The following is a 52,879-nucleotide window of genomic DNA, read 5'->3' as shown; positions in this document are numbered from 1 at the left end:
GACCTCATTACAGTACATCTAACCCTGCAGTCTCTGAAGCTCAACAACAAATGAAAACAAAAAATAATTTAGTCCAGTCAAATATTTGCCAGTGGGCGAAGGTGCTCAGACCATCTTGCCAGGAAGCTTGCCAGGAACCCCCAGGACACAAAAGCCAAGGAGCTACAGAGACCCTCGCACCGAGGAACCCCAAAGCGCACAAGGCAGACTGCAAGGGCATTGGGTGGGTAGGACCCAAGGAACCGTCAAAACCAACCCACCCCGGCGATCGCAGCCCACCTTCACTCTGCCATCACCCACCCCCAAACATCCCCGTTGAGGCAAGTAGCGCCCGCCAGCCCACAAGGCCCAGGAGCAGACGAGGGGGCCAGCGGAGCAGCCCCAGCACCAAGCCACTCGCGCCACCACCAGTAAGGGGCCCACCTGTGAAGTGCATCAAGAGGAGGATGCTTGTAGAGTCCCAGCCAAAGTGAGGTTGTCAGTGAGGGCAAAGCGAGTCCGCCGCCCCCCGGTCATCCCCGCAGAGAGACCCCAATGGCCCTCCAGAAACATGGGAGTGCTGGCAAGATCACCATAGACCCAAAAGGGTGCGGCATCACAACCAGCGAGGGGCACACGCTCACAGCACCAAGCATCTGTGCTCCCCCAGCAGCCACCCCCCAAACAGCAAACCCAAGACCACCCTGCAGGCTAGGTCCAGTGAACCCCCAGGGTCACCCAGGCTACGGAAACACTGCCGACCCAAGAGTGAAGGGGTGGCGTGGGAGGGGTGAACAAAGGGGGAGGCAGGAACCACCCTACGCCACGCGGAAACCAGAGCGCCCCAGCCGACACCTTCCAGGTAACCTCCGGGCCCACACGTGATTTCACAGTAACAAAGAGTAAATAGATTTAGATATGGACAGAGATCAGAATAGCGCTCTTGATTGACAGTGTTGTAATTGAATCTGGTGTCAGTGTGTTGAATCTGGATTCTCTTGATACTGTATCAAGTCGTCGTGTTCATACAGAAATATTCATCCCCCACATCCATCCGAGCGTCCTCATCAGTATTCCTCTTGTGTTTGCAAATATATTTTATGAATCTGTCAGAATGCTTGTCCAGTCACTTGCTTTTGACTGTTGGGAGGAGCCTCAGGTTGTGAAGGGATTTCAATCAAATGTTTTTGTGTCGAACTTGTCCACAGTGACAGCACGCACTAAACGCTACGTAGACACGTCGCTATGATTGCATCGTATTTACAGCAGCTTGTGTGCGGGTGTCGGCGGTGACTCTCGCCAAAACAGGACCGCTCCAGGCAAGAAAGGTTACCGTGTGGTCTCATTTTGTTGCACCTACCGGACCCTTGACCGAACCTCGACATCCATGATTTTGTCATTATTGGTAAATAAATCTTGCAAAGGGAAATGAGCGTGATGGGGGAAAAAATGCAATATACAGTTCAGAAATTAGACCTCAACACAGTTCATAGTGCATTCCCACAAGTAGTGCGAGAGATTACAGCAGTTTTCCCAGCAGTATCTAAGGTTCAAATTCTCCTTAAAAAGGGCCTCATTCCACCAACATAAAGTTATTTCTTGATTGACAGTTTGTGTTGTCATTGTAATCTGTTGTTAAGCCTTCATCCGTCTTTTCCCCAGCGTGTTTCATGTGTTGGATCTAAGTTCACTTGATAGCAAGTCTTCGTGTTCATACGGAAATATTGATGTGGCACATCCATTCAACCGCCCTCATCAGTATTCCTCCCGCTCTTCAATATATATTTTTTATTTACCCGAGTCCTTGTCCAATCACTCGCTTTTGAATGTTGAGAGGAGGCGTCTTGAGTTGTGAGGCGACTTCAGTAACGTTCTTTTGTGTCAAACGTGATTGCACCATGTTACAGCAGCCTGTGTGTGTGTGCGCGCGCTCTTTGGGTGTGTGTGTTTACTGTATAAAGGGTTATAACACCGCAAGTACGCTATCTTCGCCCGTCAACGGCGTTTTCCGTTATGTATACGCATTAAGCTGGCAGGGGCATCCTTAAGGCAGTTTGATTGTTTTGAATGAATGCCATTCTCTTTGTTTTATGTTGAGTTTGACTTCCAACTTTAAACAACCTCTTTTTTGAAGAATTATTCACCATATGGCAAACGGCTGCTTATTGTTGAGTGTGTGGAGTTCACTGCCAACATACAGCGCTAGTCTCTGGTGATTATGCTCACAAGTTAGAGCAAAACAATTGGGCGAATGACAGCTCATATCTCATAAATCTCCAAAGTCGGGTCAATCGTGTCTCCTAGCACCACTTTTGATCAACGAGTTGAAAAAAAACAATCGCCGAGCCGATCACAAGATGGAACAATGTGTCTGTTTAAACGACCTGTTCATTTACTGTATATACTTGTGTACTTAATTGCTCCAAAAAATATTTACAATAAATAATGTATCTTTGTTCATCTATTTATGCGAGTGAGGCATAGTGACAGACAGAACAAATAAATGCTCTTCTATTAGATGGCAGCAAGTGCATACAGTAATTACTGTGTATCTACTTTTTGTGACATTTTGTTTGTTGGTGTCCCGGAAGATTTTTCAATTGTAAAATGTGTTCCTTGGCTCCATAAAGGTTGGAAATCACTGCTCTAGTCAGGTCATGTATTCTAATCAGTCAGGTCAAACCAACATTACAACATGACAGAAATAATGGGTGCTAACTTACTGTAATTAAATTGCTTTATTGTATTTAAATGACTTCACCGACACCGAAACTTTAGAGCATAATTCAACACAACGGCGGCATGTTTGCGTACAACCGTTAGTGCTAGCAGTAGCTTGCTAGGCTGCATAACGTTTTGTTGCCTGCTTGTTAGCCGTATCGTATTAAACGTACGTGAACATACCTCAAGCAAACCTTAAACGAACGTCCTCTCCTGAGCAGTGGTGACCACCAGCGCACGTTTTTCCCCATTTTGTCCTTATAATTATTATTCTTATTATCTTCTTCTTATCTAATGTTATTATATTGATTCTAATAATACAGTCGGCGCGATCCACTCTTGTTGTTATAGCCACGGTAACGGGTGTATCCGGTCGCATTTGACAAGATAAAGCCCAATGATGGTAAAAAAAACGGGATGCTGTGGTATCGGAATACAAGATTTTATTGCAGTAGTCTGACATAGTGCAATCGTGAAAGACCAAATTTGTCTTGTAGCAACATTACGTGTTGTCTGTCCCACACCGCCAACATGTTTTGTTTTGTTTTAATAACTTTGGCCTTCGAATATTTACAGTACTACGTCAAAAGACACGCGACAAGGCTAAACATAAACCAGCTTTTGGAGTCAAATATACTGCGCACGATGGCGACGCAGTTAATTTCTTTTGCAGAGCCGATCAATGATCGGCAAATTATGACACTAATGCCGATCAGCATAAAATGCCAATTATTGGCCGATACCGTTCAGGCCGATAAAATCGGTGTAAAGTCTAATATATATATATAAATATATATATATATATATATATATATATATATATATATATATATATATATGGAGAGAGAGAGAGAGAGAGAGAGAGAGAGAGAGAGAGAGACATTAACTTCTTAAACAGATAACTTGCAATTCCATTGTAACATGCTGCCAATTTTTTTTGTCTTGCGTTTGTTGTCACATTTCTGTCGGGCCAATTACACATTACTCATGCACTCACTGTAGCAGTCTCGCCACGCTGCACTATTTGTTCTTGACCAATACTGCCTACTTATGTGCCTGAGTAACATCTGCAACATTTGCACAATCGACATTGTCCCAGATTATCGGGCTACTGGTCCCTTTAAACTGCATACATTTCTTGAAGACTCAGCGCCCTTTGCACAACGGTCATTGCACCGGACTATTGCTCTATTAGTCTTTCAAACTGATCCAATTGCTAGCGGACTCTGCAGCTTTTTGCACAATTGTCCAAAGATTTTTTTTAATAAAGAAATAAATTGTACCAACATTACCAGATTACTAGCAACCTTTTATTGCTCAGTGACTGTTTTTCTCAATGTCTTTTTGTCTCTGTTGTTGTACGAGAGCGGCTGCGATTACCGGAGACAAATTCCTTGTGTGTTTTTGACATACTTGGCAAAATAAAGATAATTCTGATACTTTTTTTTAATCTGCGCTAGGTAAACCACAGATTACAAAACAGCCACAAAAGTAGCCGATCCACGGTGGCCATGGCAACAGCAGACCCACTATTTTCTTGATTATGAGTCATTCCAGCATCTCAATTTGTTGTGCTGTTATTTCAAAGCTCAAATTATTACTTACAGGTATTCATTCAATTTTCGAATGAAATAGTTAATAATAAGCCTTTTGGCTGCTTGCTTTGTTGAATTTCCAAATGACTTGAACATCACAGCACGTGTCCTTCACACACAGAGACGCATGCCTTTGTTTAATGGTAAATATACTACTGCCCAGTGTAAGAACACAATTGTTGTTCTTCCTTTTCCCCTTTGTTTAGCCAGGTAAGGCAATTGTTTCACAGTTTCTCATTTACAATGCTGACCCGGAGGTAATTTCGGGTTCCACAGCCGGCAGTCGGTGAGTGGATGACTCCTCTTGACCAACTGAGCCAGTAGCGCTACCTAGCTCCAGGGCAGCATTGTAGGGTTATATTTCCTCGAAAATAGTGCTGAAACAAACTTTCAACAGTGTACAAGTTTGTGAGTGCTAATTGGTATTGAGAGATATGCGTCAAACCTACTTCAGTAACCCGAGGATACGCAATGCTAGCATGCAGCTAAAGTCGACTTCAAAAGCAGTCGGCATATACAGCAAGTGGGATGTATACGCAAACTGTTATCATTCCTGCGCCTTTGACCTGATATGGATGTAAGTACCCTCAAAGTAAAGCTGAAAGACTGCAGTCAAACCACATCTTGTACGTTTCAATTTGAATACATTGTGATGGTGTTCAGAGCCAAAAAGATGAGAATAGTGTCCATGACCAAGGAATAAGTGTATGGGGTGAACTTCATGCATGAGCTCAGCTCAATAACATTAATGACTGTCATTAGGGAGATAATATCATCACTCCTCTAACCCTGTTGGAGATGAATTACAAAACATGTCTATGTGCGTCGTATAAGACGTAATAACTGATAAATTAAATTCTTTCTTGTTGCTGTTTTAAAGCCGCATTCTGCAACGCCAATATCAAGCAGATAGATTGTCCCTGTTCCTGCAGGGCAAAGAGCCTTCTGGATCTATTCCGGGAGGCTCCCGTGAATATGGCGAGATAACAAATAATTGTCGCGAACAGCAACTTGTCAATGTGAGAGATTTTGGCGGATTTCTCTAGCATGCCAATGGATTATGAAACTAAGACTCCAGCAGTTTGCTGTCAAACTTGTGGCGTTAGCTCTCCAAATTGGAGTGACAGACTGTGAAACGTCTTTTTCAAGGAACCGCGGTATGTTTTATCTCCAACAGGGGGTAAACAAAAAAAAAGGCGATCAGATTTAGATGTCGCTCAAAGCGTCAGCTTTGTTTTCGACATGGGCGGAGGATAAAAGCTAATTGAAAAGCTAACATGGGTACGAGGCTCAGCTCGTCCCGCCCGACTTGAACGAAACGCGCCCCGGGCCAGCAACACACATCCGTGACTATTTTGTTCTCTGCACTATTTTTTGAGATCCTGCAAAATGTGTCACATCAGAGCCATAACAGAAGATATGGCATTTAGGGTGCCTTTTACACAGATCCCAATGAAGGCAGGATGTTACCGTGACAAGATACAATTACAAACACAAAGCGCTTTTCATGCAAATTGCAGGATAAGCATCAGACGAGGACTCCGCATTTCACTCGTTTCCAGGAGACTTTTCAGTGCCTGATGTCTACAGTATTTGAGGGAGGCGTTTATTTCTCTCCCTAATTCAGGATGAAAATGACCTCTGTCCTAATGGTCGTGATAATGCCACAGCTATACTAAGTTGTTCAAAACATGGATGCCTTATTACCTGTTTTTATTTTCCTGATTGGAAAAGGAATGCGTTTATTTGATGGAGGTGTTTATTTTTTCAAATGGGTTGATGTACTGGGGTGAAAATGTTAACCTTATTAATACCAGTGATAATGTCACAGCTCTAGAAAGTCATTTACAAAATTCATGATTACCTGTTCCTTCATCCCCACTGGGGGACAGGAAGGCATTGCTTTTCCCATGCTTTGTTAAGGTCTACATTATTTGAGAGGACCATTTATTGATTTGAAATTTAACCTCCCTAATCATTGCCCTATGGGGATAGTTTCCTGAATCTGAACAACTTGTCGTCATAATGTCACAACTCTAGAAAGTGTTGAACGTTTTTTATTTTTTATTTTACTGATTGATGAAAAGGGAGACATTGGTTTTTTTAAAACTCAGCAGTTAAATCTTGTCTGTAAAAAGTAGTGTCGATGAATTCAGGTCTTTCAAGTTATTTTCCCCCCTGGTGTGTTTATTTAAGAAGTACTTAATTTTTGGTTCAAGTTACGACCCATTGTTTTCCTGATGGTATTTATGTGAAGGAGGTGTTTATTTTTCAGCTTCAGTTTCTGCCCATTTGAGGGAGGCGTCTATTTTTCAGACACAGTCGTTTTGTTATTAAATATCCTCGTTCCGAGATTCATGCAGTTCTTACTTGGGTTTTTTTCCCCCTGATCGAGTGGAAAGGAAGGCATTTATTTGAGGGACGTGCTTATTTTTCAGACTCAGCATTTAATTCTTGCGTACAAACAGTAGCATGTCTGAACTCAGGTCATTAAATGTCACTGTTTTATTGCCCCTGATGGTGTCTCCTTGAGGGAGGTATTTATTTTTGGGGAGCTATCGCTAGTCATTTAATGCATGTGAATGAACAGTCGTTTCTATGAAGTGACATAATTACACTTATTACAAGGTTTTTTTTTTTTTTTTGATGGAGGAAAAGGGGAGGCATACATTTGTTTATTTTTTTAGACTTCCCAGTTTCCGCTCACATTTTCTTCTCCAACTATTTGAGGAAACATTTATTTTTCAGCTCAAATGACTACTTTTCTTTTCCTGATGGTGAAGAGACTCGGCAGTTAACTCTCGTGTGAATAGTCCTGTAGGGTTTTTACGAACTGAAATCATTCCACTACTGATGGGAGGGGGAAAGTGAGTGTTTTATTGAAGAGAGGCATTTCTTTTGGAGACTTGGCAGTTAAACATCAAATTTAGTTTTGCATGACTTTGGCACACGTACACAGTGAGCAGTGAGAGCATCCGCCGCGCTGAGAGTCTTTTTGCATTCCCCTCCTCTAATAGGCCCTCACTCCCGCTCCACCCTCTTCGCGCCTCCTCCCGTGCGTCATGGCTCCACTTCAACCTTTCTCTAGCGCAAGTGTCGCCAGCTACACTCAGCCGGTAGACTGCTGCACCACCGGTGTTGCCGACCTGCTCGCTCCACTTTTTTTTGGGGAGGGGAGGCGACGACAATGGCTATGATGATGAAGAGCTTTTTTCCCGCAGGATACTTGCGTACTGCAGCGCAAGTTCACTTGCTCCTTGTGGCGGCCTGTGCTGCGTCTGGTAAGTGCAACTTTCCACTTGATTTTAATTGAGGCCTCGCTCATGTAATGCCGTGGACTACTTGCTACTGCTACGTTGTCGTATTGCACTCTATTGGCTTTAAATGCACTGCCGTTCCAAAACTACTTAAGACCTCTACTGCTTTTAAAAAATACTTTTGCAACTTAAGACCTGCTATTGATTTTGAGACGAGGAGGAGTAGGACTAGGAGACTCCACAGAATCCTGTATTGGCTTTCAATCATTTTTTTTAATCATGCGACCCGATAAGAGTTGCAAACATGGTGAAGCAGCATTCCAGTGTTACGCTGCACACAACCGAATTAAGTTGCCAACAGAAGTGAGGTCAGCCCCAACTGTCAATGTTTCCAAGTCCAGGTTAGAAACTATTTTTTTCCACACGCTTATGACTGAGCATTTTGAGAGCTTCTCTGTTTCTTAACTGATCTCTCGCAGTTTTTTTTTTTTTTTTTTTTTCAGTCATTTTGTCTTTTTGCTCTTTGGTTTTAAATGCCGAATCATGTACACCACATTGTGTATGAAATTTGCTATATAAATAAATTTGCCTGGCCCTGCCCAATCCATACTTATTGTGCTGTGGCTAAAGGAATAAAAGTAATGCTTTGTCAGCATCTCGTGGCATCTTGGTGTCAAGGAACTCTGTCGAATTAAATTGAGGATCTTCATTTAGCCAAACGTAGGGCCTTGCCCTAAATTGTGGCCTCTTGGTGCCATGGGACGATGTGAGTTAAGGAGCTTAATTTCGCCAAAAGTTGTGCTTTGCCACCATCTCTTGGCATCTTGGTGCCAAGGAGCTATGTTGAAGTGATTTAAGGAGCTTCATTTAGACAAACGTTGTGCTTTGCCTGCATCTTGTGGGATCTTGGTGCCAGTGAACTATGTTGTAGTGAGTTGAGGAGCTTCATATAGAAAAAGATGTGCTTTTCTGACATCTTGTGGCATCATGGTGCCAAGGAACTATGTTGAAATGATATAAAGAGCTTCATTTGGACAAAGATTGTGCTTTGCCACCATCTCTTGGCATCTTGGGGCCCAGGAACTATGTTGAAGTGAATTGAATGAGTTTTATTTAAAAAGTCCAGTGATGCCTTGAGACATGAGTTGTGAATTGATATTGGCCACATTTTTTGATCGTATCTCAAGACAAAAATGGCCACGCCACGGCTCGTATCTCGAAAAACGTGTTAGTCAAGGCGCTCTTAAGTCCCAAGGCACCACCGTCGTGCTTTGTTGTTACTTTTTTTGGATCGCTAGAAAATTCTAAACCTTTTTGCTCAGTTAGTCAATTGTCAATTACTCATAATTACGTCAATTACTGTATTTTCACGACCGCAGGGCGCACTGTATTTAAAAGGCGGAGTCTCAGTTACGGGGTCTATTTCTGTATTTAACATGCATAAGGTGCACCGTATATTATTGGGTGCAGGCATGGTAAAACATACGCTATCTTAAAACATACGGTAGCACGCATGCACGCTAAAACAAGGTTTTTAAAAAGGCAGCGGGAGCAAACTGAGTTCGGTGGTACTTTATTGAAGTATTTAACAATGTACTCACGTTATTTTTTTTGATCAATCCTCATCCCCAAATCCATCAAAGTCCTCATCTTCTGTATCCGAAATGAACAGCTGGGCAAGTTCTCCAACAAACACGCCAGGATTCCTCTCGTCACTTTCGGAGTCAGTCTCGTTGCCGGGGGGCTGTTCAGCAATGATGCCGGCTTTCGCGAAAGCTCAGACAACAGTCAAAGCAGATACCTTGGCCCAGGCGTCCACAATCCATTCACATATGGTGGCGTAACTCGCCCGGCGTTGCCTCCCAGTCTTAGTTGCACTTGGTTTTTCACAGCGGTGTGATATGGGCGCGCATGGAGTCACAGATCAACAGGGACGGTGACGCGTGGAAAAACAATATCCGGTCTCTTTACATACACCTCACTCAGCCACTCTCTCATTTTCTCCTCATCCATCCAGCCCTTTTGATTAACGAGGCCTTAACGATGACTTCGGCTGGAAACTTTTCTTTAGGCAGCGTCTTCCTCTTAAAAATCACCATAGGTGGCAGTTTCTGTCCATCACCAGGGCAACCAAGCACAACAGTAAAAGCCGACTTCTCACGCCCCATTGTGCGTATTGCTACCATGGTGGTCCCCTTCTTCTCTACAGCGTGGTTCACCGGGATGCCGAAGGTGAGCGGGACCTCGTCCGTGTTGGTGGTCGGGCTGGATGTGTTTGTCGGCAATCTTTTTACAGCAGTAGGAGCGGAAGATGGCCAGCTTTTCCTTGTCATCCGCCGGAAGTTGCTGCGCCATGATAGTCCTTGCCCGGATGGACAGATGGCGAAAGCACCAAGACGGACCTCCTTGAAAATGTTCGATTTTCATTTCTTCTGCAAGCGTTATTGCCCTCAGTCGAATGGTGACTGTAGAGACGCTTCTCCCGGCTGTTCTTTGCTCATGAATCCATTGCTCGAGTTGGTCTTCCAACACGGGCCATCTCGCCTTGTTTCTGCGTTTTCTTTTCTTTTTTTCCCGCAAAAACTCAACTTTGTCTTCTTGACTTGGCGAAGCTCGTTTTCCTGCTTCCTCCACTTGCGAACCACGGATTCGTTGATCTTGAATTCTCTCGCAGCTGCTCGATTCCCATGTTCCTCCACGTAACGGACAGCTTGCAGTTTAAACTGTGCTTCGTAAGCGTGCCTCTTCATAGGTGCCATTTTCGGGGGTCCTTAGCCAAACCGATGTTGTTTTGCACAATGCACACCCCGGCACTATATAACTACTGGGGGCCTTTAGCGTTTTCCATCACGCGCACCCTTCCAACTTTACGTCTGCATGCTGTCCTCAGCCACGTCCGCCTTTCCTCTATATAAGCAGCGTGTCGGCAGGAAATGCTCCCACTCAGTCAAGCCGAGGGCTCATCAAAGTCACACATAAGGCGCCCGACCATTTTGGAGAAAATGTAAGACTTTTAAGTGCGCCTCATGCTCGTGAAAATACAGTACTCGCAGAAATTCGCTATGAGCCGGGGAACGCTTTGCTGCGGTTTTACGAGAGGAACGGTACGTTACTAATCCGTCCAATCAATAATCTTCGCCTACCTTTCACGCAGACAAAGACGCTTTCATCTCAAGTCAATGCAGGGGAAAAAAAGACAGCGGAAACATCCTGCAGAGAAAGTCCATCTTTCTTTCATGTGACGGTACCGCTGATAGGACGCAAACAGCGGGGGTGCTGCAAAGCTTTTATCCTTGCTGATATCCGTGTGCTTTAGTGCAGTTTGTCTGCTTCTGTTAAAACTGCTTTAAGCCGGAAGGAAAGCGGGGACAATTGTTTAATCTACAGTACATGATGATGAGTTTGTCAGTGGGTGTCAACAGTAGAGAAAAATACTCTCATTTTCTGCCACTTTCGGGTTTATTATGATTTTGTTTTACTGTGAAAAGAGGTGCTGAAAAAGGGGAAAGATAATGGTAGTGAATTTACCTGTTGAGGATTTTATCAGTGGGTGAAAAGGTGAGAAATTTCTTTTCAGGCTTTCTCCTTGAGATTTCAGAGACTGAAATGTGACATAAAGCACTGTTTCTTTATTTCACAGTTTGAAAATCTGGGGAAATTGTGGTAGTGAGGTTTTTATATACTGTATAGTTCTTGTTGTTGATGAGCTTATCAGTGGGCATAGTAGAAAACCTCCATGTTTCGTCTTTCAGGTATTATTTGGACAGTCCCGACATAAATGTTTTGCTTTTTCTTTGTGGAGAAAGAACCCTTCTGATTTTGAATGACACCTGCCACAAATTGAGTCTTTTTACAAGAAGAACCCTATTGTCTTTGCTTTTTGCTTTTGCTTTTTTTCTTTTTTTCGTGTGGGGCACGACGCTATTGATTTTGAATGACACCAGACACAAATGTTTTTCCTTTTCTTTACTAAAGCAAGAACCCTGTATATTTTGAATGATAACTGCCACAAACGTTCTTTGTTGTTGTTTTTTTATTGTTTGTGTCTTTGTTCTTTTTTCCATTTTCCTGGTAGAGCAGGAACCCTATTGATTTGGAATGACACCAGCCACAAACGTTTCCTTAATTCTTTTTGTTGTTGTTGATTTAGTGTTGAATGGGTTCTTTGTTCCTTTGTAGAGCATGAACCTTATTGATTTTGAGTGACACCTCACACCAAGCGCCAGGAAAAGTTCGTTTTTGTACCGTTTAAGTCTCGATATCCTGTACGCCTACGAGCGGTGTTGTCATAAATAATAACAATAATAACTTAATAATTCGGCATGGTTGTAATTTTGTCAGGATAATGAAAGACGTGGTACAAAAGAGGCAGCGGCAGCATGAAATGAAGTTGTCACTCCAGCTGTCAGCTTAGACTGAGGAGAGAGTAATATAATATTTTTGCCGTTGTGCGTGTGTGTGACTTGTGTTTTGAGTCAGCCACGTACAGCGGGCGAAGTCATTGGCGCAGGAAGACGACCTGAGTTCATTTCACGTTCAGTCAATATTTTGTCTCATTAGCGCAATCCTTCGCTTGTTTCGGGTTGCACGTTGTTCCACGTGTCAATGAAAAAATATATATTGTTTGAAATAATAAAGGGAAGAGGGGAAACGAGACCAACAGAAAATGTTTTATGTTTGCCTATTTTTGGAGTTATTTTGTTGAAATGTAATAACAGTTTTAAGATATGAGCCAAACCAATGGAGTAAAACCTATTTTATTTTTTGTTTGTTTTTATTTACTGATGGTTTTAATGGGTAAATATAACACATAGAACAGGTAAATGCAAAATGTTTTTTTAAAAGAATTAAGAAAAAAATGAAACAAAAGAAGCGGGATGTAATAAATGCTGAATATTTGAAACTAACAATAAAGACAATCGTGAAAATATTTGATAAAGCTCCTTCTGCTGGCCATGTGCTTTTCTCTTTTATTTTGTCTTTTATTATATTTTTAATATCTTCCTATGGTTTAACATTCTTTTTTATTGAAAAATATTTCAACTGATAATTAAAAACACTTGAAAAATTTGGGAAAAAAACAATATTAGGATTAAAGGTCTATCACCGGCCTTGTTGTTTTTTTTGTAATTAAAAATCAATATGGAAATAATGAACAAGGCCAGCAGGAGGAGTTTTCATGCATTTATTTATTTTTTCAAATTTAGATGAATTGAGGCAGCATGTGGCCAGTTTGTTTTATTGAAATATGCAATGGCAGTATCTTTCCACTCGCTTGTGCATTTCCGGGTCCAATCCCTCAAAAGGGAAATATATATATATATATATATCCCCCATAATGCCATTATTGCATGTCGTGCGAGCCTCCACTGTGTGCCAATATTTGAAAAATAACTTTTTTTAAATGACATCGTCATGGGGGGTTCTTATAACACACAATAATAGAATGTTCTGGTTGGCACCTCTCCAAGTTGTTCCCTATTTTTGCAGCTTTTACAGTTTGGACTCTTCCGGGTAACTCAAAAAGTTGTCTTTTTGATCTGAAAGGAGACATGTACCAAGTCCGACCACCAAATGATCTACCTATCTTCCACATCCTGCCTCCTTCCCTTTTTACTCGCCATCTTCAACCTCCTACTGACCTACCTATGCAGCTTCCTTCTTAACTAGCTGTCTCCAACCAATCTACCTACCTCCCTTCCTACTACCACTCTTCAACCACTTACCTCCCTACCTAAACACCTACCTCCCTAATCTCCCCCCACACACTGTACCTAGCCCACTACCAACTACCTATCTTCAGCGTGAATGTTTTGTACAAACCTACCTACCTAATTTGTACCCATTCCCTACCATCCCACATGCCTATGTTCTCCCTTCCTTCCTAACGAGCTGGTTCCAATCGACCTACCTACCTGCCATCGTAGACCTCCCACCTACCTTTCTAACTATCTGGCTCCTACCAACCGGCCCTCTGACCTAACTACGACTACCTATCTTCAGCCTCCTACCTACTGACCTGTGCCCTCATCATATCAGCATTTCTTCCTGAGAAAAGTGCAATGTGCAGTTGAATAATGTTATTATGGTGCTCGTGACTGGCAGTGGTGTAGAACTAAGTGCCAAAGAGGGAGAGAATCAAATCATTTGCAGTTCTGCATGACCAGCCACAATAAAAAACCCATCAGTTTCACTGCTTTTTTGTTTTTCATTTTATTATACCATACCATTTTAATCCTGCAGAGAATTTTTCCTTATTATTGATGTCCATAGTGTATTGTAATATTTCTCCTCCCTGTACTGGAGGTTTACAAGAACTGGGTAGGGAGGAGGAGGAAGGCAGGAAGAAGATCGGTTGGTTGCAGATGGGTAGTTATGTAAGTTAGTAGGAGGTAGGTTGGTCGGTCGATAAATAGGGAGACAGGGAGGTAGATTGTTTGGGTTTGTCTGAAGGCAGGTAGGTAGCCCAAGATAACATAAAATGATGACTGTAATAAAATGCTATCTATCTACCGACTGACCGACCGAACTCCTGCGAAGGTACCTGCCTAACTATTACCTACCTACCTACTGATATCCTTGCTTTCTTTTCCCCCAGCTGTCAACGTGACCGAAGAAGCGTCGCCCTCGTGCCCTCTTGGCTTCTTCCCATGCGGCAACCTGAGCATGTGCCTGCCCCAAGTGCTGCACTGCAATGGTGCCGACGACTGCGGGAACCAAGCGGACGAGGAGAACTGCGGTGAGCAAGCTAAACAGACAGCCCTCCTTTTTCTTCTACGTGGGTGTCATCAAGCGATGATCCCTCTGGTACGTTTGGATTTGACTGGAATTAACTCAGCCAAAGCTTTTCAAATAGTGGAGCACAGAGTCCAAAGCAAACATCGTGAAGCAGCATTTCCCTTTTATGCTGAACACAAATGGAATAAGTTGCCAACAGAAGTGACGTCAGCCCCAAGTGTGAATCTTTTTAAGTCCAGGTTAAAAACTATCTCGCACTCGCCATCCATCCATCCATCCATTGTCTTCCGCTTATCCGAGGTCGGGTCTCGGGGGCAGCAGCCTCAGCAGGGAAGCCCAGACTTCCCTCTCCCCAGCCACTTCCTCTAGCTCTTCCGAGGGAATCCCGAGGCGTTCCTAGTAATGTAGTCTCTCCAGCTTGTCCTGGGTCATCCCCGGGGTCTCCTCCCGGTGGGACGTGCCCGGACCACCTCACCAGGGAGGCGTACAAGAGGCAGCCTAAACAGATGCCCAAGCCGCCTCATCTGGCCCCATCTGCTCCAATGCGGAGGAGCAGCGGCTCTACTCTGAGCCCCTCCCGGATGACCGAGCGTCTCACCCTCTCTCTAAGGGAGAGCCCAGACACCCTGCGTCGAAACTCACTTCGGCCGCTCGTATCCGGGATCTCGTTCTTTCGGTCACGAACCAACAGCTCGTGATCATAGATGAGGGTAGGAACGTAGACCGACCGGTAAATCGAGAGCTTCGCCTTTCGGCTTAGCTCCTTCTTTACCACAACGGATCGATACAAAGTCCGCATCACTGCAGACGCTGCACCGATCCGCCTGTCGATCTCCCGTTCCGTTCTTCCCTCACTTGGGAACAAGACCCCAAGTCATTTGAACTCCTCCACTTGGGGCAGGATCTCATCCCCGACCCGGAGAGGGCACTCCACCCTTATCCGACTGAGGACCATGCACTGTAAGCTGTTTTAATTGTATTTTTATTTTTTTCTTTGTTTTTAATGTTAATAAGCTGTTTTTTTGTTTGTTTTGTTCTTAAATGCTTTTAATCATGTAAAGCACATTGAGTTACCTTGTGCATGAAATGCGCAATATAAATACATTTGCTTTGCTTGTTAAACTTGCTAGTTTGGTTCGAAGCAGCCATTTCAGGCTCCTTTTGAAACTCTCAATACAGTAACTCCACAATTTTGAAAATGTTGTTCCCAAAACAAGTTTGACTTATAAACTTTTTGTTAGGGATGTTTATCATGCGTAGACCCACAAAGAAGTCTCAAGAAGGCATGCCTGGGAAGACACAGGAAGTCTGTCATTTGTTCTTAAGCAGCCAATGAGATGCAATTTTGGCCGTTTCCAGGGGTCCTTCAAAAGGACAAAATCTGAACCACATAGTATACTAGACAGATGGACAGACAAAACCTTTCTGTTTTTGCATTGCCATAGTATGGCAATGAATTTGATGACTTGCCAAAAAACACAAAACCGTGTGACAGTAACTCCATAAAGTTGAAAATTCAGCCCTTGAAACTAGTTTGACTAAACAAGAAGAAATTTGGTAGACATGTCTACTGTGCGTGGAGCTCCAAAAGACGTGTCAAGAAACTATTTCCAAAAAGATGCCGGAGGCAGGATTTTTCTTTAGTTAAAACGGCGTCAGTGCAGAAAAATTAAGGTTTGGCTTTATCCATCCATCCATTTTCTGAGCCGCTTCTCCTCACTAGGGTCGCGGGCGTGCTGGAGCCTATCCCAGCTGTCATCGGGCAGGAGGCGGGGTACACCCTGAACTGGTTGCCAGCCAATCGCAGGGCACATAGGAACAAACAGACAACCATTCGCACTCACAGTCACGCCTACGGGCAATTTAGAGTCTCCAATGAATGCATGTTTTTTGGGATGTGGGAGGAAACCGGAGTGCCCGGAGAAAACCCACGCAGTGTTGTTTTTTTTCCACTAACCTTTACGTGTTGATGTTGACTCAAGTTAGCAGAGTAGTCATATTTGCTCCTGTTATCTAAGCACAGCGTAAATTAGATTTAGAAGTTTAGATTACTCTCGGAAAAGCCATTATTTATTCAAGAAGACATCAATTCACCATTCAGGCATACGTATGTGGCGGCGTGACATTTTCCTTAAATTACCAGCTGATATTTTCACACGCCCGAGGTTGTCAGAACACTGAACTGGTGTTGGCTGCCTAAACATTTGTCTTCAGTAAGTGAAAAGCTAGCTCGATATGTAGTAAATCAGACAGACAGGTATAACTGTATTTGATGTTTACATAAACATGCAAGTTATGTTTATGTTTAAGGCTATTGTGTCTTTAATAGTTACAAAAACTAGTATTTAACGTTAATTGAAGAAGGTGACTACAAAGCATGTACATTAGGTCTATTGAAGACTAAATGCTATTGGCTGTTTTTATGTCTTTCAAAGACAGTTTAGAATGCAATGAAGCAGGAAAACCTACTTTGGTTTCATTGAAGGCTCGCAAATGTCTTTGATGTTCCCAAAAACATGTTTACGTATCTTTTGTTCAGATCAAAGACAATTTAGGCTCCAAAAAGTGTCATATTCAAGACTATAGTGTAGTAGTCAACCTTTGAAGCCAAGTCAACGAGTCTTTTCATAGGTCTTTGATATTTTAAATATATAGGTTAAGTTCGTATCATCTGGTCATCTAGGTCCATTTGTTCTAGCAGATACTGTTCCACCCTTGCCATTGTTGTTGCTTTGTTCCTTGTTCAAAACGGCTACCGGAAATGGCCCAAAAAAAATGCAGAGGAAACTCCACCTTGTGGTGTCCTGTCCAATACCAGCCGTAGCGACACCCCCGACTTGGAGGAGAGCTGCAGCACACTTTCAGAACAGCGCGCGTGGGTTGCGCTCGAGTATAAAGGCAAACTACGCGCGGGACAGCCGCAGTGATGTCAGCGCAGTCGAGTATAAAGAAAAGCTTTAAGATGACAACCGCTCCTTCCAATCTGGAATGTGGCTGCTGCGAAACCTCCGTGTTCACCGCTCAGCCGCGAAATCTACACAGTATAAACATGAACATTCGCCATCAGGCGTTCTAACATGGTGCGGCCCCTCGGCAGTTCACCTCGGGATTTTTAAAAAAAGATGGCAAAGGTCGAATGTGTGTAGAAGCAGCACCAGTTTCATCTGATTATCCACAGAGGTGAACGATCAGATAACAGCAGCTTGGGCAGGTGGTTGGAGAGGACGCTATGAATCTTTCATCTCCAATGATTTTGATGGCTTCCAAATGTTCCAGTTCAGAAAGGGGAACATTGCTGCTTCCTCATGCTCATTTTTTTCTCCCAAGACTTAGACAGATGGGTCTCTGTAGTCGAATGATTCTGTGCGTGTGCGCGCGTGTGTGTTTGTGTGTCTGAAACGGGTTTTTGTGCACTTGACAAATCCTGCAAACCGTGCTTCAGGAGCTGAGGTTAAAATTGGAAATTTGAAGAAAAATAACATAGCTCATCAATCAGATGCTGATATGAAACGGTCCCAAGGTGCGCAGTCTCATTGAAACCTTTCGAGAAGGCCTGTCTTCTGAATGAATAATAAAAATGATGAAGACTTTAAAAACGGGCACTGCTGCATTCCAAACGCTTCCCGTGTGTCAGGGGTACTAACTTTTTTTTAATGTGTTCTTCCAGCGACAGATCGAGGTTGAGTGGTGTTGCTTTATCCGTGGTCTGATCCATCTCAGTTGGGGGATTAATGGGGTCTAAATTTGACCTGCATCATCAAAAAATACTTTGACAGAAGGGGGATTGCAGAGAAAACCCATAAAGCCTGGAGGAGACTCTAAATTGTCTTTTATGTTTACAAAAGGATACACATACTTTGAAGAGTCTAAATTATCTTAAGTGTTGCCCCAAAATTTGTTTGTAATTGAAGACTTTAGTGTCTTTGATTTTTACAAAATACACAGTGGGCTTATTGAAGTTGGGTTCACTGAAGAGTCTTAATTGTTTTGTTGTTTCCAAAAACATGTATGTTACTTTAATTGAGGACTGTCGTGTCTTTGATTTGGGCAATGTTGGATTCATCAAAGTCTGAACATTGTCTTTCAGGTTTACAACATATGTTGGGTTCATAGATTCTGAATTGTTCTGGTGCTTCCCCCAAAAAATATGTTACTTGAATTGAAGACGCAGTGTCGTTGATGTTGGCAACGTTGGGTTCTTTGAAGTCCCAATGAAACTCTTAAGTTGGCTGAAGTCTTTGAGGTTTACCAAGACATATGTTGGGTTCTCGAAGATTCTAAATTGTTTTGGTATTGCAAGTAACAAGGTTGAAAATCAATGCTAATGGCTTTTGCTCAGGTACATGCTAGCTGTGTTAGCTGCTTGCTAACTAGTCAAGAACAAAATGTCTTTTTTGTTGGCATGAGTAAAAGGGTTGAGTTTGTTTCGAGTGACACACTCCGTTACAGTTCGAAAATATTGAACACATTTTAAAAAGATAACATAGCACTTACCTTAGGCAGGGCTACATATTGCTGCTAAATTGTCGCGTTTTGCACATAAGATTCGAGACAGTGTGAGTTCAATTTTGCATCTGTATGTGCGACCAGTAAATTTGCCATTTGAAAATGTTTTAATATTTTTCAAAAGAAGGAGACAACCACCAAAGAAGAAGACGTTTGTGTGTGAGAGAAGGGGGAAAGGAGCACTGATTGTCAAAGACCACTATCAGTGCTTACTTTCTCCCCAATAAACCTAATGTGCTCGAGGAGACAAATCTTAAGGAGTCAGACTCATTTTGTGGGAAACGGTTGTTGCGAAGAACGTGTGGAATATTTTTTTTTTTGGGGGGGGGGATAAGTAGGTGCACGAGTTCACCTGGCCGAAGTACTTCACGGAAAGGAATTTGATGAACTCCAAATTCTGCTGCCGATAGTCACATCGCGTGGGGGACACAAAAGTTGCTAATAATACTGCCACTGCACACACAGAGGCAAAAGCCAGGACTTGAACCGCCAACCTCAGAACTGTGAGACGGCTCTTCTCGCCACTGGCACACCTTGCTGCCTATTTAAAAAAACGTCTGTGATAAAATAAAATGTTTTAACAATTATACGCGGAGAGCCAAAAAGCTGATTTGAAACGTATTGTGCCTGTTATATTGGATATGTAATTTGGTCTTCAAGAGGGAAGGAGGGACAAGAGGAAAAAGCCATTTCAGAGAATTCCATATTTACTGATATTATACTGATTTCATCTCAATTTACTCAGAAATTGATGTACTCAACTGGGCCTCTTTCGTTGAATACAAAGCTATTATTATATCTACATGTCGGTGGCGCGTAGCAAACAGCATGGCGGAATGCCAGCCAAACAAATCCATTAGTTCAGGAGCCGCTGTTGATCCAGCTGCTTTACATCGCCTTCGGCAAATAATTTTCCTTTGGATTGAAGTTGGGGGGATTGGGGGGGAATCAATTAGAGAAGAAATACAAACATAACAAACCTTTAAGGAATCTAGATAAGGGCAACCACATAGGGTATGTAATTAAAGCCAAGCAACATACAGTACATCATAATCTTTCAAGAAAATAACTTTGCGATCGCTGCTCTTTTGATGTTTCTTCATGGCTGTACCTTTTAATCCCGCCTGCATTTAACACAGTCACGAGCAAGCCATTGTGTTTTCGCAGCACTTCGCCTGCGCTGTCTATCAATATGGAAATGAAGATGGGCTCTGTGGCTATCGCGTTGCCGCAAATCATTAAACTGCGGTAGGGAGGACATGGGAAAGTTCCTTCTAAGATGCCATCAGAAAAGCAGCACAGCGGGACTCATAGGACTTTGTGAACCTTTTTAAAATTTAGCAAATATGCATCCTGCTAAATCTGCTGTCGCTTGTAAAGTGAACCCCCGCATATTCGTGGTTTGGTTTTCAAATTATTATTTGTTTTCATTTTAGCTCCACTTGCTCACTCATGTTTTTCTATTATTACATGCTCATTTCATTTGAGCACTCACTTTCTTGTTTTTATTTTCTTTCCATGGTTGGAAGAAAAAAAAAAAAAAAAAGACCAAATACATGCACATAAAAAAAAACAAAAACAGAAAAAGCGAGCAGAAAACACAACTGTACCTGTACTCACTGCAAGATAACCAACGTGACCTGATGGTGGCCGGATGTTGTTTGTACTGTAGACGTTTGCGCACTCGTGGATCAAAGTTTTGCCTGCAACACGAGGCAAATAATTGTTTCCTGGCACCAAGATGCCACAAGATGGTATCGAACAAATAATAGAATTGCTTTGGTATCTTGGTGCCAAGGAACTATGTTGAAGTGAGTTGAGGAGCTTCATTTAGACAACAGTAATGCTTTGCAGTCATCTTGTGGCCGCTTGCTGCGTAGAAACCTCAGAGGTACTTTGACTTACAAGTACCTTGTGAATTGTTTAAGTCAAGAACTGTTCCTCAGTTTTTTTTGTTGTTGTTTTTTTTTTTTTGCTTTGTGTTTTGAGCAAAGATTAGACCTACAAGTAAGCTTCAGGCAATCCCCCAGGCAGTGAATGTCACAGCACCCGACCACCATCAGTTCATGGTATTTACCTTGGAATGAGTACAGATACAGTGGGGACCAAACCTGCCCTAAGAAATTTTTTATAATTGACTATGTTAATACACTTAGACACACAAGTTAAAAAAAAAAATAATAATAATAATATTTTCTTGGAAACAAGTACATCTATTTTTGGGGATAAGGTTTCCTTCTGTTTTGTAGAGATACGATGGACTGCAGTGTTCATCGGTGACTCTTAGAGTAACAGTATGTGTTGTTTTGTTCATTGGCAGAACAGAGACCAGCTGCTCGCACAGATATGTACGACCAAAGATAAACAGCGCTTGAGCTGCATAAGACAGCTGCTGCGGTGCATTGAGAGATTTGTAGTTTGTGTATCATCAGCAATTCACACCACGCTGTTAAAAAAATTACAAAAAAGATATTGTGCCGCGTTGGGGAATCGGTTGAGGAGGATGCGTTGCTGTCGTCATCATTATCACCTTTGACTGCATTTTCATACCGCTTCAATTTGTTATTTTTAATAGTTTTAAATTGGTGTTGTTTCTATGCATGTACAGTTAATTTGTTGCAGCTTTTGCTGATGGGGAATCGAGCACCCAGAGTTACAATGTTAATGCAATTACTACTGTACTGAGCTACAGTCTATGCGTGTTTCTGATGAAAGCATGGTAGATTGCAAACAAAACAGCAAAAACACCATCTTTATACCTTTTTACACTATTTCAAGCTCAAGTAGTGGCTTGAGATATTTATATTTCTCCACCACGACAGACCGATACTAAGTCTGCATCAATCTCCTGCTCCATTCTTCCCTCACTCGTGAACAAGACCCCGAGATACTTGAACCCCTCCACTTGGGGCAGGATCTCTTCCCCGAGCCGGAGAGGCCGCGCCACCATTTTCTGACTGAGTACCATGGCCTCAGATTTGGAGGTGCTGATTTTCATCCCAGCCACATTACACTCGGGTTGCGAACTCCTCCAGTGAGAGTTGAAGGTCACGGCTTGATGAAGCCATCAGAACCACATCATCTGTAAAAAAGCAGGCCAGCGAGGACGCTGGAGCAAGTAAATTATGGATTTATGGGATGCACAAACACACCAGTCTGTATTTCCAATCCGCTCTGCGCGGTATCGTGTCGTCTCTTCTGCAGTCAGTGCCGTCACGTGGAGCCAGTGGCCACTCTCGTTTTCCGTTGTACACTTGCTCCTTGGCCACTCGTCGTCGTCACGGTCAGGTTCCGACCTCCTGATCGGCTCAAACGTGTACGGTTTGACGATGCCAAGTGCACTCGGGTGCTCCTGTACGTAGAGAGTGTAGCGCGCTGTGTTTGGCAATTGCAACGTCACTTCCCGGTAGCCCTCGCGGTGGATAGAGTAACTACAACCCCGGCGTCTCGATTTCGGGTATGTTCGGGGAGTGCTCAATACGCGCAAGGAAAACCAAATTTATAGCTAAACTATTGTTGACACCGTGCTGGAAGTGATGTGCATGTATTACATAACAATGCAAATGTGAATTTTAACTGACCCCATAACATCTTTGTCCTCTGACCTTTAAAGTGCTTAAAGACTTAATTTAGAGCATAACATATACAGTAAGTGGTTTTAAACTTCAAAGAGCATTTTGAGTCTTCACAAAGCCGACACAAAACTGATGGAATGTTTCTCGTCTTTTCTCAGGAGATAACAACGGATGGCCGCACCTCTTCGACAAATACTTTGGAATGCCGAGCCACAACGCTGGGACAAAGTCCATCGTGTGCTGTGGGTTTTTAATTTCTTTTATTCGATTCAATTATCTGCTTTGCCTATCTGTTGACATTGCAGTTAGTCAAACGAGGCATTAATAACCATCCTGTTGAGGGCTATGCGAATGTTGACACTTGTTATGACATATCATGATGTTTACGTGCTATTAATTTGAGAAAGCAAACTTAAAGCTTGTCGTTTATGGAAACGCACTGCTGAAGATTATATGCGCTGTTTAAAATATGACTTTCTTTCCTTGATCAACTTTAACGTGATAACATTACGACTTTATCTTGGAAAATACAACCTTATTCTCTTAAAATTACAACATTTTATTCCGATGAAATACGTTTTTTGTTCTTGTAAAGATTACAACCATTTTTCTTCTTGGGAAAAAAAAATCTGACTTTATTCTCATAACATTATAACTTGATTTCGCCCCCCTAAAAGTATGAATTTATGGTCGTCGCTTTTTAATTCCCATGACATTTAGGGGTACAAATGATAGTTATGTTTCATTACCATTAGGATTATGAGGGGTCCTTGGGAAAATGTCTCTGCTGTCAGTGGTCCTTGAACCCCAAAGGTTTGAGAACCCCACAGAGATGACTCGAAGGCTTTGTGGTCTGTGGGCCATATCTAAAAAAAAAAAAAAAAAAAAAAAAAAAAAGCTATCAATATATATGTCAATATATATGTATATATATCAATATATATATATATATATATATATAGTGCATGTATGTTAGTCATTGCTAAAAACATTGATACCCTTTTTAACCATAACTGCATAAAAAGAAACATAACACTTTTTTTTTCAGACTGTGTGACATAAAATCAGACGAGACTTTTCCTGTTTCAGGTCAATTAGGATTACCAAAGTTATTTCTATTTGCAAAATGTCAGAATAACAAAATCTTTTTTTTTTTTTTTTTTTTTTTTTTTTTTTTTATAGATAAATACAGAATATATGGGAGACAATACAGTCATGGCTAAAAATATTGGTATCCTGGGGTGCTAATCAGCATGAAAGTATATACATATGTATGGGGGTGTGTGTGTATGTATATATATATAAACCACAAATAGTTTTTCAGCAAGTAGCTGAGGATAGGTTTTACAGGAAAAAAAACTATAGGTGAAATTGTGACTCCACACCTCTGAACACCCACCGCGTAAAATATAAATAAAAATCATTCTTCAATGCGTTGACTTTATAGTGAGCAATTGGCTAACGTGGCAACACTGACTGCTTTTGGAAACCAGCTCCTCTCTGTTCGCAATCATGTTGTGCATGTCAACTTGCGACGATGTAGAAATAGATATTGAATTAAATGCAACGGAATGTGGTCGAGTTCCTTTCTATTAAACAGGTCGCAAATATTGAGATTGTAATGTGCAATAATTGTAATGAAACGCAAGCGGGATGTGTCTAAGCACATTTAACGGTATGGACCACGATTATCACACTCCAATTCAACTCAAATGACTCCCTGTGATCGCAGTGCTGGGCCTCATTCCAGAGCCGTGCCAGTGCCGGGACTTGGAGCTGGACTGTGACGGAGCGCAACTCGGCGACGTGCCGCCGGTGGCTGTGAACGTCACGATGATGTGAGCGGGGAGGGGTCACCGCTAATCACTTGGAAGACAACGCATGCATTGTGCGGAAAGAGACGGACCGACGTGTGCATGAACAGCGACTGACAAGGAAACAATCACTGGTGCTGTGCTTAATGACTGACATACTTTATAGACCACAGGGGTCAAACTCAAGGCCCGGGGGCCAGATCTGTCCCGCCACATCATTTTATGTGGCCCGCTCAAGCAAATCATATACGTCTACGTCTTGTTTCTTTGTAAAAGCTGCACCATGATTGCAACTTGCACAAAGAATGTTCATCAGCAACGGAACGGGGGGAAAAATACAGTGAATCAGTGAGGGTTTCTGCAAATACCAGAGGACAGGTTCCCCCCAAATATTTTCAAACAGATGACTCTGCAAATGTTGAACAGTGATTATGCGTATATACATATGTAATAATACCATGAGGCCTTTGTACATTGAAATGGTTTCCCGTCATAACGGGCCTCTGAGGGAAACAATAACTAAGGTTTAGCCAACGACAAGATGGAGTTTGACACCCTCTATTCTAATTAAAATCCTCCATATAAACACCTCAATTGGAATAAACTGGCCGAATCCGAATGGATTTCGCGCGCTGTCTGCGCATGCTCTGCTCATGTAAATGCGCGGCGATGTCGTCGTTTACGCATGGCGGCTTCCCACCAGAGCTCGTATATGACGGAGATCTCGTTTTTAACTACAACCCCGATTCCAACGAAGTTGGGATGTTGCGTTAAACATAAATAAAAACAGAATGCAAATACAAATATGATTTGCAAATCAAGTTCAACCTATATTTAATTGAATACACTACAAAGACAATATATTTAATGTTCAAACTGATAAGCGTTATTGTTTTTAGCAAATAATCATTAACTTAGAATTTTATGGCTGCAACACGTTCCCAAGAAGCTGGGACAGGGTCATGTTTACCACTGTGTTACATCACCTTTTCTTTTAACAACATTCAATGAACATTTGGGAACTGAGGATACTAATTGTTGAAGCTTTGTAGGTGGAATTCGTTCCCATTCTTGCTTGACGTACAGCTTCGGCTGTTCAGCAGTCCGGGGTCTCCGTTGTCGTATCTTACGCTTCATAATGCGCCACACATTTTCAATGGGAGACAGGTCTGGACTGGAGGCAGGCCAGTCTAGTACCCGCACTCTGTTACTACGAAGCAACGCTGTTGTAACGCACAGAATGTGGTTTGGCATTGTCTTGCTGAAATAAGCAGGGGCGTCCATGAAAAAGACGTTGCTTGGATGGCAGCATATATTTCTCCAAAACCTGCATGTACCTTTCAGCATTAATGGTGCCTTCACAGATGTGTAAGTTCCCCATGCCATTGGCACTATCACGGCCCCATAGCATCACAGATGCTGGCTTTTGAACTTTGCGTCCATAACAGTCTGGATGCTTCTTTTCTTCTTTGACCTGGAGGACACGATGTCCTCAAATTTGAAATGTGGACTCGTTGGACCACAGAACACGTTTCCACTTTACATCAGTCCATCTTAGATGAGCTCAGACCCAGAGAAGCCGGCGGCGTTTCTGGGTGTTATTGATAAATGGCTTTTGCTTTGCATAGTAGAGTTTCAAGTTGCACTTACGGATGTAGCGCCGAACTGTATTTACTGACATTGGTTTTCTGAAGTGTTCCTGAGCCCATTTGGTGATATCCTTTACAAATTGATGTCGGTTTTTGATTCAGTGCCGCCTGAGGGATCGAAGGTCATGGCATTCAATGTTGGTTTTCAGCCTTGCCGCTGACATGCAGTGATTTCTCCAGATTCTCCTAACCTTTTGATGATATTATGGACCGTAGATGATGAAATCCCTAAATTCCTTGCAATAGTACGTTGAGGAACATTGTCCTTAAACTGTTCGACAATTTTCTCACGCACTTGTTCACAAAGAGGTGAACCTCGCCCCATCTTTGCCTGTGAATGACTGAGCAATTTAGGGAAGCTGCTTTTCTACCCAATCATGGCACCCACCTGTTCCCAATGAGCCTGTTCACCTGTGGGATGTTCCAAACAGGTGTTTGATGAGCATTCCTCCACTTTCTCAGTCTTTTTTGCAACCTGTCCCAGCTTTTTTGGAACACGTTGCAGCCATAAAATTGCAAGTTAATGATTATTTGCTAAAAACATTAAAGTTTATCAGTTTGAACATTCAATATATTGTCTTTGTAGTGTATTCAATTAAATATTGGTTGAACACGATTTTCAAATCATTGTATTCTGCTTTTATTTGTTTAACACAACGTCCCAACTTCATTGGAATTGGGGTTGTACTTGTAACCTGTTTTGAGCAAGCTGTTGATAAATGACGTGACATTTACGTCGAAGTGCGCACGTGCATACGACCGATCGGAATAGATCACGTCACGTCATGTAGACAGTTGACAGGAGATCTTCAATCAGAATGAATTCAATTGGAATGACAAAAACGTCTGCATGTAAACCCGGCTAATGACTGTATAGAGTCTCTGTTGCCAAAGCGCAATGAAAGAATACACTTCAACTCATAAACTCAAAAATGCAAACGCCCAGGAAAAAGAGAACATGTGGTCATCTCGTAACTCTTTTGATATTAAAAACTAACCTGATAGTGAAAAAGATGTTTTTCCTGATCCAACAAGTTTACCTTTGACCAATGAGATATGCTGCTTTGCTTTTGATTAAATCTCCTTCAAGTACATGTCAGTATCCATGAGATTCAAGATGACGTACTGTCTTTGAGATGAGACTACCACAGTGTGTATATATTGTGTGTCTGTCTCGCACTGTCAGGTCCTTGCAGAGGAACCATCTGCAGAGGCTGAAGGCAAACACCTTCTTCGTGTACCAGAGCCTGCAGAAACTGTGAGTCTCTCGTTTGATTCGTGTTTGCATTGTGCAGAGACGCGTTGTAAAGAGAGTACCACAGATGGATGATTTGCCTTGAGGATGTTGATGGAAAAGTACAGAGAAGGTCAGAAGGAGCTACATTGTGTCTTTGTAGATCTAGAAGTCTATGACAGAGAGGAACTGTGGCACTGCATGCGGAGGTCTGGAGTGGCAGAGAACTATGTTAGAATAATAAAGGACATGTACGAGGGCAGCAGAACAGCGGTGAGGTGTGCTGTAGGTGTGACAGACGAATTTAAGGTGGAGGTGGGACTGCATCAGGGATCAGCCCTGAGCCCCTTCCTGTTTGCAGTGGTGATGGATAGGCTGACAGATGAGGTTAGACTGGAATCCCCTGGACCATGATGTTTGCAGATGACATTGTGATCATTGTGAAGACATGAGTGCAGTTGGTGTTCGAGAGGCGGATGCAGGAGATAGGCTTCCATGGAAAAGGATGACGCGCTGTGGCGACCCCCGAAGGAAAAGAAGAAGATTGTCGGATTGTCACCACACTTCAAAGCCATCAATAGTGTGAACAGCGAACACTGGGAAGTGATTTTATAAAGGCTCTCAGGGTTGTCCTTGTGTGCGTTCAGTGATTTAGAAAAAACTTTCATTCCTCAGTCTGGCACCAGCCACCAGGCTGTGCTTTGTGCTACTTCACTACAAGTATATTGTTACGCTTTTGTGTCTGTGCGTGTGTGTACGCATAGGTACCTGCAGCACAACGAGATCGCAGAAGTGAGTCCGACCGCTTTCAGAGGACTGTACAATCTCACCAGGCTGTAAGTTCCAAGCGTCACATTAAAACACAATTTCGGGCGCATTGTTAGGGATTATAAGGTGTAGATAAAAATCAGCCCCGGACGCCGGTTCCACCGATTGGGTGCATGTGTCAATCATAACAAGATGCACAAAAAAAGTCTCAAGGACCCATGTCTGAAATTGAACATAAAGTCGGCAATGTTGGTTTGAAACCGCCGTTATCGACGAATTCCAGGGCTCTTCCTTTGATAACTCCTATTGGAGAATTCATCCAAAATGAACCAAAATCAAAAGTATCCTACCTGGATGGATGGGCTTTCTTCACCTATGCCGTCTTGCGGATGCGCATCATGGCGTCAAAGGTTTGATGATAATTAGCCCCCAATACCAGTTCATACCAGTTTCACCAATCGACATTAAATGGTGTGGACGTCTATCTTCAAAACACGCAGGAAAAAGTCTCTGAAATTAAACATCCATTAGACATCCATTTTGGTTTGAAGCGACCATTTCTGGCAAAGTCCATGACTTTGATGAAATCAGCAATTCGGCCATTCTTTCAATGAATGAGGTGGGGCGGGGGTCCCAATAAGGCAGAAACTTATATACATGAACAACATGAAACATGAAAGTCCTGTATATGACCCACCAAAACTCCTCTGGAAATTTCCTGGAAAGTTTGACAAAATCAACCCCCGACACCAGTCTCAGAAATTTGGGTGGACATCGTGTTTTGAAATATTAGCCCCTGATCACTGATTGACACGTAATTCAGCGGATATCTCTATAATAACAGGACGGATGAAAAAGTCTCAAGGACCCATGCCAAAATTGAATAGGAAGTCTCCTACCAGTATTTTGGTTTGAAGCAGACGTTTTGGGCTCCTACTTTGGAATTTCCCTGAAACTTCCCCAATTCTTTCCTGCGCATGTGCCTTGGTGAAAATGTGTGCATTTTAGGGGTTCTGAAAATAACCCTCAACCCAAAACTCACTCGGGAGCACCCCATGGTACAAAATAAAAACTGCTGAAAATAGCCCATTCATCTTCTATTTCTGTTTTTGATTAATTTTCTGTATTTGATATGTGGCTACACTGCTTTTAAGAGAGATAAAAACGTTGCATATAAGTGTGTTTTTTTTTCAATTTAATTAAAAGTTTAGAACCAATGCTTTTCTCTCACATAATAAATGATGCCCAGCAAAAACAAAACAAAGGCTTTTTATGCCTTTTTTTGTTTTTATTTTTTTGCAACATTGTGGCACTGCAATTATCCACGCGAAAAGCTCAGAGACGCATAATTATCAATTACATTTTGAATATGATGTGATTTCTTTTTTTTTTTTTTTTTTTTTTTTTGGGTGGGTATTTTTATTTTTTTTTGTAGATACCTGAACTACAACAGGATTTCTGTGCTGATGCCCGGTGTGTTCAGGGACCTTCACAAGCTGGAGTGGTTGTATGTCTATTTAGTACTGAATAACACATAACATAACAACACAATGACATTCCCTTGCTGTAAACATATGTTTTCCTGACACACTCAGCAATACAATCATAAAATTTGTATGTTGTAGGATCTTGGAGAATAATAACATCCATCACATCTCCCCTAAAGCCTTCTCAGGGCTCAACTCGCTGGTCTTGCTGTAAGTGTTTTTTTTTTGTTTTTTTTTCTTCTGCTGCCCTTGAAATCTTCATTTTGTATGTCCTGTTTGTATGTCTGTGTCCACTTTGATTGACAGGGCTTTGTTGAACAACACTCTGACAAAGCTGGATGACATCTGTCGCGAGATGGCCAGACTCAACTGGCTGTAAGTACAGAATGTCCTGACACGTGTCACAAGTTGGGTGGAAAATTGACTTTTTCCACTAAGCCACAACACCACCACAAAACGCACTCAACTGAATCCCCAGAAAATCTAAACAAAATCAGATATAGCGGATGCAGGTTCTGGATGAAGCCGTGAGGTCAATGGCATCGTCACTGGAATCCCTCAAAAATCAAAGCTAACTTAGATGAATGGAGACTATGGATAAAGCTGCGGTATACGGTTGTCCACAGAGTCAGTTGAATCCCTCGAAATCAAAAACTGAGCCAGGATAATGCATGCTCCGGATAAAGCTATGTACCTGTTCGTAGTGCGAGTCAAAAAGCGACTAAAATCAAAATGATTGCATACGAATGCAGGTTCTGGACAAACGTATGCAGCCGGCGATACCATTAGTTAAACCCCTCAAAATAAAAAAATAAAAGCAGGGTATGGATAAAGCTATGGGGTCGTCCACATAGTCATTTAAATGCCGTAAGAATGGACAAAATCTGGCTAAAGCTATGCGTCTGTCCATATAGTCAATCAAAACCCCACAAAAATAAAAACTAAAGCAAATAATTGCAGGCGCTGGATGAAGCTAAGCCGCAACCACATGCTATAGTTAGTTATAATCAAAACTATTATAGTTATAATCAAAACTAACCCAGATAAATACGAGCTCAGGATAAAGTATTCATTTTCAAAGCATCATTCGAAAGCCTTCGAAATCTACAAAAATGAAAAAAATGAAGAAAAAAAAGGTTCCTCACATATTGCATTACATGCGTTGTCCGCATTGTCATGTCAATTAATCATGTATTAATTTAACAGCTTAATCACACACTTTATTTTGACCACACACACGCTCCGCAGATGGGTATCTGAAATGCGGCACAGGTTGCTCAAAGGTCAGTGATCAGGTCAAAGCTTTCGCCGGTGCCAAGATAAGTGAGGAGACTCCGAATGGTGCGCTCGGTCGATTTAAATGTTTGCTTCGAAAGTCACCCCTGACGGAACTGTCGATAAAACAAAGGTCATTTGCATATAGTGCAGCACTGAACTCTCTTCTCATCAAAGCACGACAATTTTAAAATACCATCCGAAAGCAAAATGTATTGTGTGTTGTATATTTGGCGCCTGTGATGAATCAAAATTCTAAAGTGTGATTAATCTGATTCAAAAAATGTATTGATTGACAGCCCTAATATATATATGTATATATATATATATATATATATATATATAAATTTATACACACACACACACACAGTGTATTAAATCTATCTATGACATTCTTTCAGGGATTTGGAGGGTAATCTGATCGAGACCTTGGAGAATGTATCGTTCAACTCGTGCAGTATGCTGACAGTTTTGTATGTAATCCCACTTTCATGTACATTATTAGTGCACATTTATACACCTGAATATGAATTCATGCGTAAAAGTACACGTTTACTACACTGGAGTATTAATACGCACGTACATTACTGGACATTTACACAACATGCACCACAGGTTTTTCTCAATTGCTAAAGCCCATTTCTCAATACCTCCACCCAAAACCAGACTCGTTTCTGAAAACAAGACTCCGAGGCAATCAAAATGATAAACCCCACTGAACTGTCATTACACACACAACATAGAAAAAAGGAAAACAGTGATAGTAAAGCTGTAGAAATAATATTGATTGTTCACAATAGACATGCATTTTGCAAAACATAACAAAAATCCCGTTTAGCACTTGTGGGAAATAAAGAATATAAAAAGGTACTAGGCCTACACGTATAATGGAAAATTGATGTATTGAAACATCTTTTTGTGCTCAGCACTGTTTAGTCACACTGTAAACATGTACATAATGAAAAAAGCCATTTCTTGTTCATGTCTGTGACTCTTCAAATTGTGGTGTACACAGTGACAGTGGCTGCACTCTCTGCATGCCCGCTTCCCTTATTGTCTACGAAATTCATGTGAAAGACGTACGGTACTTGTTCTGTGTCTTTCACGTGCACCTCCTCGACCACCTCTTACTCTGCCTCTGTCTGTCTAATTGTCTTACGACATAGTGTAACTTCAACAACCGGTGTTGCCTGGCCTGCCGTACTTAACATTGGTTTCTTCGCATCATTAGCCGCGAGTGTGCTGAGTTTTGAGTTGCTGTATTTATGTTGAGGCACCGGCGGCTTTAATTGCGCTTCACTTTTGCCACCTGTGCTTATCAATATTGTTATATTGATAAGTGCATCGGAGTGCAAAATGTGTTTTATTTCGTGGGTGAAAATATGGTCGGTTAGTATTTGGTTAAGAAAATAAGATTTGTGTTTTAGCAAATGAGAAATACTGTAAAGTGTGTGTATTAGTTTACATGTTTATGACACTTTTCTTTTTTCCCCTTATCCTCTCGTTTTGTTGGGACTGTTTGTAATTTATATTTTTCTCTTTGTAATTATTTTTTTATTCAATCATTTTACATTTTGTTGCGTGATTTGTGCATTTTCCCCAGGGTTCTGCAGCGCAACCGGATCAGCCACATACACGAGCGAGCCTTCTCCGTCCTCCAAAAGCTTGGAGAGTTGTGAGTCTTTCACTTACAATAATAGTAAGAAAACATACAGGATATGATTATTTTTGTATTATTTATTGTTTCTCATGGCATTTTCTTTAACACAGGGATCTCTCCAGCAACAGACTGATGAAAATCCCGCCGAATCTCTTTGCACATCTCGGGGATTTGCTCCAACTGTGGGTTATATTTATTTATACTTTATTAAAAATGGAACCGGTTCACTTTAAAAATGATGCTCTCATACACATAATCTGTGTAAATCCAATGCCTTCGTAGTGTAGTGTTGGCGCACCCCCCAACCGGTTTCACCGAGCAGGATGAAATTTGGTAGACATGTCTAATAGGAGAAGACCCACAATAAAGTCCCAAGAAACCACACCCACAAAGACACAGACAGTCTGGCATTTTGGTTTTGACCAAAAAGACAGGAAATCCACCATTTTGGGTTGAATTGTGGATTTTGGGTTGGTTTTTATCATTTCCAGGGCTCTTTCAAAGGAAATTCAGCCCCTGATGCCAATTTCCCATAGCAACATGAAATTAGGTAGGAATGTCTTATCATGAGTAGATCCACAAAAAGTCAAAGGGAGCATTGCTTACAAAAAGACAAAAAAAAAAAAAAAAAAGTCCACCTTTTAGGATTGAAGCGGCCATCTTGGGCTCCATTTTGCATTTCGTGGCATCTGCCATAGACAAAGTCGGCCGAGAGATTTTTTGCAGTTGGTAGAAAATTTCAACCACTAATAATAGCAAGGTAGCCTAATAGCATAATTGCCTCAATCATTTCTGAGCAGTTTTGTAAAACAAGTGAAAATTATTCGATTATTTCCCCCCCCCCCCCCCCCCCCATTGTTATTATTATAATGATATGGTGATAGTAATTATGCCATTAGGCATAGAACATTAATAAATTGCGATGGATTAGAGTTTTCGTTTTTGCGTGCGAAGAAAGCATGGCGGCAAACTTTGATGATTCGCTGTAATGACAAAACTCTCGTGACTAAACCACAACAATTTCATTTTAAATTCTGAATTTCTGGAAAACACAAGAAGTCTGCCATTTGGTTTGGTTTCAATGCAGGATTAGGCTCTATGGAAAGTAAGTCCGAAAACAACTGAATCACTACTCTGTATGAAATATAAAATCCATGTTGTAAAGAAACAAAGAGAACAACACCATTTGCTTCGCTGGTGACCCTTTTTTTTTTTCCTTTTGTACTTTTGTAGAAACATTTCATATAATCGCATCAGAGAGTTGCAGGTGGACCACTTTGACAAACTGCCTAAACTGAAGTCATTGTGAGTATGTGATATGTGTTGCGCTTTGTCTATCCAGGACACACACACACACACACACGCACGCACTCACACACACGTTACGTGCATAACCCGTGTCATTTTTGTGATTTGTGAGTTTTCACTTCCGTGTTCTCCTTGAGTGGATAATTTCACCGTTGCGTCGTTCCATGAAAGTAGGTTTACGGAACTGTTTTTATTGTCGTGTGTAAAGCGGCACATGCGCTGTAACGACAAAAGTAATGGGACGCGTGGCCATTCCACCAGTTTCCGCTCTTATAGGAATACTTGAGCTTCAATTAAGATTGATTGATTAATTGGTTGAAGTGGCGTCATTGGGGTGTCTCAATACTTTTGTCCACAAAATGTTCCTTGTCAGTGCGCTATGGTAACAATCTGACATAAAATGGCTGCGGAAGCTGCGTTCCAATTGAAATACAGGCAGCCTTTCATGACTTTTATATTATTTTATTTGTTTTGTCTGTAATTAAACGAAATAGTTTTTGTGTTAATGAACTGTACATACAATTCATCATTTTTGTGAATTCAATTTTGAATTTAATTTCTGATTATTTTTGTTTTTTAAATTAATTTGCGGTATTTTTATAACATAATTGAATAAAACGGCTGTTATTTAATGACTGTATAGAATTTATATTTTACATTGATTATAGGTTTTAATATCTTGAAACTGATTGCAAATTATTTAATGTACTTATATAAACTACTTATATTTGTTATAGTTGACTGTTTTTATTTCATCCATTAATTTAAAGTGTTATTATAATTATGGAAAAAATTATACTCAACATAAGTAGACTTTTTACTCACGTTATTTTATTATGTAATTTATTTCTGAAATTAAATATATTTAAAGTAATATTTTAACTACCTGACAATTATTTAATATAACATATAATTGTATTTTTTATTACATCAACTATTTTTTATGAGTAAAATTGTATATAATCTACATCTCCGTACCACTCACTAGGGTCGCGGGCATCCTGGCGCCTATCTCAGATGACTGCATGTTTTTTATTTTTTACGTTTTTTAGTAATTTGACATTATATACTTTATGTCCCTCTTACTCTTTCTTAGTTTTGGTTCCAAGTTTATGTTTGTGGTCACGTCTTGTTGAATGCCTGTTCCCCGTGGCTCTTTGTGTTCTCCAGGAGCATCGAGGGCATCGAAATTGCCAACATCCAACGACGGATGTTCGAGCCTCTTAAATACCTGACCCACATGTGAGTACGACGCCGTCGCTCCATCGTATCCCGCCGTTCGTAATACTCGTCCCTCCCGCCGGATTATCTCGGATTTTACTTTGGAAGTAGAATGACATCACACCTGTTCAATTTTTCCACCAATTGGGAAACTAGGAAAACCTTGTAATCCACACAGTGGCATTATTATATTGGGAGGAAAAAGGTTTTTCCCATCGGACCCTGCACCCGTGACTTTGCAGGTAAGCTGGACCAAGATCCAGACCCACTTCCAAGCCACGGTCAGTCCAAGGTAGCCAATAGCTAAGCAGAGCAGCAGTTTTAACACAGATTAGCGTGACTACTAATTGACCAGTATGAAGTGCTGCCTCCACGGACGAAAATACAACCCGTGCTTTTACAGTCTTTATGTATGCAGTTCACAGTTGCCGTTTTTAGACGTAACAAGTCGTCATGGTATGGAAAGCCGTGGTCGTGTCGGCACGCTCCGCGGTAGAGGAGTCTGGGGTGAGCTGTGGATCCGCTGTACTAAAATTGCTCAATTAAACTGCATGTGTCTCATTAGATTATTGCGTAGTTGATTTATTGTAAACAATACATTGAAAAATGGAAAATAAAGGAACGTATATGCAATATATGAATACAAATAAATGAATACAATACGAAAAATATTTAATAATTGGTGAATAATCATTTACTCAATTAAAAAGAATACAATTAAAAATGAGAATGAATCATTTTATTGTTCAAATTAACAATTTTGCATATTCTATATCCACATTGAAACTTTTTTTCAGGTTATCAACGAATGCCCTGCCCCAACAGTCCGATTTGAAAAGCAAAGGTGGCCCGTGAGCACTACATTTTGCTCACCCCTGGTGTAAAGTGTGTTCAAATTCTTTACTGAATGTTATTTGAATGAAACCTCGTCACTGACACATCCATTTATTTGTACAATTAAAGTTTGTCTCTATGGAGAACACCTATGGACAACAGACCGGTTGCAGACATCCCCTCCCACCGCTATTGCCATGGAAACCTCATTCTTCAGCCAACTGTCTTTGCAAATTTATTGAACAATCACATTTGACATTGAAAAATCACAAAGGATCCTTGAATTAAATCGGCAATGAAAGAAAAATTATTATTGAATCATGTTCAAAATGGACCGGAAGAAGTCGTCAAAACTTTTCCAGTTCCATAATTCCAGAATCCAAGTCATCATACAATTAATCAATCAAAAGCCATATTGAAGCAGAATCAAATCCATGGCGAGAAGGCGCAGCACGATTCGAAACACAATACAGGAACAATTCAGCAGGAAACAAAACGAAACCGTGATGACGAGGACGTGATCATATCGGCTTGGCGTGACGCGTCGCAGGTCAACGAATCTACGATTCTATTTAAATTTGAGCTGCAATACATTTGAATTGAAACATTATTTGAGTCCAACTTTTTTTTTTGCCCCTTATAGTGTTATTAACTAGTTTTTAGCAACTTGGTGGGAATGTTTGAATGTCATTATCATTGTTTCATGTTGTAATGTGTAAAAAAAAATAATAATAATAATATTTTTTTTTTTTTTTTTTTAATGGGCCAATATTTTTTCACATCGGCCGACTAGATGGGCCGGCCGATTAATTGGTCGGGCCTTAAAACATAAAGTTATTGATCTTGACGTGTGTGTAGAATGACGATGTAGTGATTCATATGACCTGGAAGTCGAGTCGGGTTCCAAAGGGGAAGATTGTTTTGGGAAGTGTTTTTATAAAAATGTATGTCCCCTGCTATGTGACTGTTACTTAGTCTGATCCTTTCCTGATGGAGACGATCTCATGAACTGAACTCTCGTCCCTCCTTATTGGTCTTTGTGTTCTTTTAGTGATCTTTCAAATCACCAGCTGCTGAAAAACGAATTGAAATGCCAGCGCTTTCCAGCACAATTTATGCAGTCTATCTCTCAGCGTCTAATCACAGGAAGTGAATCGACTGCCGCAAGCTGAAGCGGCCTTAACCTTTTTAATGACCTTTGCTATTGCAATGAATTACAACACTTGTGTGCATGTGCGTGTGTGCGCATTTGGCAGCTACTTCAAAAAGTTCCAGTACTGCGGCTACGCGCCTCACGTGCGCAGCTGCAAACCCAACACGGACGGCATCTCGTCGTTCGAGGACCTGCTGGCCAACATCGTGCTGAGGGTCTTCGTCTGGGTGGTCTCGGCCACCACCTGCTTCGGCAACATCTTCGTCATCTGCATGCGCTCGTACATACGCTCGGAGAACAAGCTGCACGCCATGTGCATAATTTCCCTCTGCTGTGAGTCGGCCTATCGGTTACGAGTGTGATCATATGATGTCGGGAATCAGGAAGGTAGATGTTTATTTGACCATAAATAGTACTTTACTGATTACTTGATTTTAAAAGTAACAAGCGAGATTACAAGCTACTTTCTGCAGCTGCTGTGTTGCAGTAATATCACTTAGCCACGGTGCGAATGTGCATAAACTTAACTGGACGCATTATTTGGCAACACACTCCACGCAAGTTACAGAATGACAACATAAACCAATAACTTAAATATTAATGCGTAGCTAGAAGGGACAATTATTGAGCTTCATGGAAGGCTGACTACAGCCGCAGGCATTGCATAATGGCGCCGCCCATTAAACACTTGTGCAGACTTGGTGACCCAAATAAGTACCGGTACTTAAAAACATGTAAATAAGCACACCATTTTCAAGTACATTTCTCTCCAGACTCTCAACTAACAAAAATATGACCACAATGTAGTCCCCAACGTGTGTTTAAGGCACACAATATGTATGAAAAATACACAAAAGTAGTGCAGCAAATGGCCACAATATAAATTACTAAGTGAATGAACAGTGTACTCGCGGTTATTCAGACTCACGCTCGCACTGCGGAGCTGTACAGACACAATGTGGCCGCAAAGCGATCCAGAACGTATTCACCCACAATGCATTGTGTGCTTAACACACGGCAGGTAAATATTACGGCATGACGCCGTCCTTAATGTGGAAATAAACAAGCGACAACAATCACACAACTGTATATGTAGAACCTTTCTTACACTCTTTGCTAAGGAAAATTTGAAAATAAGTGGATCAACGGTGAAGCCACGCAGTTCCCAGCATGTTCATTTCATTAAACCCTGACTGTGGATTGTATAATAAGCGGAATTTTTAAAACTGAGATGTGTGCTTGCGAGCCAATTTTGGATTATCAGGCCTATGCGGCATACGGTAACAGCTGCAGTGCTCGTCAGAAGACCTTGTTCGATGCAATTTCTTCTCTTGGTGTTTCCCAGTATTTATTACACTAATATAGACAAAATTGCCACCAAATGTTGAGCATTTACTGCGTTGTTTTGTCTCACATGGCAGGCTGAGAGTTTTCAGGGCTTCTCTGCAGCCTTTCATGATGTGCTCTGTTTTTACCTTATCATTTCCATCACGAAATCCGTCGTTCTCTTTGAGTGAGCACATTCGGCTTGGCCCATTTTTTTAAATCATACCCTATCTCTTTGACATTTCTCAGCGCGCTAAACCTTATATGAGGGTTTTTATGTGTTACGTTAGAATATTGTGGCAACCCATGACTGGCTGATAACGGCGGTTATGAATGAATTTCCTTTGTCTCGCGACACTTCTGACTTTTCACACTTTTAATACCTTTATAGTAATAGTCCCGGTACACCACTGCTACAATAACGGTATTAAAAGTGTCTCCATCTTTAAATGCCACCCAGAATCCCGCTATTTACCTTTGGTTTTAATAAAAGCAGGACATTCATCATTTGTTCAAGTTCTGACCTTGGAGCATTGCTCATCAAACTTCGCCGCCAAGCTCCACGCACATGTAATGATGAAACGTCAAATGTTTCAAGATTTAGCATCATCGATCGGTCTAGTATACGTATTTCAAAATTGGTAGCAATTGACTCAAATCTGTTAGACAAATTCCCTTTTGAGAGACCCTGGAAATTTGAAAGGAGCCGAAAATGTCCGCTTCAAACCAAAATGGCCGCCTTCCAGTGTGTTTTAGGGTATGTGTTCTTGACTTTCTTGTGAGTCTACTCGTGATATCTAATGGGCCTACGCCTACCAAATTTAATAAACTGGTTTTGAGGGATTTCATTTTTGGGTAAATTAGTACGAGAAACCAGTACTACGACTCATAACAAACATTCTACTAGTCATATGTAATGTAGGGCTGTAGTGGAAAAAAATGTCAATATTAAGAACCTTTCTACTAGTGCACCCAGGTCATTCTACCAGTGCACCCTAGCCATTCTACTAGTGCGCAGAATTATCGCACAGTAGTTGAAGGCAGTAGTGGAAAAGGCATCACGAGTCCAACAACTTCATTCTATTAGTGCACCTATTAGAGGCTTCGGTACCTGGCAACTGGAGTTTCCCCGAAGCATGTGATTGCCATAAAAATCCATTTGTAAAACACTTTAAACACACTTTAAAAGCGAAATGAACTCCCGTAACGGATACGGAAGTTAGATGTCGCCAGTGAGACGTGAGCACCGCTGACGTGCACACCACTTTTCAAACACGCTAAAGGCTTTTTTTTATTATTATTAATCTGTATGAAATAAATCCAATAAAAGTAATTTAATCAGAATACTGTGCTTATGACTGAACGCATGTTTGGAGGTCCGTCAACAGAAAAGCTCTTGTGGGTGCCGTTGGATAGTTTAGCGGTGCCCTGCAACCAGCTTGCACCAAAGACCGTGGGCGAGCCATAGTGAGCAAATGACAGAATTAAGAGGATGGCACAATGGGCGCAGTCAGAAAAGATTTGACAGCGAACGGCCACGTTGATTGCGTTGCTCCACCCGGAGTGCGTAGTTTGCATGAGGGTGCATCAGTGACAGTACTGAGTTCACGGGAGAATGAGCACAGCAAAGCGCACAGCTGCACGCTTTTCTGACTTAACGCACACGGGAGAATATGTGCAGAAATATCTTTCAGGCAGTAGCAGAAATAAAATGTCGCTGTAAGACTGAGTCGTTCTTCTCCTGCACCCTAGTCATTCAACTAGTGTGCAGAATTGTCTTTCTCGTGAGGACAAAGAATGCACTAGTAACTGTAACTTGTACTATTCAATAAATAATCAAATGACTTTTTATTTTTAATTAATTATTCTACCGCAACTACTACGAATACTACCACTACTGCGTATGTTGACTATTACTCGTAAATAATCCTTCCACGTTCCCTTCTCAGGCGCAGATGGGTTGATGGGCATCTACCTGTTCATGATCGGGGTGTACGACCTGAAGTTCCGCGGCGAGTACAACCGTCACGCCCAAGCCTGGATGGACAGCGGCCAGTGTCAGGTGGTCGGCTCCCTGGCCATGCTGTCCACCGAGGTGTCGGTCCTGCTGCTCACCTACCTGACTCTGGAGAAGTACATCTGCATCGTGTACCCCTTCCGCTACCTGACGCCGGGTTGGCGCCGTACCGTGACGATGCTCCTGGGCATCTGGGTGTTCGGCTTCATGGTGGCCTTCCTGCCCCTGGCCTGCAAGGGGCTATTCCGTAACTTCTACGGTACCAACGGCGTGTGCTTCCCGCTGCACTCGGAGCAGCCCGAGACGCTCTGGACGCACATATACTCCATCGCCATCTTCCTGGGTGAGCGGGGTTAGTGTTAGGGTTTTAAGGGTTAATGTTCGGATTAATTGATGATTTTTTTCGGAGTTTCGGTTTTCGGTTTCGATATTTCGGTGCATCACTAGTGTCAAGGGTTACTATCTGTCTCTACTGCCCCCCAACCCCCCACCCGCACAGGTCTAAACCTAGTTGCATTCCTGATCATCGTACTGTCGTACGCCAGCATGTTCTACAACATCCAGCGCACGGGAACGCGGACCACCAAGTACAGCAACCACATCAAGAAGGAGGTGACCATCGCCAAACGCTTCTTCTCCATTGTCATCACAGACTCACTCTGCTGGATCCCCATTTTCGTCCTCAAGATCCTGTCCCTGCTGCAGGTGGAGATTCCCGGTATAGTACGCCGCACGCTTTGTGTGCCATACTCTTACACTCCGGCCCTCTAGGTGGCGGTAATTTGCATTAAAACGGGAGGGAGCTTTTTTTTTTTTTTTTTTTTTTTTTTACAATGCAAGCGGAGTGTTTTAATTTTTTTCAAAAGTTAGGGTTTTAAGAATTAGGGTTAGGGTTTTAAGGGTTAGGATTAGATTTGTAAGGGTCAAAATCAAAGGGCCATGCGTGTGTAAAAAAAAAAAGTCTTTAGTGCGGCCTCTTTTCCTTTAAAGAGCGACTTGTGTTTTTGCATTGGTTAGCAAACTTAGTTTGCGTGCTAAATTCATTACCGGGCACGCTTTCTAATGACAAACCCTGTTGGGATCTGAGGAATTACTTTGATTGCTGAATTGCTTTCAGCGACGTGCTTTGGTAAAAGTCTCCTGAAAAGCAAAGAGCATTAAAACCACATGATGTAATGTTTTAAGTCCACATTTATTTTCCCTAATTAGCTTTTCCTCCCATCTCCTTCTTCTTCCCCCCCACAGGCACAATTACCTCGTGGGTGGTGATATTCATCCTGCCCATCAACAGCGCCCTCAACCCCATCCTTTACACGCTGACCACCCGTCCCTTCAGGGAGACCCTGATGCAGGTGTGGGCCAACTATAGGCAGCGGAAGCCGGCGGTGGCCAGCCACCCCATCCATCAGCCCTCGCTCACCTGGCAGGAAATGTGGCCCCTGCAGGACTCCAGCCCGGCAGCGGGGGGCCGTCGAGACACGACCGACGCACCCCCCGCTAAGCTCGTCAACCTGGCGGAAAATAACACCGGCGTCCCCGTGTGAACCTACCGGCGGTGGTGCGACTGTTCCGTGCTAAACTGGAATGTCGGTGGAGTCCAGACCTCTGCTGAGGTTGAACAATCCTGAACATGTGGTGGGGTGATATCATTCCACTCCAGTCCTCTGGGTGGCGACATCACAAAGTGGATGCTTGATGCCTGCTGGTTTCTTGGCTCCAATGTAAGTGGACTGCAACAGTGACAAATGATCCATAACGCAAATCCTACACTGCATTGCTACAACTTTGCTGACCTTGTGTCTTTATTTCCTGTTGGAAAAAAACCACAGCTTAGCTGGCCAGTGTGAAAGGGGCTCACGTCAGAAGCTATAAATTAGCATAAAAAAATTGGAATGTTGGAAAACAGACATCTGTGTCTATACATAAGGCACTTTATGATACCACACTACATTGCATACTAGTGGCACACTGAGAAGTGGAAAAATCCTCAAATTACAAGAAAATGGACATAGCATTCGCACAAAAAAAGTCGGAATGTTTGATTACTGACATCTGCACGGTTACATTGAGCGACTCTTTACAATATGACACTGTATTGCTTATTTCTTGTTGAAAAAAGCTGTCTTAATGACTTCCGTAAAAGCGGCTTACGTCGGAAGCCACAAATGTGCAAATCGACATCATTCTAGGGTTGGAAACAATAGGAAACACGAGAGCTCATAAAACAAATCCCACGCATGCTCCAACATTGCCGACTGTCGACCGATGCGGCAGTCCGTCGGCTTGGTGTGTCACGCCTTAACATCTCTGACAAGGACGACGAAAAACAAATAAAGGTGTAAATACGTATTGATAATAGTACACGCAACGACGCCGGCGCCAGCCACGCTGAAACTGGTGATTGGCACAGAATGATTTTCAATGCACAAGGAAAACAAAATCTAAAGTCTAGAGTGTTTGGATTAATAAAGAAATGGACAACTTATACTGAGCAGCTTTGAAATACTGTACCGGTTCAGCAACAAATCCCGACTTTCATGCCACAAGAAAACAGTGATGTGTTTGATGAGTTAAATGAGGCAACAAGCAGGAGGAGCATGCTAACAGGACTAGCAGACAACAAAACAATTGTTCTCTGCTCTCTATTCTACCTCTGGAATGCAAAGACGAAGGCTATGTTCACATTTTTGCAGGTCAAGTCAAAAAAAAATTTCCCAACGTGACGTACATCGTGATTTTTTTTCATGTCAGTGTGAACGGTACAAATCTAAATGTTTCTAATCTGACACGGACCTCTTTCATATGGGGATATAAATTGGATATGTATCCGATGCGAGTGGTTACGCTCATCCGTCCACATTATAAGTCGCGTTTGTTTTTGTAATGTGAGCGACGACGTAAAAAAAATCGGATTTAACAAAAAGAATAAGAATTGGGCATCGTGCCCTGCAGTGTGAACATAGACTAAGCTGAAGTAGTAGATATTTTGAGTACAGGTAAATACAGGTATATATTCACAATGGCCACTTTAGATACAGTTTGTTTGTTTATTTATTTATTTATTTATTTAAATTGATACACGTAAAGCAGTGCATGTTTACCCGTGGACATTTTTGGTGTACGAAAGACACAAACATAACAGGACGGTTAAGATCATTAAAAATAAAAGTATTTTAACATCCTCGACTGTCATACAAGCACACAAAGAAGTTAAAGACTGTCAAATACAACTAAAATAAAGTAAGACTACTCACCCAAACATTGACATTTGGTATGCTCTCATGTGGGAAGACCCACGTCACTGCCTGCAGGATTTCCAGGTAAAACGACTTGTTTGCTCGTCGACCTGATGAGCAATTAAAGTTGAATGAAATTATTTCTGCCAGGGTTCATTCACATAATGGTGGATTAAAGCCCCTGGCAAATTGCATTTCGACTATGACTGATTTTTACATTCACTGTTAATTTGTTCCATGTTTTTTTTAGCCATTTTTTAAATTCATGCAGCAGCTACCTCGACTTGTTTATAAATGCTTCAACGGCAGCTTTGAAGGCATTCAGAAAGTGACATTTAAAAAAAAAAAAAAAAAAAAAAAAAAAAAGGTAGTCTTTCCAATACACTCCATATTAAACCCCGGTCCAAAGTGATCAACATAACTTGTTCAAATGAAAATGAAATGAGAAATCAAATTTTAGTGACTCGCTATGTTGCTATGTCGCTATGTCAAACTTTCAGGGATTGTGTCATGTCATAATGGCAGAGCAAAACTACCTCTAATTTTATTTTATTTAAATTAGTATCCAAAAATTCAATAACAATAATTGCAATTTTATGAGTGACCCCCAGAATGGTTCTTTTTTTTTCGTAATAATAACATTAAGTACTGTTGTATACGTTTTGATTAAATTAAATAACTTTAATTACATTATTCCATTTTCATTGTGAAATATAAAATAAATTATTAAAATAAAATCCTTTATACAATATTATTAATTAAAACATCTTACAAGTAAGACCAAAATAGGTACATTTTGTATTAATTTAACTAACTACCAATGGATTTTTAAAACTGAATTTATTATAATGTTTTCAATCCCTGAGAAAAATAAAATTAAAAAATATTTTTTTAAAAAACACTCCCTCAGCAAATAATTAATAGTTTTAAAAATAGTTACATTTTTGACTAATATTAAACAAATTGTGACTATTTTTTATTTTAATTTAATTTATTATACAGTACTCCGGCTATATCGTGGTTCACCCTTCGCATTCCCGCTATATCATTATTACAGTTGTTACTTTATTTTTCTATACTGTTTGTACAATATTTTTGTGTTATCAATTGATATATATGTGTGTTTAAATGTATTTGTATTGTTTTAAAAGTGTGTTGAAAGACCTTTAAAAAAGATGAAGTGCCGTAAATGCTATCAAAACATGCCGAGGGTGTATTTTTGTATCGCGGATTTCACATATTGCTGGGGCGGTCTGGAACGAAACCCCAGCGATGGAGGGGAGGATTACCAGCTACCATTTTCCATCCCAGATAAAAAAATTATTGAAATAACATTTCAAAAAATTTTATTATTTTCTCAATAAACCTATTTTGAGTATTCCCCATATACGGTTAATTTTCTACAAATTTCACTGTATTGCATGTGTAAATGAAATTTTAAAACAATTTTGTGGGATTTTGCATTTTCCAGCTGGTCTGGGATTTGACATTGGACACATATACACAGCATCATTTTACAACAGTCAGGACATTTCGAGGCTTGATTCTCAGCATACAGTGTTTGTATGAATTCCTATGGAAATCATTTTCCTCCCCAGACTTTGTAAATATAAACATTTGTTGCTGATGTTCTCTCACGTAAGAGTATCATCATTTCACTGTTTGTGCCTGTATGCCTGTTCTTGACTCAGTGTTAGTGCTGTTAATGGGATAAGGTGTTTTTAATGTGTGCTGTCTTCAGTTATGTCTAGAATGTGACAAATTAAAATGACTAAAATGTTGTCTTCATTTTTTGATCTACATTAACCCATCTTGGGCTTTGTGGACACATTTTCTCGGCTTCAGTCACCAAAAGAATCAATTCATGGTCGGGAAGGCCCGTTTACAAATTATGCAAATTATTTACCATGCCCGAGGTTGCGGGATTCCATTTTATTTCTACCTCCTGACATAATTAACCTATGCCTCAATGACCATGTTAACTATGACTGAATTTCCACCGTGTCAATTTTTTTAATCAAGTTGCCTCCGTTCCAGCTCCCTTCTAAGCAGTTCACCTCACACAACATCTTTTCCACTGACATTTCACACATTCAAACTAGTACAGTAGTAGAGAGTAGAAAGAAGAGAAGGCTAAAAAAAAAAAAAAAATCATTCAAGTCATTTAGTCTGTTTTCTCAGTCGCTCTGCCTTGGTCCAATGATAAGGTTTTTTTTGTTTAGTTTTTTTACGGTGGTGCTATCGAAGAATTTTTCACCTTTTGCCACTCATGTAGGTGTGAAAGACGTCCTATGAAACTAGTTCATTCCTCAACATTTTTAAAAATAGATATATTTTTAAACAGGGCGGCACGGTGGAAGACTGGTTAGCACATCTGCCTCACAGTTCTGAGGACCGGGGTTCGAATCCCGGCCCCACCTGTGTGGAGTTTGCATGTTCTCCCCGTGCCTGCGTGGGTTTTCTCCGGGCACTCCGGTTTCCTCCCACATCCCAGAAACATGCATTCATTGGAGATTCTAAATTGCCCATAGGAGTGAATGTGAGTGCGAATGGTTGGTTGTTTCTATGTGCCCTGCGATTGGCTAGCGACCAGTTGAGGGTGTAACCCGCTTTACGCCCGAGGATGGCTGGGATAGGCTGCAGCACGACTGCGACCCGAGTGAGGTTGAGCGGAACGGAAGATGAATGAATGAATATTTTTTAACAATATGGTTCTATATTTCTTTATTAAAAACATCCATCCATTCACATTCTCTACACCGCAAAAGGCCCTGGACTGGTTGCCCTGGATGCCCTGGACTGGTTGCCGGTCACTCGCAGGGCACATTCCGAGTCAGACAACCATTCACTCACATTCACACCGTCACTGAGGGAGAACACAATCCATGTTACGTGCACTGAAGTCAGGCGAATGTACCACTACACCATCAGTGACCCTTTTTATCAAAAACACATAAAAAAAATTTGTCTGGGAGCCTGGAATGGATTAATGCCATTTTCTTATTATTAATTTCAATGGGGAAATTTTTGTTGATTTACAAGTAAATTGAAGTACTAACTGGGTCATGAAATGAATCAAACTCTCAGCCTTTATTTTGGACACTTCCTGTATTTTCATGGGGATGGGGGGGTACATCCATTTTATTTTGAAGGGCAATGGATATGACGTAGTTGGTCCGTCACCCTTTCAGGGAACTTTTCAATGGCCTCCCCTGAGCGGTATGCGTTTAGTAATGTCATCAGATTTGCGCGTGCGCAGTAATTTTGCGTTTTGAGATTTACGGTGTGTAGACGGTACCTTCTTACATAATCTAATTATAGGTCACTACGGGACAGTAGGCCGCGTTCGGCTTATCGTGCCCACGAAGAGGAGAACTAAACTAGCAGAAAGTGACGAGCAGCTGTGACGAGATGTTCCCTGCTACCAGATACTCGAGTAAAGGTACGTTTGGCTAGCAGCAAGCTTGACCTGATTCGTTGCTAATGTATAAACCATGTTTTAGACGCATAAACCGCTCTGTTGAACGTAATAACATTTACTTTACTGTTTTTATTTTTCTCATTGTGTGTAAAACTCGCAAAAAATGCTCGTGTCTTTGTTAGCATTAGCGTCTATTTTAGCACCAAGCTAAAATGTAGGGTAAAGTTCATGGGAATGTCGGTAATTTTCCTCCACTTTGCTTACATAACACTTGTTTTCTTATGTGAAATTAATTAGGTCAATGAAGTAATTACATGTGTTGGTTATTTTTATTTTTATTTTTCGCGAAATTAGTAGTCTCATGTAAAGTTATCGTTTTGTAATGTGACACCTGCAAAGTTATCAAATGCTTTGTTTGTGATTGTGGGCTGTCGTTGTGTTATTTAGAGATGGGAGTAAGTCACATGTGCAAGTCATAAGTATATCGTCTTAACCTTCACGTTTGTAGAAAATCCCACGTTGCTGAAGCAAAAAAAAACAAAAACCTGCAAGTCAAGTGAAGTCTTCAGAATTGCATGTAAATCAAGTATTAAATTATTAATTTAGATTAAGAGTCATAATCATGCTCAGTAATAACATACTTGTACACTAGCCACCTACATGAACTCAGTACTTGTTAGAAGTTGTGAAGAAGTCCAGACTTATGAAATCCGACCATTTGTCCATGTTCTGTTATCTTCTATATCTATTTTGCACAGCATGATAAAAATACGTCATCATTATTCATTTACATGTGAAAATAAACCTAACAAAAACATGGAAAAGTAGCAAATAATAATAAACAACAAAATACAGAGCTAGTAGCACCCTCTTGTGAACACCTGGCGGCTGTCACTGTATCCTGTAAATGTAGAAATTTTATATTTTTCTTTATTTGTTTTAAATTGTTTCAGCCCCTCACCTAAACCGTTCCACATTCTCATCCCACAGAATGAATTACAATATATTTTCATATTTGTGCAGATTCTGTTCATTTGAAGTTATATTCCGCCTCTAAGCTTTTTCCGTTACCCCCAGGGTACGGTATCAGTGTCATTACATTATTACAATCGCTTACACATCTTCTATTTTAAGTTTTTTTTTTTTTTTTTTTTTTTTAAAGCAACAGTTAATTTTATCTCCTGTGTTACATTGATGATATAGTAATATTTTACTGCACAATCGCGTATCATTGACAAAGTATCGCGATAATATTCTCTGTTGTTGTCGTGGGACAGTTTTCACGTTTTCCACACATTGCTGTCGGCGGACTTTACAACCGCTAGAATGTCCCCTGATCCCAAAATGGCTACATTTGGTCTGGTCTAGTTGGCAAGCAGCTTGAAGTGATTTTGACTGTTGTGTGTCCCCCCCCTCCACGCGTAGCCCACAGGTGTATCAGGGCTTTGAAGACTGCGCAAGTAGAGCATGCCTCACCTCAGCTGTACACCACGTTACACAGACGGAGCTGCTCCTCGGTTTCCACGCCTCGCATCACAACACACTACACCATCCACTCCCGGGACAAAGATCCAAGATGGGAGGGTAAGTGACCATTTGGGGGGGTTCTTTTTACGGTGGATAGGGTGGCCACAAGCGGATTAAAAAAATATCTGCACCTCACATGTATATTTTGTATTGGTATTGTTGTTTTATAATGAAAAAAATATTTTGTATCATTTTATCCTTTTTCATAACTGAAAATAAATAAAAACTACCCCTTCTACATAATTTGTGTTGAAAGGGGAGCGAATTACAGTTGAAATGTACTGTCAAACTAAACATCAAACAAATAATTACAAACAACCACATAGTCTTGCCTTAAGGAAGTCTGTTTAGCTTAATACTAACAAACAATGCAAAATGCCATCGACGGGCTAATGAATAGCATCAGTGTCGTGGTGTTATCACTCTTTAAGTAACAGATATTTGAACACAAATGGTGCATTGACACATGTAGACAGACAAGTTAAAGGTGCGCTTCCATCAAAATCCATTGTTTTCTATTGTTTTATGCTTAACATGGGTCAAAACGTGACCTGGTTTAGGTTTGACATTATGCGGCTTGTTGACTGAATGCAAAAGCCGATAAATGGCATAAGGTTTGCAAATAGTGATCTCAGGAAAACTGGCTGAGTGACAACGTGGGTGTGTCACGTGCAAATTTCATGGGGAAAGACGATTTGAGTGTTGCCGTCAATGAACAATTTCAACTCATATCTCAAGGCACCGCAGTGCTTCTGTTGTTGTGCTATGTCTCGGAGGGTGCACGAAAGATTGCTTTTTTTTTCAGTGTCGCAGCTAATAATTCAGCTGTAATTGTTGGGAAGTTTCAGGAGATTCACCAACTGTTCCCAACTTATCCCAGTGTCGCAGTCCACAATCTGTATCATGTGTTTCATAATTTAACACGCCCGTGGCCAAGCTGATGTAATGAGCTGTCAGTCATTCAGTATATGTGCAGTAAGTATAAAAAAGCCATTAGTGATGTGTAAGTCATCCTCAGGCGTGGAAATGGAAAGGTTTACGGACGAGGCGGACGTGGTGATCGTCGGCGGTGGTCCCGCCGGTCTTTCGGCCGCCATTCGCCTGAAGCAGCTGGCTAACGAGCAGGAGAAGGAGCTGCGCGTGTGCCTGGTGGAGAAGGCGTCTCAAATGGGGGCGCACACGCTCTCGGGGGCCTGCCTGGAGCCCAGCGCGCTGCACGAACTCTTCCCCGACTGGAAGGAACGAGGGGTGAGGATCTGACGGAACGCTGGCTTGAAACTGCACTTTGTAACCCTAACGATTGTTCGAAACTCTAGTTTGATGCTCTGTCTTGAAACCCCTACTTTGAAACACTAACCTTAATTTGGCACCCTGATGAAACCCTGCTTTAAAACACTAACAATAGCTTGACATTCTACGTTGAAACCCAAAAAAAAACGTGCCTTCAAGTGGAATTTAAAAAAAAATAAAAATAAAAAAAAAAAGTATGAATTAGAATAGTAACTGGAATGTATTTTGTTTTTTTTAACTTCACATTATTAACCAAGATCTTGAGGTACGTATCCATGTGTTTCCTGTCTCTCTTTTGCTTCAGGCTCCTCTCAACACACCAGTGACCGAGGATGTCTTCAACATTTTGACAGAGAAGCACAGGATCCCCGTTCCCATGTTACCAGGTATATTTCATGAGCAAATGTCATGTTGGTGCATGTATGAATTGTTCCAAAAACAATGGATAAAAAAAAAAAATATATATATATATATATATATATACATATATATGTATACACACACAAATGTCTATTTTTATGGTTTGGCGCATGTCCCTGTGTCGGTCAGGTCTGCCCATGAGGAACCATGGCAACTACGTCGTGCGTCTGGGCAACTTTGTCCGCTGGTTGGGCGAGCAGGCCGAGGAGCTCGGAGTGGAGTTGTATCCTGGTTACGCCGCCTCCGAGGTCAAGGCAGCAACCATTTTAAAATTGTTTTGCTTTGAATTAAATCCAACACAGGCTTTGATTTTTTTCAAACAAAAAATAAACATCAGTTGTAGAATAATGATGTCTTACAGTGTTGCAATCACTTTGTTTACACAAATGCTGATTTAAAAACAAGATAAGTGAAAACTGGTTTTAAACCCAAACCCTTATTTGAAAGTATAACCCGGACTTGAAATTCAATCTTAAAATACTAACTTAAAATGTCTAAAGGCTTACAAACCTCATTTGAAACCTTAATCCTAGAGAGAGAGAGAGATTTTCTAACTTTTTGTCTCTTGTACGGCGAAAGGTTTTGTTCCACGAAGACGGGAGCGTCAAAGGAATTGCCACCAACGACGTCGGCATCGCCAAAGACGGCTCGCCAAAGGTACCGAAGAAGCGCACACCAATTTCTATTGGCTGTGTATGGAATTGTGGTCACTCGGCGTGTGTTTGCGTGTTGCGTAGGACAACTTTGAGCGGGGGATGGAGCTCCACGCGAAGGTGACGTTGTTTGGAGAGGGATGTCACGGCCATCTCGCCAAGCAGCTATACAAGAAGTTCAACCTGCGCGAAAACTGCGAGCCGCAGACGTACGCCATCGGCCTCAAGGAGGTAATTAACACCCCAGCAGCTCAGAGGTCATGCGGTTCAATTATACGTGCAAGATAAGAAACTGACCAGTTAAGTTGCCTTCCCGCTGGCACATCTTAAATAATAAATATTCATGTGACTGACTGCCATTCACAAATACATGAAAAGCATAGCAAATATTTCCCTGAACAAGAAAACGACAAAACGATTAACCTTACTTTTTTCTGGGCAATTTTATTTGTGTAACATCATTCATATAATAGGCCAATCCATAGTGCTTTCTAGATTTCAATACTTTATTATGAAACTTTTTTAGTAAATATTTAGATAAAATGGGGGGGGGGGGAAGAAACACACTACATTTCATGAAATGGTTTCCTCCATATTTGTCTTTTTGTAAAAATTATGTCAGAAAATATTTGGATTGAAAACAGAAACAAATATATATATTTTTTTTAACTCACAGAAGTTTGTTTGTTCCCTCAATGTTTTTTGCATAAAAAACAATTTGCTGATAACACATTTCATGTCATTTTTAATATTTCAGAAAAATAATTGGATGGAGAAAAAAAATAATCTTAATATATGGTTTCTCAGTTTTTCCTTTTGCAGTGAAAATAGTTTGATAAGAAAAAAATGATTACATATTTTTTTTAGCTTTTATTTGCATGTAGTGAAACTGCATACTTTAGTTTGGCCTTTTATTGTGGGCAGAACCACAATAAGTGTGTTTCCCCGCAAGAGGGAAATGGTGGTCACACTAGATAGTCACTGTCCAGAAAATCTATCTATAGATGTACAGCATATAAATATATACGAGTGATGTAATCAACACTTGTTCTTGGGTATTGTGCAATATCAAGTCACTGGAGTGCAAGTTCATACTGCTGATAAAAAGGTATGCGTGCTGAATTATTTATTGCAGTGATGTCCCTTTGCAAACCAGTGGTATACATGCATATCGCCGCCTTGGCAATAAAGTCATCCTTCGCATGACGATAACTATTATTTATTTTTGTAGGTGTGGACGATTGACGAAAAGAAGTGGCGTCCTGGCCGCGTGGAGCATTCGGTGGGCTGGCCTCTCAACCGGAACACGTACGGCGGTTCCTTCCTGTATCATCTCAACGAAGGAGAGCCTCTGGTGGCTCTGGGCTTTGTGGTGAGTTACAATTTGTGTAAAGCAGTGTTTCCCAACTTTTATTGAGCCGAGGCCAAGGTCATGCGAGTTAACAAAAACACCCAAACTTAAAAAAAATAAAAATAATAATAATTGGTATACTAAGTAAAATAAAAACGTGTTTGTCTATTTATAACAAAAATGCCTTTTGTTTTAGTCTTTGTCAATTAATTCCACACATACGCTTTTAAGGTTAATTTTAAAAGTTTTACGCCAGCTGTATGACCGTTCTGTACATCGTGTGCCCTGCGATTGGCTGGCAACCAGTTGAGGGTGTGCCCCGCCTCCTGCCCAATGATAGCTGGGATAGGCTCCAGCACGCCCGCGACCCTAGTGAGTAGAAGTGGCTCAGAAAATGGATGGATGGATGTTTATAGTGTGTTTAGACCATTTTCAATGTTGACAACAATGTTTGTCTTTTTTTATTCCATTATTATAATAAATGTTTGAGGCATTTTATCATTATTTTTTTTGCAATGTCCTTACGATGTATGCAAGTATTAATTTGTTTTTATGAATGTGCTTTCATAAATCTGTATTGCGTATTTTCAACTATTGTGCTGGAATGTAACTCCCGCAATGAATGAGGGATCTTTTCGGACCAGTTAAGTGACACATTCGTTAAGCGACACACCTGATGATCTCTCACGGCTCACTCAGTGTTTGGGAATCACTGCTGTAAAGCAAGAACATTAGTATCCATCCATCCATTTTCTGTACCGCTAATCCTCACTCGGGTCGCGGGCATGCTGGAGCCTATCCAAACTATCTTCGGGCGAGAGGCCGGGTACACCCTGAACTGGTCACCAGCGTATCACAGGGCAC

At 41.3% G+C, this 52,879-nt stretch overlaps 2 protein-coding genes across 6 annotated transcripts in view; both read left to right on the top strand.

The window, feature by feature from the left end:
* Positions 1 to 7,404: 7,404 nt before the first annotated feature.
* rxfp1 (relaxin family peptide receptor 1) lies at positions 7,405 to 45,119 on the top strand. Of its 5 annotated transcripts, none has more exons than XM_061685023.1 (18): positions 7,405 to 7,576; positions 14,151 to 14,291; positions 22,530 to 22,613; positions 24,104 to 24,209; positions 27,021 to 27,092; positions 27,833 to 27,904; positions 29,272 to 29,343; positions 29,462 to 29,533; positions 29,630 to 29,698; positions 31,000 to 31,071; positions 32,202 to 32,273; positions 32,369 to 32,440; positions 33,492 to 33,563; positions 34,737 to 34,808; positions 36,878 to 37,107; positions 40,050 to 40,460; positions 40,617 to 40,835; positions 41,363 to 45,119. In XM_061685023.1, exons 1-18 carry the CDS (start codon positions 7,483 to 7,485, stop codon positions 41,659 to 41,661), a joined length of 2,301 nt encoding a protein of 766 aa, XP_061541007.1. In that variant the 5' UTR covers positions 7,405 to 7,482; the 3' UTR covers positions 41,662 to 45,119. The 5 variants fall into 5 exon arrangements, with proteins under 5 accessions (XP_061541007.1, XP_061541012.1, XP_061541008.1 ...); XM_061685028.1 differs by having other exon boundaries at positions 40,617 to 40,822; positions 41,363 to 41,475; XM_061685025.1 differs by lacking the exon at positions 7,405 to 7,576 and adding an exon at positions 11,032 to 11,110.
* Positions 45,120 to 46,551: 1,432 nt separating this feature from the next.
* etfdh (electron transfer flavoprotein dehydrogenase) overlaps positions 46,552 to 52,879 on the top strand; it is a 10,542-nt gene continuing 4,214 nt past the window's right edge. Inside the window, exons 1-8 of the mRNA XM_061685459.1 lie at positions 46,552 to 46,795; positions 48,200 to 48,358; positions 49,320 to 49,549; positions 49,896 to 49,977; positions 50,141 to 50,259; positions 50,591 to 50,668; positions 50,749 to 50,895; positions 51,896 to 52,036. Of these exons, the coding sequence (XP_061541443.1) occupies positions 46,765 to 46,795; positions 48,200 to 48,358; positions 49,320 to 49,549; positions 49,896 to 49,977; positions 50,141 to 50,259; positions 50,591 to 50,668; positions 50,749 to 50,895; positions 51,896 to 52,036 (987 nt within the window). The 5' untranslated portion in view covers positions 46,552 to 46,764. The remainder of the gene's footprint in view (positions 46,796 to 48,199; positions 48,359 to 49,319; positions 49,550 to 49,895; positions 49,978 to 50,140; positions 50,260 to 50,590; positions 50,669 to 50,748; positions 50,896 to 51,895; positions 52,037 to 52,879) is intronic.

The sequence above is a fragment of the Phycodurus eques genome, chromosome 9 (assembly GCF_024500275.1).
Source record: "Phycodurus eques isolate BA_2022a chromosome 9, UOR_Pequ_1.1, whole genome shotgun sequence".
NCBI lineage: Eukaryota > Metazoa > Chordata > Actinopteri > Syngnathiformes > Syngnathidae > Phycodurus > Phycodurus eques.
Note: the sequence above shows the minus strand (reverse complement) of the source record. Positions and strands in the feature narration are given on the sequence as shown.

Coding starts and splice junctions, on each gene's coding strand:
- rxfp1 (XM_061685023.1), top strand. CDS start 7,483: ATGGCTATGATGATGAAGAGCTTTTTTCCCGCAGGATACTTGCGTACT. Junction 29,534..29,629: donor CTCAACTCGCTGGTCTTGCT/GTAAGTGTTTTT, acceptor TTTGATTGACAG/GGCTTTGTTGAACAACACTC. Junction 40,461..40,616: donor CTCCATCGCCATCTTCCTGG/GTGAGCGGGGTT, acceptor CCACCCGCACAG/GTCTAAACCTAGTTGCATTC.